The sequence below is a fragment of the Diceros bicornis genome, chromosome X, assembly GCF_020826845.1.
Source record: "Diceros bicornis minor isolate mBicDic1 chromosome X, mDicBic1.mat.cur, whole genome shotgun sequence".
NCBI lineage: Eukaryota > Metazoa > Chordata > Mammalia > Perissodactyla > Rhinocerotidae > Diceros > Diceros bicornis.
In genome coordinates, this window is record NC_080781.1 from 132,529,494 (window position 1) to 132,601,582 (window position 72,089).

The 72,089-nt window shown below is 38.8% G+C and overlaps 1 protein-coding gene across 3 annotated transcripts; it reads left to right on the top strand.

Annotated features, from left to right (window-relative positions):
- Positions 1 to 4,971: 4,971 nt before the first annotated feature.
- FMR1NB (FMR1 neighbor) lies at positions 4,972 to 41,680 on the top strand. 3 transcript variants are annotated; one of them, XM_058534865.1, is made up of 6 exons: positions 4,972 to 5,324; positions 23,685 to 23,804; positions 27,328 to 27,465; positions 28,802 to 28,898; positions 39,869 to 40,018; positions 41,520 to 41,578. In XM_058534865.1, exons 1-5 carry the CDS (start codon positions 5,012 to 5,014, stop codon positions 40,014 to 40,016), a joined length of 816 nt encoding a protein of 271 aa, XP_058390848.1. In that variant the 5' UTR covers positions 4,972 to 5,011; the 3' UTR covers positions 40,017 to 40,018; positions 41,520 to 41,578. The 3 variants fall into 3 exon arrangements, with proteins under 3 accessions (XP_058390848.1, XP_058390846.1, XP_058390847.1); XM_058534863.1 differs by lacking the exon at positions 27,328 to 27,465; XM_058534864.1 differs by lacking the exons at positions 27,328 to 27,465; positions 39,869 to 40,018 and having other exon boundaries at positions 41,520 to 41,680.
- The last annotated feature ends 30,409 nt before the right edge of the window (positions 41,681 to 72,089 follow it).

Genomic DNA, 72,089 nt, shown 5'->3' on the forward strand with positions numbered 1-72,089 from the left:
AAAGGAGAGAATATTTCTCTCTTGGGAGTAAGTGGACTGCTATGGCATTACTGCTCCGTTCACAGGTGATCAATAGGAAGATGGGGAAGGGAAATCTTCCTGGTGGGCGGAACTTTGAGCAGGATATCTGATTATCCCCTTTGCCTGGAAAGAAAGAAGGGCTGCAGCAAGGATCTATACTGATTCATGGCAGAGGCTAATGTTGCTGCTAGATGATCAGGGTCTTGGAAGAAGCAAGTTTGAAGGATTTACGTCAAGGAAATTTGGGAAAGAGGTATGTGAATTGACCTAATATAGACCTAGAGTGTGATAGTATTTGTCTTGCCTGTGAATATTCATGAAAAGGTTCTTTTGGTAGAAGAGGTGCTAAGTAATCAAGTGGACTTAGTTCCCGTGCAGTGGAGGGCAGTCAAACTCTTTACCCATCATCTTTTGCTTGATTGATGGGCTCATACACAAAGTGGCCATGGGGGCAGGGATGAAAGTTATGTATGGCTCAGTAACATGGACTTCTCCTCACCAAGACTGACTGTTACTGCGGCTTGATTGCCCAATTTGCCAGCAGCAGCCATCAACCCTGAGCCCCTGATATGGTATCATTTCTTATGGGTACCATCCAGAACCCTTAAGACAGGTTGATCACATTGGATCTCTTCTATTATGGAGTGGGTGGTGATTTTTTCCTTCACTTGAATAGATTCTCCCTCCAGATTGGATTTGCTTTCCTGCCTACCCCGCTTCTGCTAGTCCTACTATTCACAGATATATTCAATACCTTATATACCACCACTGTATCTCATACAACATTGTCTCCATCAAAGGAACTCATATTACCCTAACAGAAGTAAAGCAATGGACTGAGGCCAGTTGGCTTCACTGTGTTTACCATGTACCACATCACCTAGAATAAGCTGGCCTACATAAAACTACCATCTGATCCAGCAATCCCATTTTTGGGTATATATCCAAAGGAAATGAAAACAGGATCTTGAAGAGATCTCTGCACTCCCATGTTTATTGCAGCATTATTCACATAGCCAAGATATGGAAACAAACTAAATGTCCATCAACAGATGAATGAATAAAGAAGATGTGGTGTATATATATATATATAAATGGAATATCATTCAGCCATGAGAAAGAAGAAAATCTTGCCATTTGCGATAACATGGATGGAACTTGGGGCCGGCCCGGTGGTGCAAGCGGTTAAGTGCCCGCGCTCCGCTGCGGCGGCCCGGGGTTCACTGGTTCGGATCCTGGCTGCGCACTGCCGCACTGCTTGGCAAGCCATGCTGTGGTGGCGTCCCATATAAAGTGGAGGAAGATGGGCACAGATGTTAGCCCAGGGCCAGTCTTCCTCAGCATTAAAAAAAAATAAAAGAGGAGGATTGGCAGATGTTAGCACAGGGCTGACCTCCTCACACACACACACAAAAAACATGGATGGAACTTAAGGGCATTATGCTAAATGAAATAAGCCAACAGAGAAAGACAAATACTACGTGGTATCACTTATATGTGGAATCTTAAAAAAAAAATGTCAGACTCATAAAAACAGAGAGTAGAAAAGTGGTTGCCAGGGGCTGGGATGGGAGAAATAGGGAGAGTCTGGTAACAGGGTACAAACTTTCAGCTATAAGATGAATAGGGTTTGAGGATCTAATATATAGCATGGTGACTATAGTTGATAACACTGTATTATAGAATTGAAATTTGCTAAGAGAGTGGAACTTAAATGTTCTCATCATAAAAAAAAGAGAGAAAGAAAGAGAGAGATAAATATGTGAGGGGATGGATGTTTTAATTAACTAGATGAAGGGAATCCTTTCACTATATATATGTATATTAAATCACCACATTGTATACTTTGAATATCTTACAATTTTATTTTTCAATTATACCTCAATAAAGCTGAAAAAAAAAAAAGAAGTTGGCCCAATGGAACAATGAAATCACCTATTGAAGTCCACCTAGGAGAAAACACCCTGTGAGTTTGGGGTACTGCCTTGTAGGATGCTTTGTGCACTCTGAACCAGGACTGAAATCAACATAAGGTGCTGTTTTTCCCATAACCAGAATACATGGGGCTAAGAACTAAGGGGTGATGGTGAAAATGATACCTAGTGACATACTTGCAAAAATGTTTACGCTTTGCTTCTCACTCCCACAACTGGTTTCTGCTTTTTTAGAAGCTTATTATCCAAGGGAGGAATATTTTTTTCAGGGAATACAACAGTGGTGCCACTGGATTAGAAGCTGAGACTGCCACCTTATGCCACTAGGCAAATCATTAAAAAAAAAAAACAAAAAACAAGAATTACTGTGTTGGCAAGGGTGATTGATCCTGATCATTATTAAGTAATATATATTAGTGCATTATAGGAATAAACTACAGTTTGTTTCCATTTCCCTACCGAGACATCCTTTACAACACTTTCACTACAACAATGAACATCTTTGTACACGTCTCCTTGTACACATGAGTGACCGGGTAGATACCTAAAAGTAGGATTTCTGGGTCTCAGAATATGTGGATATTTAACTTTAGAAGGCGTGGTCAAATTGCTATCTAAAGTGGTTGTACCCATTTGTACCTCCACCAGAAATGACTGAATTCCTATTTCTGCACATTCTTGTGAATATTTATTAATTTATGCCAATCTTATGAGCATAAAATGACACCACATTGTTGATTAATTTGCATTCCCTTGATTACCTGAGGTTGAGCATCTTTTCATGTCTGTCTGTAGTGATATTTAAAAAATAGTGTCAATTCTCAATTTTCCGCAAGAGCAGTAGTTACATTCTGAGCCATGGTATGTACCGTCTCAGGAAGCAGTTCTTGTATTCATGCCCATGCAACAGATTTTCTTCCCTAATTAGGTCTGGGTTGGCTAGCATCAAATTTAGCTCCCATGAGAATATAGGATGAAAGAGGAGAGTCAGTGCAGGATTTTAAATCTACATCTGATAATCTACAAAATGGATACTTCACATGGCTTTTTGCAATCTCAAATTAGTGTTGTGTAAACCAGGTGTGCTCAGGAGTAATCTTAGGGATTTTGTCCCCCTGAGTTTTTGTTAGTAACTTGGGTTTCTAGCAGTATAATGTGGATTGTTCAGGAGCATTGCACTGTGGTAGAACTGCCATGCCTTGCTTGTTTACAGCAATCCTAAATGCTACAATCAAGTACAAGTCATAGCAAGCCAGAGCTGGAAGGAATCTTCATAATCAGGCTGACCACAGCCCATAATTTGCAAAAGGGGAAACTAAGGCTGAGAGAGCACAACCTGTGAGGTGGACAAGAGCTGAGTTCTCAACCCATGTTCTCTAGGTTAATCCCCTGAGCCCTCAGGGTGGCTGCATGGTACCTGGTCATATGATCATTTTCCATGTGTGCTATGACATGAATGAGGTTGCTGTTGGGAGGCAATCGTTCATGAGTCTCTCAAGTTTCTGCATGTCTCAGCAGAGCTTCTGTCCTTTGTCTCTGACCCAGTAGTCTTGGATCTTCTGCCAGCATCTGTGAAACTGTGGCAGGCTACCTTGTTACTCACAAGTGGAGTAAAATCTCAGACACCTCACAGTTCCTCACAATTGCAAGCAGTAGTTTCAGAAGCTGTTAATAAGTGTTTTGTGGGACAGGGGTCTTCTGGTCAAATTAGTTTTGGAAAAGCTGAGGCAAAAAAACTTTTTTGTAAAGATAAAAGGAAAGGAAAGCATGTTCTTTTCTTGTCAGGTGCTTTAATAAACTAAAGAGCTTTATGCATTGCTCCTGGATGTGAGGGTGGGGTGGGGTGGAATGTGCTAAATTTCAAGAATTATTAGCATAGGAAACCTTCCTCTCTCCTTATCACTATGGAATGCCTATTAACATTGGAAAGAACAGTAGAATAAAATTAGTAGAAAACCATTGGAAAGCCAGAGTAAAATGTAGTAAGAATAAGGATGGAAATGCAGTTGACAGGGGTAGTTTTCACATCCCTTGAAAACTAGAATGAGGTAGGCTAACAAGTACGTCAGCATCACCTACATGGTCCTTTTGCAGGCATGTCCAAACCAAGCGAGGATAATGGGATTTTGCTCAAGGCTCAGATTTTAGAGCAAGAAGGGGGCTTAGAGACAATGCTAACTCTCTCATTTTACACATGCAGCACTGAAGCCCATCAGGAGGAAGACACCTAGGGCCACTGAATTCATTGGTGGCAAATGATGGGAATGAAATCTAAGTGTTCTGAATCACCCTTTATTGTTCCTCACACACTCTTTGTTCTCATTTCCTATTGTTTCATTTATTTGTAACTCAATCTTAAGATCTCTGAAGGCAAATACCATTTTGTTCCACCTAAAAGCTCTTACTCAGTGTAACAACGTTTTGAACATCTACCATATTCACTCTAGTCACTGTGCACATCCAGCGCTGCCCATCACACCTTTCTGCCCTAATGGAAATGATCTATATTCGCACTGTCCAATATGGTCACCATGAACTATGTAGGGCTATTGAACACTTGATATGTGGCTACTGTGACTGAAGAACTGATTTCTTAATTCCGTTTAATTTTAATTAATTAAAATTTACATTTAAATAGCCACATTTAGTTAGCGGCTACTGCAGGGAGGGCTGCAGTGACTAACGGTAGTGACCGTAGAGGCTACAGTGTGCATCATAGGACTGGATCTGAGGAGGAATTAGCGGCCAAGCCTGGAGTCTGCATTCCAGTCAGGCCTTTTTGTTGGTCTGTGACGGGCACTCATGCTCCTGGCGCAGGCCTCGGGCCCCACTCATTCATTCAAAAACATTTCACAAGCACTAGCAGGGCCAGGGCTTGAGTGGGGGAGGGAAGACACAAGGCACCCTGCCAGCCGTTAAAAAGGGGCGGGGCCCGGGGGCGAGGGCTGGCACGTGCCGCCGTGGGGGGCCACGTAAGCGTCACTGCCCCGGGGGCTTCTGGGTCACGGATCGGCCGGCACTGAGGGTGCACCTCAGCTAGGCGGGAACCGAGAGCCATGCCTTCTGAGAGACGCACGTCGCGGGGGAGAAGGAGTCGCTCGAAGTCCAGGGCGCTGCGGGGGGAGCGCATAAGGCTGAGAGCCTGTGAGGCGGAGAACCTGTCAATGGCGTCGCCTCCAGGGAGCAGCAGTCCTGGGCGCCAGGCCGTCATGGCTGCCATGCCTCAGGCCAGCTGGCGGACGCCTCTGCGCGGCCTGCGCCGGGCTGGGACGCGCTACTCTGTGGTGAAGACGTGGGCCCAAAAGCACTTAAGGCTCCTCATGCTCGCCGGTTTGGCTCTGCTGCTGCTGGGCTACTACCTGAGTCCCGGTGAGTGCCCACTCCAGGCCGCGGGAGGGGGAGGCCAGGTCAGAGGCGACAGGGAGCTTAACAGCGCGGGCCGCGGCACCCCTCCCCCCCTTCCTCCCCCCCCCGCCCTTCCTCTCTTCTTCCCTCCCCCCATCCTCCCTCCCCCCGTCCCCCCTTCTTCCCTCCCCCCTTCCTCCCTCCCCCCTTCCTCCCACCCCCTCCGCCCTTCCTCCCCCCCCGCCCTTCCTCCCCCCCCTTCCTCCCTTTCTCCCCCCCTTTCCTCCCCCCTTCCTCCCTCCCCCTTCCGCCCGCCCTTCCTCCCTCCTCCCCCCCTTCCTCCCTCCTCCCCCCCACCACAGGCATGCCTTCCTTCCCTCCCCGTCTCCCCTCACGCCTGCCAGCCAGCTTCTTCCCGCCCACCTCCCCTCAGAGAGCCCCTCCCTCCCCAGCCCCCTTCCTAAAGGCCCACTCTTCCGCGTTTCCTCACAAAATTCTAACCTCCCTCACCTTCCTGCCTTTTAAAAAAATTTGAGGTGAAAATCACGTGACATAAAATTTTCTATTTTATAGTGAACAATGCAGTGACATTTAGTCTATTTAAACGTTGCACAGCCACCACCTCTATCCAGTTCCAAAATACTTTCATCACCCCGAAGTAAAACCCACACCCATTAATAATGCAGCCACTTTCCATTCCCCAGCCCCAGGCAGCCAGCGATCGGCTTTCTGCCTCTATGGATTGACTGATTCTGGATGTTTCATATAGTGGTAACATGTAATATATGTCCTTTTGTGTCCAGCTTATTTTACTTAGCATAATGTTTTCCAGATTTATGCATGTTGTAGTATGTATGGGTACTTTATTCCTTTTTATGGCCAAATAATATTCCATTGTGTGAATCTACTGCGTTTTGTTTATCCATTTATCAGTTGACGGGCATTTGGGTTGTTTGCAGTTGTTGAATATTGTGAATAATGCTGCTATGAATATTCAAGTACAAATTTTTGTGTCAACATGTTTTCAATTCTTGGACATATACTTAGGAGTGGAATTGCTGGGTCATATGGGAATTCCATTTTGAACTTTTTGAGGAAGTTCGAAACTGTTTTACAAAGTGGCTGAACAATTTTACTTTCCCACTGACAATGCACGAGGGTCCCGATTTTACCAACATTTGTTACCTCCTCCCCCTTTCAATTATCACCATCCTAGTGTGTGAGAAGTGAGATCTTATTATGGTTTGCAGTAGTATTTCTGTAATGACTAATGATGTTGAGCATCTTTTCATGTGCTTTTGGACGTTTCTATATCTTCTTTGGCGAAATGTCTATCCAAGTTCTTTGACCATTTTTCACTGGATTTTTTACGGTTTTGTTATTGAGTTGTAAGAGTTCTTTATATAATCTGGATATATGATTTGTAACTATTTTCTCCCATTCTGTAGGTTGTCTTTTCACTTTTTTGATAATGTTTTTTTGATGCACAAAAGTTTTTAAATTTGAGGAAGTCCGATTTATCTTTTTTTTTATTTTGTGACTTGTGCTTTTGGCATCATATCTAAGAATCCATTGCCAGATCTAAAGTCATGAAGATTTATTTTTATGTTTTCTTTTAAGAGTATTATGGTTCTAGCCCTTATATTAAGGTTGTTGATCCATTTTGAATTAATTTTTGTATATGGTGTGTATTAGAGGTCCAACTGTATTCTTTTGCATGTGGATATCCAGTTGTCTCAGCACCATTTGTTGAAGAGGCTATTCATTCCCCATTGAATGGTCTTGGCACCCTTGTTGAAAATCAGTTCACCATAGATTTATGGGTTTATTTCTGGACTCTTAAGTTATATTCATTTGGTCGATGTGTCTGTTCCCTAGGCCAGTACCATACTCTTTTGATTACTGTAGTTTTGTAGCAAGTTGAGAAATTGGGATATGTGAATTCGTCCGTTTTGTTCTTTATTCATATTGTTTTAAGTATTCAAGGCCCCTTGCAATTCCATATAAATTTGAGGATCAGCTTTTCCATTTATGCAAAAAGGCCATTGGAGTTTTGATAGGGATTGCACTGAATCTGTAGATCATTTTGGGCAGTATTGCCATCTTAACAATATTAAGTCTTTAAATCCATGAACATGGGATGTCTTTCCATTTAATTATGTCGTCCTTAATTTATTTTAGCAATGTTTTGTAGTTTTCAATGTACAAGTCTTTAACTTCCTTGGTTAAATTTATTCCAAGTTATTTTATTCTTTTGGATGCTATTGTAAATGGAATTATTTTCTTAGTTTATTTTTTGGATTGTTCATTGCTGATGTATAGAAGTGCAACTGATTTCTGCATGTTGATCTTGTACCTTGAAACTTGGCTGAATTTGTTTATTAGCTCTAGTAGTTTCTGTGGACTTTCTTTGAATATTCTATATGTAGAATCATGTTATCTGTGAATAGTTTTACTTCTTCCTTTACAGTTTGGATGCCTTTTATTTTATTTTATGTCATGTCCTAATTGCTCTGGCTAGAAGTTGCAGTACAAAGTTGAATAGCAGTGGCAAAAATGTGCATCCTTGTCTTGTTCCTGATCTTAGGGGAGAAGCTTTCAGTCTTTTACTATTGATTATGATGTAAGCTGTTGGTTTTTCATAAATGCTCTTTATCATATTGAGAAAAATCCCTTCTAGCTGTAGTTTGAGTGATTTTATCATGAAAGGTATTGGATTTTGTCAAGTGCTTTTTCTGCATCGAGATGATCACATGAGGTTTTTTCCCTTCATTCTGTTAACGTGGCGAATTACATTGATTTTCTTATGTTGAACCACCCTTGTATTCCTGTAATGAACCCCACTTGGTCATTGTATATACTCTTTTTAATATGCTGTTGCACTTGGTTTGCTAGTATTTTGTTGAGACATCTATATTTGTTTGCATCTATATTCACGTGTGATGTTGGTCTGCAGTTTTCTTCTGGTGTCTTTGTCTGGCTTTGGTATCAGGTTAATACTGGCATCATAGAATGAGTTAAAAAGTCTTCCCTCCTCTTCCTTTTGTATATGGGACACTGCCACAGTATGGCTTGATGAGTGATGTGTAGGTCTGTGCCCAGGACCTGAACCCGCAAACCTTGGGCCGCTGAGGGGGAGTGTGCGAACTTAACCATTATACCACCAGGCTTGCTCCCCTCCTTTTCTATTTTTTGGAAGAGTTTGAGAAGGATTGGTGTTAATACTCCTTTAAATATTTGGTAGAAATCAACAGTGAAGCCATCTTCTACTAGACTTTTTTTTTTGTTGAGTGGTTTTGATTAGTGTTTCAATCTCTTTACTTGTTACAGGTCTTCTCTTAAAAGTTTTCATTCCCTAACCTCCTTTCACAAATGACTAAATACCCTCACCAACTCTCATAAATACCTTTCTTTGCCTAATGAATGGCTTCCCTCCCTCATTTATCCTAAGGCCTTCTTTTCTTTTCTTTTTTTTTTAGTTGCAGTAACATTGGTTTATAACATTATGTAAATTTCAGGTGTACATCATTATACTTCTATTTCTTCTTAGATTACATGACGTTCACCACCCAAAGACTAATTACAATCCGTCACCACACACACGTGCCTAATCATCCTTTTCACCTTCCTCAGTCCCCTGTTCCCCTCTGGTAAGCACCAATCCAATCTCTGTCTCTATGTGTTTGTTTGTTGTTGTTTTTATCTTGTACATATGAGTGAGATCATAGAGTGTTTGACCTTCTCCCTCTGACTTATTTCGCTTAGCATAATATGCTCAATGTCCATCCATGTTGTCACAAATGGCTGGATTTCGTCATTTCTTATGGTTGAGTAGTATTCCATTGTGTATATATACCACATCATCTTTATCCATTCTTCCCTTAATGGGTACTTGGGTTGCTTCCAAGTCTTGACTATTGTCATGCTGCAGTAAACACAAGGGTGCATGTAGTTTTACGCATGCATGTTTTCATGTGCTTTGGATAAACACACAGCAGTGGAACAGCTGGATAGTAAGGTAGTTCTATCCTTGATTTTTTGAGGAATCTCCATACTGTTTTCCATAGTGGCTGCACCAGTTTGCACTCCCAACAGCAGTGTATGCGAGTTCCCTTCCCTCCACATCCTCTCCAACACTTGTTTCCTGTCTTGTTAATTGTATCTGTTCTGAGGGGAGTGACATGATATCTCATTGTAGTTTTTATTTGCATTTCCCTGAATAGTTAATGATGTTGAACATCTTTTCATGTGCCTGTTGGCCATCTGTACATCTTCTTTGGAGAGATGCATTTTCAGGTCTTTTGCCCATTTTTTATTAGGTTGTTAGTTTTTTTGTTGTTGAGATGTATGAGTTCTTTATGTATTTTGGAGATTAACCCATTATTGGATATATGGTTTGCAAATATCTTCTCCCAGTTCTTAGGTTGTCTTTTCGTTTTGTTCACGGTTTCCTTTGCTGTGCAGAAGGTTGTTAGTTTGATATAGTCCCATTTGTTTATTTTTTCTGTTGTTTCCCTTGCCCGGTCAGACATGGTACTTGAAAATATGTTGCTAAGACCAATGTCAAAGAGCGTACTGCCTATGTTTTCTTCTAGAAGTTTCATGGTTTCAGGACTTACGTTCAAGTCTTTAATCGATTTTGAGTTAATTTTTGTGTATGGTGTTAGGTAATGGTCTGCTTTCATGTTTTTGTATGTGGCTGTCCAGTTTCCCCAACACCATTTATTGAAGAGACTTTCCTTTCTCCATTGTATGTTCTTGGTTCCCTTGTCGAAAATTAGCTGTCCATAGATGTGCGGGTTTATTTCTAGGCTCTCAATTCTATTCCATTGATCTGTGTGTCTGTTTTTGTGCCAGTACCATGCTGTTTTGGTTACTATAGCTTTGTAGTATACTTTGAAATCAGGCAGTGTGATAACTCCAGCTTTGTTCTTTTTTCTCAGGATTCCTTTGGCTATTCGGGTCTTTTGTTGTTCCATATAAATTTTAGGATTCTTTGTTCTATTTATGTGAAAAATGTTGTTGGAAGTTTGATAGGGATTGCATGGAATCTATAGATTGCTTTAGGAAGTATGGACATTTTAATTATGTTAATTCTTCTAATCCAAGAGCATGGTATATCTTTCCATTTCCTTGTGTCTTCTTCAGTTTCTTTCAACAATGTTTTATAGTTTTCAGTGTACAGATGTTTCACCTCTTTGGTTAAGTTTATTCCTAGGTACTTTATTCTTTTTGTTGCAATTTTAAATGGGATTGTGTTCTTAATTTGTGTTTCTGCTACTTCATTGTTAATGTATAGAAACGCAACTGATTTTTGTTTGTTGATTTTGTATCCTGCAACTTTGCCATATTCATTTATTATTTCTAAAAGTTTTTAGTGGATTCTTTAGGGTTTTCTATATATAAAATCATGTCATCTGCAAAGAGTGACTGTTTCACTTCTTCCTTTCCAATTTGGATCCCTTTAATTTCTTTCTTTTTTTTTTTGAGGAGATCAGCCCTATGCTAACATCTGCCAATCCTTCTCATTTTTTGGTGAGGAAGACTGGCCCTGGGCTAACATCCGTGCCCATCTTCCTCCACTTTATATGGGACGCCACCACAGGATGGCTTGCCAAGCAGTGCGTTGGTGTGCACCCAGGATCCGAACCGGTGAACCCCAGGCCGCCGCAGCAGAGCACGCGCACTTAACTGCTTGCACCACCCGGGCGGCCCCAGATCCCTTTAATTTCTTTTTCCTGCATGATTGCTCTGGCTAGGACTTCCAATACTCTGATAAATAGGAGTGATGAAAGTGGGCAACCTTGTCTGTTTCCTGTTCTTAGAGGGATAGCTTTCAGTTTTTCACCATTGAGAATGATATTAGCTGTGGGTTTGTCATATATGGCCTTTATTATGTTGAGGTAACTTTCCCTCTAAACTCATTTTATTCAGAGTTTTTTTTTATCATAAATGGATGCTGTATCTTGTCAAATGCTTACTCTGCATCTATTGAGATGATCATGTGATTTTTATTCTTCATTTTGTTAATGTGGTGTATCACGTTGATTGATTTGTGAATGTTGAACCATCCTTGCATCCCTGGAATAAATCTCACTTGATCATGATGTATGACTTTTTTAATGTATTATTGTATTTGATTTGCTAGTATTTTGTTGAGGATTTTTGCATCGATGCTCATCAGTGATATTGGCATGTAATTTTCTTTTTTGTGTTGTCCTTGTTTGGTTTTGGTATTAGGGTAATGTTGGCTTCATAGAATGAGTTAGAAAGCTTCCCCTCCTTTTCAATTTTTTGGAATGGTTTGAGAAGGGTAGGTATTAAGTCTTCTTTAAATGTTTGGTAGAATTCACCAGGGAAGCTGTCTGGTCCTGGACTTTAATTTTTTGGGAGGTTTTTTGCTTACTGTTTCAATCTCCTTACTGGTGATTGGTCTATTCAGATTCTCTATTTCTTCTTGATTCAGTGTTGGAAAGTTGTATGATTCTAAGAATTTATCCATTTATTCTGAATTATCCAGTTTGTTGGTATATAGCTTTTTGTAGTGTTCTCTTATAATCTTTTGTATTTCTGAGGTGCCCGTTGTAATTTCTCCTCTTTTCATTTCTGATTTTATTTATTTGAGCCTTCTCTCTTTTTTTCTTGGTGAGTCTAGCTAAATGTTTGTCAATTTTGTTTATCTTTTCAAAGAACCGTCTCTTGGTTTCATTGATTTTTTTCTATTGTTTTTTTAACTCTCTATTTCATTTATTTCTGCTCTGATTTTTATTATTTTCCTCCTACTACTGATTTTGGGCTTTTTTTGTTCTTCTGTTTTCAGTTCCTTTAGGTGCACTGTTAGATTGTTTATTTGAGATTGTTCTTATTTGTTGAGGTAGGCCTGTATTGCTATAAACTTCCCTCTTAGAACCACTTTTGCTGTATCCCATAAATTCTGGCATGTCATGTTTTCATTTTCATTTGTCTCCAGGTATTTTTTGATTTCTCCTTTGATTTATTCATTCACTGAATTGTTGTTCAGTAGCATTTTGTTTAGTCTCCACATATTTGTGGCTTTTCTGGTTTTCTTCCTGTAGTTGATTTCTAGTTTCATACCGTTGTGGTCAAAAAAGATGCTTGGTATTATTTCAGTCTTCTTAAATTTATGGAGACTTGTTTTGTGGCCTAATATGTGATCAGTCCTGGAGAATGTTCCATGTGCATATGAAAAGAATGTATTCTTCAGTTTTTGGATGGGATGTTCTGTATATATTTCCTAAGTCCATCTGGTCTAGTGTGTGGTTTAAGGCCAGTGTTTCCTTATTGATCTTCTGTTTGGATGATCTATCCATTGGTGTAAGTGGAGTTTAAAGCACCCTACTATTATTGTGTTAGTGTCTATTTCTCCTCTTACATCTGTTAATCACTTTATGTATTTCAGTACTCCTATGTTGGGTGCATAGATATTTATAAGTGTTGTATCCTCTTGTTGGATTGTTCGGTTGATCATTATATAGTGCCCTTGTCTCTTGTTACAGTTTTGTTTTAACGTCTATCTTGTCTGATATGAGTATTGCTACCCCAACTTTCTTTTCATTGCCATTTACATGGAGTATCTTTTTCCATTCCTTCACTTTCAGTTTGTGTGTGTCTTTAGGTCTGAAGTGTCTCTCTCGTATGCAGCATATATATGGGTCTTGTTTTTTTATCCAATCAGCCACCCTATGCCTTTTGAGTGGAGCATTTACCTGGTGACATTTAAAGTAGCTCTTGATAAGTATGTGCTTACTGCCATTTTTTACTCTTTTTCCGGGTGTTTTAGTAGTTGTTCTCTGTTCCTTTCTTCTTCTCTTGCTCTCTTCCATTGTGGTGTGATGGCTTTCTTTAGTATTATGTTTAGCTTCCTTTCTCTTAGTTTTTTTGTGTATTTATTATAGGTTACTGGTTTGTTATTACCATGAGGTTCATGTATAATAACCTACGTATACAGCAATCTATATTGTTGATGGTCTTTTTAGTTTGACCTCTTTCCAAAAGCTCTACTCCTTTACTCCCCTCCTCCCACATTTTATGTTTTTGATATCATATCTAACCTCCTTTCTGTGAGTTTTTATCCATTACTCTCTTATCATGAAAATAGATAATTTTTTTCCTATTTGTGGTCTTCTTTCTCCCCCTTAAATAAGTCCCTTTAGCATTTCTTGTAGGACTGGTTTCTTGGTGATAAACTTCTTTAATCTTTGCTTGTCTGGGAAACTCTTTATCTCTCCTTCTATTCTGAATGATAACCTTGCCGGGTAGAGTATCCTTGGCTGTAGGTTTTTTCCTTTTAGCACTTATATATATCGTGCCACTCTCTTCTAGCCTGTAATGTTTCTGCTGAGAAGTCAGCTGATAGCCTTATGGGGTTTCCTTTGTATGTAACTTGTTGCCTTTCTCTTGCAGCTTTTAGGATTCTCTTTATCTTTAATTCTGGACATTTTACTTATGATGTGTCTTGTTGTGGGCCTCTTTGGGTTTATATTTTTTGGTGTTTTCTGTGCTTCCTGTACTTGGATGGCTGTTTCTTCCTTAGGTTAGGAAAGTTTTCAGCTATTATTTCTTCAAATAGATTTTCTGCCCCTTTGTCTTTCTCTTCTCCTTCTGGGACACCTATGACATGGATATTAGTGTGCTTGATGTTGTCCCAGAGGTTGCTTAGACTGTCCTCACTCTTTTTAATTCTTTTTTATCTGTTCAGCTTGGGTGATTTCCTCTAGTCTTTCATCCAGCTCACTGATCCGTTCTTCTGTATCATCTACTCTGCCTTTGAGTCCCTCTAGTGAATTTTTCATTTCCAATATTGTGTTTCTCATTTCTGATTAGTTCTTTTTTATATTTTTCATTTCTTTGTTGACATTCTCACTGAGTTCATCCATTCTTCTCCCAAGATCAGTGAGCATCCTTATGATTCTTTTTCAGGTAGATTGCTCATTTCTGTTTCATTTAGTTCTTTTTCTGGGGTTTTGTCCTGTTCCCTTACTTGGAATGTATTCCTTTGCCTCCTCATTTTGCCTCTTTCTCTGTGCTTGTATCTGTGTATTAGGTAGGTCAGCTACGTCTCCTGATCTTGGAGAGGTGGCCTTATGTAAGAGATGCCTTATGAGGCCCAGCAGTCTGCTTCCCTCTCATCACCAGTTCCAAATATTCCGTGATTGACCCCCATGTGGGCTACTTGTGTCCTTCTGTTGTGGCAGGCTTGCTCTTGCTGTAGGTGCCCAGGGAGGCTGAGCTGTCCCCCTGGCTGGCTGGTTGTAATGCTCAGCTGCATGTGGTTGTTGTGGACCCTTCACTCTCTTTATTGGGTGTGAGAAGCCCCAGCACAGTTGGCTGCAAGGTCTAATAGCACATTCCTATTGCAGTTTTTCTAAGTGAGTAGGCCCCCAGTGTGACTGCTTGTTAGGCTCAGGGGCTTATAATTGTTATAGGCCTCCGGCCTATAAGGCTGTTGTCAGCTCTCTGAGGATTGCAGCTGGGTGGGGCTAGCCACAGGTGTGGGAGCACCCAATTGTTTCAGGCTTTGGAAGGTAGGGCCGATCAAGGCTTTCTTTTCATTATCTCTCATCACATAGTGCTAACCTCTGTTACCTCACCACTCCAAGTACTAACCTTCACCACCTCTTCTCTTAAAGCTCTTCCACCTCTAACCTCACCTTACTAATACCCCTTACCTCACCACTCAAATTCCTTCCTCCATCACCTCCCTTCACAAAAACCTTTCCTTGCTCACTTCCCTTCACAAAGGGCTTCCCTTCTTTCATGATTGCCTTCTGTGCCTCCTCTATCCTTACAGTTGACTTCCCTCCTTCACCTCCTCCCTCATAGGCCTCCTTCCCTCAAGTCCTCTCACAAAGTAGGAACTTGCCTTTTCTCATATAGTATAGTCATGTGTCACTTAATGACGGGTATGTTCTGAGAAATGTGTCGTTAGGCGATTTTGTTGTGTGAACATCATAGGATGTACTTACACAAACCTAGATGGTATAGCCTACTACACACCTAGGCTATACGGTACTCATCTCATGGGACCACCATCATATATGTGGTCGTTATTGACCGAACTGTCGTTATGTGGTGCATGACTGTATTAAACTCCCTCACCTCCTTTCTCAGAGAACTTCCCTCCTTTACTCATACTCATAAAGGCCTTCCTTCTGTCACCTCACTTCACAAATGCCTTCTCTCTTTTACCCTCACAAATGCCTTCCCTCCCTCATCACCACTCCAAAAGTTCTTCTTAACCTTCAATCAAGGTACTTTCATTCTTCAATCTTCCCACAGTGTCTTTCTTTTGCTCACCTTACCAGTCTTCTCTCCCTTACTCAATAGCCTTTCTTCTTTATCTTACAAAGCCCTTCCTCCCCTCACTCAAGGTCTTCAATCCCTGACCTCCCTTTTAAAATGCCTTCATTCTCTTACATCACATTGTCCTTCTCTCTCTAACCTACCTTCACAAAAGCCTTCCCTCCTTCAGTCAAAGTACTTCCCTTTCCTCCTTATTTACCTACCCTCCTCCAGGCCTTTATTCATCCTCCTCTCTGATGCCACTTTCAGCCCTCCAAAGGCCCCCCTTCTCCCCACTCACGAATTTCCCCTCCCTCATCACCCAAAGGTACTCTCTCCTTCTTCCCCCAAAGTCTTCTTTTCCTCTTTCTACTCAATGGTCTTGCTGCCTCATGTTCCTGACTCAATGTCTTTCCCATCTCCTCCTTCAAATCTTTCTTGCTCCCTGCTCAAATACTTTCCCTTTCCCCATAGACTTCTCTCCTTAGCTCCAAGATGGTCTCTCAAAAGAGCGTTCTCTACCTTACCTCCCATGGCCTGCCCTCTCTTCTAACCCCCTCACAGTGGTGTTCCATTTCCGCATCTGCATAAAGGCTTTGGCTTTCCCACAGGCTTTCTCTCTCCCTCAAGCTCCAGCCTCAAGCCCAAAGACTTTCCACCATCCTCACCTCTAATCTCAATGACTTCTCTCTCCTTGCCCTCCCCAGAGGCCTTCTATCGCCTCCCTCCAACCAAGGTCCTCCCACAGTCAAAGAAAGAGGCAAAAATTTGGCAGAGGCATTGTAAGTAAAAGGAACAGAGACTTCTATATACTATGTCACAACTGCATGCATGGCTTTATAACTTTTTGTGAGGGATGAAATTCAAAGTTAAATAAAGTATATGCTAGGCGTCCTTTTATAAACTATTTTAAATAAGTTAGAAAAATATGATTTCTGCTGTTTGAAAAATATTTTAGGATACTTTTTAATGATCTTTTATAAATCATATTACTTCAAATTGTTCATACTTATTTTTCCTACTATTCATCTAAAACACCAAAGTGTTTCTGAATTACTTTACTGTCCTTGTAAACATTAGTTATAAATATGACTGAGAGCCTTACAAACTGAGAGCTTTTTCATTCTCTGAAAAAGTAAGTTAAAAAAACAAAACTATAAATTGCACCTTATTTTTTCTTAGTCCATGAGTTCTTCATTTTCTATTTCTATGTTGAGTAGAACTCTTACAAAAAAAGAATACTGTTATTCAGTGTGATTTCTTTATTTCCATGAAGACTTTTTCCAATATAGGTTTAACATGTTTTCTCCTAAAATAATCCATGATTCATTCTTCATATTGTCAGATTTCCCAGATTCCCAGGAGGTAATATGTGACTGGATGGATTAAATATCATTTTGCATTTAAAATGACTTAACCCAATTAATGTGACTAAATGCACTGTTATTGGTTTAATTGTGTCCCCCCCACAAAAAAATGTTGGAATTTTAACTCCTGGTACCTCAGAATGTGACCTTATTTGGGGATAAGATTTTTATAGAGGTAATCAAGTTAAAATGAGGTGAGCCCTAATCCAGTATGACTAGTGTCCTTATAAAAAAGGGGAAATTTGGACACAGAGATAGACATTCATAGAGGAAAGACTAAGCACCACATAACGACGTTTTGGTTAATGACAGATTGCATATACGATGGTGGTCCCATAAGATTAGTACCATATAGCCTAGGTGTGTAGTAGGCTATACCATCTAGGTTTGTGTAAGTAGACTCTATGATGTTCACACGACAAAATCACCTAACAGTGCATTTCTCAGAAAGTAGCTCTGTCATTAGGCAGTGCATGATTGTATATAAATAGACACAGGGAGAAAACAACCATCTACAAGCCAAGGAGAGAGGCCTTCCCTCACAGCACTCAGAAGGAACCAACAGTGTTGACATGTTGATTTTGGGCTTCTAACCTCTAGAACTGTGAGACAATAAATTTCTGTTGTTTTTAAGCCACCCAGTTTATGGTACTTTGTTACAATGACCCTAGCAAACTAATACACACTGAGAGGTAAAATAATTTGGCCATGGCTCTGGAATATTATGGTGAAAGGAGGGCACATAATCCTAGAGCTAAAATTCCCCTTCTTCTTCCTAGACAGACCCTTCTGAGTTCTCTTAGATTTAATGCCACCAAGGGGGATTGAGATTGAAGGAGCTGAGGTAACTCTGGGATATCTCCAGTTTGTATTGTCATTTGGAGTCCCAAGCCACATTGCTTTTCAGGTTATATTTTTACAGAAAGCATATAGACTAGTGGCATACAGGATGAGGAGACTAGCAGAATGGGGACTGGGATTATGATCCTACCTCCTCCACCAATTCTCTGTAACTTATTGGGTCAGTCCCTATTACACATTCTTTTTGGGGAGATTAAAAAAAGGAGAAATAAAGATTGACTAATAGATAATATTTTCAGAATGCTTTAGCTTCATGGACAAAACCACGTGACTAGTTTCTGTGTCATTATATTAGAATACTTCATTTATTTGTTATCCTCGGGGAGTGAATGAGGCAGTGCACATAGATAGAACGTCTGGCTGCCTGCCATGTACCTCATTAAGCACCAAGCTTGCTCTTGCTTTAACCATTTGTGCATGTGGTATAGTTGGAGGAGCCCTGGACTAGGAATTAGGAGACCCGAGTTGTCTTGATTCTGCCACTGATTTGCTGTGTGACCTTTGATGGGTCACTTCACCTCTTTAGGCTTCAATTACCTTGTCTAAAAATTGAGGATATTTCACTAGATGGGTGTTTCTTTTGCCTCAGTAGTTTGTATAATACCTTCACAACTCTTGGTTATCTTAATGCTACCCATTCTTCCTATTTTCCTTTACAGTGCCTCACTTTTTTACATAAATATAGTTATTTTAAAAGGAAACTGTAGCACAGTTATAAGTGGAAAAACTGGACATATTTGCTATTGAGAGAATTATTTATAAAAATAAATATCCCCAAAACAAAGTAATATTATTAAATTTAAAATTATAAACAATAAAAATAAATTATGAAAGACATATGACAAAATATTTACTCATTTTACATTGTACTAAGCACTTTGTGCGTGACTTCATTTAATCCTTACAATCCTTCAAAATGTCCTTCAAAATCCATTTTGCCGATGAGTAAACTGAGGCAAAGAGAAGTTTACTGACTTGCTCAAGTGTACCAACTAGTATGTGGCAAAGCCAGGATGCAAATTCAGGTCTGTTTGAGGCCAAGGCCCAGAAAGACTGCAGCATAGGTAGACCCTCAATTTACTGAAGCCTCAGCAGAATCCTTTCCAAGCTGATACCATTAGCCACTGTTCCCATTCTGTCTCCTTACTCTTTTATCTAGTTCCTCATCTGAGAGACCTCACTGCACAGCAGGGCTGGCAACATAATTTGCAAAATGAAAGTGCAGGGTCCCTGGTTCAAAATTTCTTATGAATTTCAAGACGATAGGAGAACGTTAAACCAATTGCGGGGTCCTTCTAAGAGCCGCACTGTAGATTGCACAGGTTGCATGCCCATGAAGCCCACAGCTTTTTTTTTTTTGCAGCAGAGAGAGAGGGTTTAATAATCACAGGGCAGCCAAGTGAGGAAACGGGAGAATGAATCTCAAATCCGCCTCCCTGAAAATAGGGACTCAGGGATATTTATGGGGTAGGGGGCAAGGTGGTCTGAAATGATTGGAGGTGAGGAGAGATGAGGTAAGTGATGATCTGCGCAAGCGTAGTCAGTCTTCATGCTTCTTCATAGGACGCACGTTCACAGAATGGCGGTGTTAGCGTGCCCTGAGGGTGGAGTTCCAACCTCTTGCTGTCAAAAGGTTGCTTATCAGATGCATGTCTGCGTGGGCCCAGTTAATGAGTTGGTAGTCTCAATAAGGCCTGAAGTGGACAAGGGGTTCAGTTCCACATTACTGGTTTATTATAAGAGGATATACAACTCAGGAACAGCCAGATGGAAGAGATGCATAGAGCAAGGTGATACAGCTTGATACAAGGTTGACATAAGGGAAGCCACATTGTAGGAAGGAAACCATATTGTAACTGAATGACCTCTCTGCCCACAGCTTTGAGTCTAGTTTTTTTCCTTTGAAATGTAGTTAGATTTTCAGTCTTTTTTTTTGTAACAGGGAAATTAAAAAATAAAAATTCTCTGTGACGGGGAGACATAATTGGTTCTTTACCATTTCTTGCTGCCATTTAAGGAAGCTGGCTCCTAGTCTTTTGTTTGCTGAGCATATTAATGAGTGTACAGATGCAAATTAGATGCATAGAGGATGAAATTATTCTGCATAGGAAAAACGATGGGGGAGGGGAAAGAGACTGGAGCCTGATAGGGTGGAGAGGATGATCTGAGAAGACCTGGGCACTGGCTGATGGGAGATTTTAGAGAGAGCAAAGGACAGTTGCTCCCAGGGAGGAAAGAACAGGGATGTTAAAGGGAATTTTATAAAGGTTGCTGTATGGTGAGTGATGTCAGTCTTGTTTGGTGTCATGGTAGTTTTGATGTGCTAGTTATATATATTTTTTCTTCACTTTTAAAGTAAGCACATAAATAGCAAAGATTAGATATATCCGTAAATGTTCAAGTGTGTTTCACCTAAAAATCAACTCATCTAATGATGATGGTACTCACACCACACTTTGGAAAATATTACCCGTTAATTTGTAAATAGTTGTCTTTCAGAGTAGGGAAGAAACCAGTGGTAGAGGAAGGGCAGGTTAAACACTCTGGAGACTTTTGGTTCAGGCTGCCACTGATGATACCTATTTTAGTAAATGTTTAATTCCCTCCTCCATCTCAAATGCTTCTTGAAATGACCAAAAGATCTATAATGGTTGAATACCCAGAGAACCAAGAAGGATGCCATCTGCCATCGATAAGCCAGAAATTTGGAGAGATTTCTGAAAGATAGAATGAAGCCAGGCCAGACACTACTGAGAGAAGTTGCAGTAACCTGTGTTTCACCTCAAGCTAAGGCCAAGCCTGTCTGGGAGGGGTCGGAGGCAAGGGTACTCTGAGTTGGGTATCAGCCTCTATCCTGGAGGGACTCCAGAGAGTGTACCATCTGGGGAAGATAACCTAGAGTGGAGACTCAGGCCGGTGTGCTACTGCCAGCAAACACTTCCTTGAGATGGTGTGTTGAGTCCAGTGGCAACAAAGACAGTCAATTAGGGAAGTTGGGCACCAAGTGAACAAATAGCAGTACATAACACAGGTCCTGTCAAAGCTGCTTCCAACAGTAGCTCCTTTGCTGTATAGTATGCCTGGCAATATTAATCTCATTTTTTGTCCCCTGTGCTGGAAGCACTCTTCCAGGCCCTTTGTGTGGCTGTCTTCTTCTAATCTTTTTTTTTTTTTTTTTAGCTTAAATATCATCTCAGAGAGGCCAGGCCCTATTTAAAGTAGGTCCTCTACCTTACACTGTATTGGTATCGACTTTCTTCATAGCATTCATTATAATTTGTAATTATTTAATTTGTTAGTTTACTTCTTTTTTTTGTCTGTTTGCTCCACTATATTGTAAACTCCATGAGGGGCAGGGATCTTATCTGATTTTTTCACTGATGTATCCCCAAAACCTAGAATATAGTAGGCGTTAAATACATATTTATTGAATGAGTAGGAGTTAGGAGAAAGCAAACAGGACAAAATTGGGTTATTTTTAATGTTGTCAAGATATGTAATATACAGTGAAGATAAAACTATAGTGAGTGAACATTTATCCATAGTGTTGAAATATATGAAACCAATGAACCAAAATCAACAGCTCTCTTACATACCAGCAGTAATCAGCTAGAAAATGAGGTGAAGTAGATCGTATTTCCGTAACAACAAAATTAATATGATATACGAGAATAAACATAATAAGAAAGATACAGGACCTGTATGAATGCAACTGTAAACCTTACACGGGGCATAAAAAAAGACTTGAACGAGTGGAGATACACACCTATTCTTGGGTGATAAAATTTTATAGTTATCCGTTCTCTCCAAATAAGGCTACATTTAACTGAATTCATGCCTAGTACACGAGACACACAATAAATGGTTTTTGAATGAATATTAAATAAGTGAACATAATTACAATAAAAATATTACTAGGATTTTTTTGACTTGACAAAATGATTCTAAGGTTCATTTAAAAAATTCTTCAGAGTTGAGAATAAAATGTTGATAATGAAGACTAATGAAAAGATTGCTAGATTAGTTATTAAAACATATGACAATACAAGATAAATTATAACGGTGGTGTTGGTGCACAAACAGATAGATTAGTGGAACAGAATAGAAAAGTTAAGAAACAGATCTATGACTATCTAAGGACTTAGAGTATGATGGTGATGTCATAAGTAGGAAAGGTTGGGTTTAATAAATGGTATTAGGACAACTGAACAAAAGTATCCCTACTTCATAACATACTCCAAAATATATTCCGAGTGGATTAAAGATTTAAATTTAAAAACAAAACTATGAAAGTGCTAGAAGGAAAGATTAGAGTGTAGAATGTCTTTCTAAACATGACCTGAAAGGCAGAAATAGTAAAGGAAGAGATTAATACATTTGATTACATAAAACATTTTAAACTTTTGAACTTTCGAAAGCACCATTAAAAATATAAAGGTAGCCAACTACCTTCAAAAATATTTGCAACACGTGGCAGATTAAGGGTTAAGTTCTCTACTATGCCACAAATGTATGAAAGATGTAAGCTCACCGATGACTAAAGGAGCAAATTAAAACAAGAGAGACACCATTATTTTGGCCATTAAATTGGCAAACAACAACAAAAAGGCGACAGTGCAAGAAAACTGGCACTTGCCTGCACTGCTGGTAGAAGTGTACCTTGGGGCAGCCTTGCTGGAGGGTAGTGTGGCCAAGGTCAAGGATCATTCCTTAAGAATTTATCCTGAGGAATTTTTTATGAATATCTGCAGATATATAGTTCCAGTGATAATCATTGCAGTGTTCTTTATTTTTGGTCTTTTTTTATTGAGGTATAATTGAAATATAACATTATATTAGTTTCAGGTGTATAGTGTAATGATTCTATATTAGTATATATTGTGAAATGATCACCACAATAAGTGTAGTTAACATCCATCACCATACATAGTTAGAAAAGTTGTTTTTCTTGTGATGAGAACTTTTAAGATCTACTCTCTTAGCAACTTTCAAATATGCAGTACAGTATTATTAACTATAGTCATCATGCTGTACCTTATATCCCCATGACTTACTTATTTTATAACTGGAAGTTTGTACCTTTTGACTACTTTCACTCATTTCACCCATCCCTTACGCCCCGCCTCTGGCAACCACCAGTCTGTTCTCTGTGTCTATGAGTTCTATGCAGTGTTCCTTATAATATCAGTAAATTGTAAACAACCTAAATGTCTTTCTGTGGGAGAATGGTTAACTCAGTTATTATAGAGCCTTATAATGAAATACTGTGAAGTTATTAAAGATAATGTTGGAAAATATTTAATGATATGGACAAAACCATGCTATGGGAATGAAGATGGATATCCTTTCCTCTTAATATAGGAGGGAATCATGCAAATAAAACTAAAAGCAGGTTGTTTGAAGAAGCGAGGAAGAAGGATAAGGAACGTTTTACAGTGTCTAAGGCCTTGATTTTTATCAGTAAATAAAGAAGCCAACATATTTACCAAGAGTTTCTGTGGTGGGATCTGATTTAGGTGGAATACATACTGTTTCCAAGTTGTTAATTGATTCAGCCTCTGAATGTCAATGCTGTTTGTCAGAGGTAAGTTCACTACTGTAAATCAGTTTATAGCACAACAATGGGATGTGTCAGCCTATAGCTTAAGCATTTTTAGATTTAGTACTCAGTTTTTCAGTTTCACAGCAGAATCACATTCTGATTATTAATAGTATCTAAGCTGTTATGAAAGTATAGTATGTTAGCTCTTAGACTTTCCATAATTAATTTAAGCAAAGGTAATTACTATTAACGAGTCATAGAAAGTGATAAATGCTTTACATGTTGGGATTAATAATTTCACTTTTTCTTAAGGATTCTCGGATTCTGTGTCTCCAAGCCAGTATGTTCAGTGGAGCAATGAAAATGCTAGTGGACAATCTCTGGAAAAAACCTCTGCATGGGAAGCTCTGTTAAGTTTTTTCTTTCCAACAAGTAAGTTTTTGTTTGATTTTTTTTTCCTCTTAACGTCCTTATTTTGAAAACAGTAGTTCAATGTTTAGGAGGCAGTGTAGTCAATTGGCATTGGGGTGGGACAGACCTGAGTTTTAATCCTGACTCTGCCTTTTGCCTTAGGAAAGATAACCTCTCTGAACCTCAGTGTCCTCATCTTTAAAATGAAGACATTTACCACAAAGAATTGTGAGGATGAACTGAGACAGTATTTTTAAGGCATTCTATAAATGTTTGTTACTCTTCATAAAATACTTTCCTTCACAAATATCTAAACCTTTCACAATTTACCTTAATGGCATTACCTGAAATTTAATCACTGTTGCAGTATTTGTGAAATCTGTGTCTTCTGTGGCATTAATCAAGGTGCTATGTGGCTCTGATGTTATGGAATATACCAGATGTTTTCCCATCTGTTTTAATGATAAAAAGTACAGGTTTCAAGTCACATCATCTTTTGTGATTCTGTATATAATGTGTTTATCAGGCACATGATGGCCCCTGAGAATTAACCATAAATAAACATGTTTCATTTTGTACAGCACGTGGTGCCCTTTCAAGGGGAAGATTCAAATAAATTGACGTAATGTGAATTACAAAGATGAAGCTTTTATTAAAAACCATGCAGAATTTATTCTAACAAAATTTGATGTACATATATAAGCACAAAATTATATCCATTGTTTAATTCCAGACTCTACCACTAATTCTTCTGTGACCTTGCATAAATGTCTTCGTGTTTCTGTGTACTGGTTTCCTCAAATACAAAACGCATTGTAACACCTACTAACAATGAGAATAGCAAAATAAATGAGATCCTTAAATAAATTAAAGATACTGCCATGGTCAAAGTGAGTGGAGAAAGAAATCTGAGAAAGAAAAGGTGGTATGTTGTGAAGCTAAAAGAATGGTTTAGTAAGTGCCAAAGTTGGTCATAAACAACAAATGATGATTTAAGCTTTAGAGCTTATAAAGATAGCAGATATAAACTGTCCCATAGTTACCTATAATAACTACATTATATGAACACTGAAGCCACTTTTAAAAATAGTCTAAATAAGATATCTGCGTTTCTAAAATATTCCTCCAACCTGGCACAGTAAGATGAGTCAAAATCAACTGTATGAGATAACATTTTTTCCTAACAAAATCAAACTGTTTCATTGTAAGAGAAATATCTGACCTCGGTTTATTCAAATCTTTCAAAACAGTGATTAAATATTTATAAAATATATTTACTTTCTTCTTTGAAAATAATAACTACAAGTTCATAAAATGTGAAATACTTTTAACCAATTTATTTCCTCCCCTGTATATTGAAAATGAACACTCTTCCCACTTAAGCACTAAAAAAAAAAGTATATCATTTTGTCATTAGGCTGTTGTTCGTAAAAGATTCATCTCTTACAGATTAAAATGATAACCTAGAGACAGTCTGGCAGGGAAGCTTGAGAGGTCACATGATCCTTCTCCGTTTGGACGAAATTATATGCTTAAACCTGATAAAAATTGTTCTGGCCCTTTTTATTCGTTAAAATTACAAGTATCTCTTAGTAATTTGAATCTGAAAGTTAATTTTAGCATCTAGCATAAAGACCATCAGATGCAATTTAAGTATAAAATAACAGAAGCTCAGCATTAGAAGGGATTTGAGAGATCATCTAGTGCAGTCTCTTCTGTGATTTAAAATCTCTTCTATGATTTCCATTCCTGGAAAGTCATCTTTGAACAATGCCAATAGTGAGGAACTCAGCACACAGGAAGTCTATCCCATCTCTGACCGGGCCCTGACTATTGTCACCCTTTTCTGGGTGTGTGATGCCCAGGACTGAACATGGTGTTCAGATTCAGTCCAGCCTGGGGAGGAAAGTCACTCTGGGCCTGACAGAATTGAAGAACAGATTGCTTAGAGTATATAACAACAAAGTAAGCTAAACTCATGTGTCTAAAATGTTTGGGAAATGAATATCAAGGCCAACTGGTAATGCGTTAGTTTTGTGACCTTGCACAAGGTACTTTGATCTTTTATTTCTTTATTTTTAAAATGGAGGCCACAAAACTCAAGAATTTGTTGTGAAGATTGGATATAATGTGTGTAAAGCTGGGTACCTGGCCCAAATAGGTGCCTAGAGAATGGTAGCCATTATTATTTTCACCTTAGCTTCAGGAATTGCCAATCTTTAAAGAAGAGGAATTTAATGAAATATATCAGAAGGTAAAAATATGCTTATAATTATTATATTGTTCTTTGCTGATGTTGAAGTACTTTAGAATGATCATAAAACATCAGTTATTACTTTTCTGAGTCTGTAGTTGTTGATGGTATTGGAGATTGAACTGAATCTATGCTGGCCTTAAGCCATACTGTGAAAGTTTTTTTTTTGAATAAAAATCTGATATTTGCTTTTTTAGTTGTTTCTCTTATAAAGCAGGATGTTAAAAAAAATCAGATATTTGAGTTTGTGAGTTTCGTAGATTCAAATATGTGTGAATTTATTGCAGTTGCATGGATCTGGGTGTTCATGTGATAAATCATTGCCTATTCAAAATTATAATGTCATAATTTAAGGCAAAAAGGAAGACTCTTAAAACATACTGTAGTGCCAATATGATGTGCTCGCAGAAAGTAGGTCAATGCCAGTAGTATCACTTACCTTACTCTTAGCAGTAAACTGTGTGAATTTTACTTGCATTCATTATCACTGACGCAGTCACTGAGTTTCTGTAGCTTAGTAAAGTTGAGTGAGAGGATATCTGTGGTATTATTTTAACAGGGTGTTAGTTTTAAGGGCATTTAGCCTGTTCTTATTATTTAGCTCCTTCTGTGTTATGTTTGTATCACTACTACTCAGCTTATGATTTATAGTCCTTTTAAAACTACCTTACTGAGGCCGGCCCTGTGGCTTAGCGGTTAAGTGTGCGCGCTCCGCTACTGGCAGCCCGGGTTCGGATCCTGGGTGCGCACCGACGCACCGCTTCTCCAGCCATGCTGAGGCCGTGTCGCATGTACAGTAACTAGAAGGATGTGCAGCTATAACGTAAACTATCTGCTGGGGCTTTGGGGGACAAAAAAAGAAGGAGGATTGACAATAGATGTTAGTGCAGAGCCTGTCTTCCTCAACAAAAAGAGGAGGATTAGCATGGATGTTAGCTCAGGGCTGATCTTCCTCACACACACACAAAATAAATAAATAAAAATAAAAAATAATCATAAATTAAAAAATAAAAATAAAAACTACCTTACCAATTACATGTTAACAATTTATATTTTTCTGCAGTTCATCTAGAATTGAAAATGTGGTGTTAAGTAACTTTGCGGTAACTTTTAGTAAAAACTCTTATTTTTTCAGCATTCATCACTATTTGTATATGTTATTCAATCTTTTCTTTAACTATACCAGGTTAAATGTTTCTTTTTCTTTTTTTGTCTTGCAGTAATTATTTAATTAGGGAAAGTACTTGTTAATCATGCTGAATTCTCTTTCTTGAATTTTTTTTCCAAAAGCATGCATTCCAAAGGAGAATCAGGTGGTGAAGCCCTGCAATGAGCTGCAAGATCTTAACCAGAGTGCATGTTTGGGATACAAATGCTGTTATTCATTTGGGATCAGTAACTTCAGTTGTTTTGCCCCATTAAAAGATAGTAAGTCCATCCTCTTACATTTATTGTATTTCTATTTTTAAAAAGCAAATAAATAAGTCACAATGGCGTAAGTTTAAATTTGGATCTCCCAACTTAACACTTAAAGGGAGCTCCCAGCCCTAGAGCAATATTGTCCCCAAAAGTCCTGAGATGGTCAGGTCTGTATTCATGAGCAGTTTCTGCTTAGCCCTTAGATGTGATATCTTTTGCTTTAGTCACTCTCTGTCTTGTCCCCAAAATTCTAGGCTATATGAGATGTAACTCTGAATACCTGGGAGAAGATACCAGTGGGGCATGCCTTAGCTTTCTTTTCTCTTTCCACTTTTCTCTTCCTGAATAGAATTCTTCCCGTTTATCTTGTCTTCAAATCTCAGTATGTAACAGTAGGCTTGAATGTTTCTTGCTAAGGTGTGTTTATTAGTTTCTCTTTGTTCTGTTGTTTTCTTAAGATTTTTTTTCTTACAAAGTTTTGAGAACTAGACCATCTGTTTTTGTTCCTTCATTTGGATAGTGAGGACATATTACCAGTTGGTCCCATGATAGATGTATTTGGTATGATTAAACACCAACAAATACTACAAAAAGGATGCATGCAAAACAATGTCTTAGGTTAATATAGTCTCTATTCAATTTACAGCTCTTTGTTGAATATCTAGTGTTAATATTGGAAACTGAAACATGATCATGAATATAGAATTGCAATTTTAACACTGTCATATGATGTTTATAATTCAGTCATCAGTTTAGTCTTTATATTATGTGTGAAGAGACATTTGGTTCTTATAGAGGGAAAAATTGAACCGTGACTTACAATTCCCCAATCACATTAGAATGTGTTTCTGAATGAGTATAAGAATAAAATATGCTTATTTACCTGCAAATTCTTGATTTCTTATTTAATTTAATGTTTTATAATTTGAAAGTAAACATTTAAGAAGCCAGTCCTTTATCAAGTTAACTATTCATAGATTAATTCACTCCTCGAGTGCTCTAGGATGTGTAACATATGGCCAAGGAAAAAACATACTTAGGCCATAGGAAGAAATATACAGTATGAGTTGTAATAATCTGTTCACAAAAACAGTAGGATCATTTTGTTAAGGCTAGCATGGAGGGGGCCATGTATTTAAAGTGTAGCCTTTAGTTATATTTCAAGAACGTTTCATAAACTCCTACTACTTAACAGAGCAGCAAGGATATTTACCTGCCATATAAGAATACCTCCGTATTTTACTTTATTAACTGATAGTTTTTCTTATAGTGACTTTATGAAAGAACTCAGATTTGCTTCTCTTGCTTAAGTCGTAAAAGTAACAGGATATAATTAAACCAACAGAGCCTACGCAGATGTTCCGGATGTTTGGGCTTAGTGTGATCAGCATGATCATCCTGGGATGTCTGCCCATTTATTGCTGCTCTCTTTGCCGGAGGAGGTAGGCAAACATAAACTTTTATTTGCTGGTTGCTGAGCATACTTGGGTATTTCTGTGTAGACACATTTATTCAAATGCTCCAGAAACACAGGGATTATGTTTGGGTCATTTTTGTTTAAAAGAAGGTAGCTTGGGAAAAACCTAAAAGTAGAGTTACCATAATATTTTTTAAATGCATGTTATTTTATTTTTCTGTAAATTTAAGACATCCTCTTGTATAGTATGTACATTCTCTCATCAAACAAAATCCAAGTTGGAAGGAAAAATAAATCAGTGAGCTGGGGGTGCATGAAGTTGAGGTGCTTATTAACTGTAACTCAGAGGGATTCCCAGAAGTGTTAGTCTCCATCTAGTATATGGTCATCCACCATTGGGTCTTAAAGCCTTGGTCTGTATTTAAGTCAATTCGTATCAGATTTCTTCTTAGCATCTTACACAAAATCTCAGTGGGCTATTGGCATGATGTTTCTAAGTTTTGTTTTTTAATAGCTCCCCACCTACTGGGACAGAGTGGGTGTGGAGGTAGAGAGCAGGGCCAGGACTAGGGTGAGGTGAGTGAGGAGCAGAAAATTTAAGGAGGCACTCACTCTCAGGTTTGTGCAAGTGTAGTCGGCACTAGCATGACCCTGAGAGTGAGTGCCTCCTTAAATTCTCTGGTAAAGAGAAGGTGCCTGTTGATAAAGCATCTTTGATATTTTTATTCGAGTTAATGAGAAAGTGGTATTTGAGTTACCAAAAAATTGTTTAGATTTCACCAGAAGATTTATTAGACTATACACATTACCTTATTTTCCATAAAGATCATTGTATTTTTTTTTTTTTTGGCTTTTCTGTACCTTTTCCTTGAGTCTGATGAATGTGTCATATTCATCATTGCATTTTCAGTTCATAGCAAGGTGTGCCTCATATATAGTGGATGCTTATCTAAGGTTGAAGGAATAAAGAAATACAGTTGATGGGATTGGCTAGCCTGGAAGGCAGTCCTATAGTAATTTAAACTTTCTTGTTGCTTACGTCACTTTCTCAGACCATTTTGAAGACACTATTGGGTCACAGCTTTCCAACTCTTCCAGTTTGCATATGACCTTCTCAGTTTCTCTTGGTTTCCTATACTGAGTAGATGAGAAATCTCTACTCCTAGGCCTCTCTCATTTTTTTTCTTTTCCCAGATGATTGGGAGTTCTTCCCTCCAAAGCTTGATTTCATATCACAGATAACCTATGAATAAAAATGAAATAATATTTGCTAGAAATTGGTGGCTATGATTATTCCATGCAATTTAGAGTGTCTGGTAGAATAGGCCTGGTATAATAATTTCGTACGGTCTCTCTATTGTGCCTCTGCCAAGAAGTTTTATGGGGATGTTCAGGTACACTGGATTTTTCTCTAAAATGAATTTCAAAGGATTGTCCCCTGTTGTTGTTGCCATTGAGTCAATTCCAACTCCTAGCAACCCTGTGTACAGCAGAGCTGAACCCTGCCTAGTCTTTTTGTGCCGTCTTCTCACCTTCTGGTGCTATATCAGATCATACTCTGCTGCTATTCATAGGGTTTTCATGACCAATTTTTTTTGGAAATGGGTGACCAGGTCTTTCTTCCTAGTCTGGAAGCTCCATGGGTGACCCTGCCAGTATTTGAAAAACCACTGGAATAGCTTTCAGCATGACAGCAACACACTGCCACCACACTATGACAACAGGCAGATGGGTGGTGTGGTTCCCTGACCAGGAAATGAACCTGGGCTGCAGCAGAGCACTAAATCTTAACCACTAGACCACCAAGGCTGGCTGGTCGTAACTCCAGAGCATTGTCAGTTTCAACTTGCTGCTTAGCTGAATTTCCAGGAAGAGTGGAGGGTGGATGGGGCACTGTCAGCTTTTCCTGGTAAGCTCATTTTAGAGAGAAGGGAAATAATTGTGTTAGAATGAAGATCCTATCCTTGATACCAAACAAGGAGCATATATGGAGTCCAAAGCATGCTAAACCCACCTTTTGGGGGCGAGATATCTCTTTAGAACTATCCCTTTATGCTAAACCCACCTTTTGGGGGCAAGATATCTCTTTAGAACTATCCCTTTAACTCATTTCCTGTTCTTCATTTCAAAGAATAAAGAGATAGATAAAATATTACAGTAGGTAAAATAAATGACCTTATAAGAGGGAAATAGATTCAGCAGTAAGATCAGTACGTAATGGTTTAAAAAAGAAAAGAAAGAAGGCAAATGCTGTTGTTTGTCTAAATCGGAGGAGCTAAAAGCCAAATGCAGATCTGTAGTAACAGGATCTGGGCCTCTCCGTTGGAAGAACTCCTAAGGCACTGGAAGATACTCTTAAGCTCCTCCTCCTGCTGGGTCCTGTCCTATATATTAAGTATACATTCCTTCCGGAAAACACTGTTATATCTCTCCTCCCTGCCTTCAGTTGTAAGCCAAAATGAATGATGTTTTGATGTTTCCCAGCTCTTGCAATTTGGACAATGCCTTTTATTTCCAGATCACTTAAGGAGGTAACAACTGGCAAGAGCTGGAGGGATGAAAAATGAGAAGTAATATGAGCAGGTGGGAGAAATGAAAGCAGTTGAGGTGAAGAGGATAATCACTTTCCAGAGTCAAATGTATTTCATTCTTTTGGTGCCTAATTCATACTTTCCACAATTGACCATATTCAGTCACTGTTTCCTTGTGCTAGGTATCGTGGAGGATATAGAAACGTCTAAGACCATAGGCCCTACTTTTAAGAAGCTTAAATCTACCTTAAAATAAATCCAGAGCATGACATATTAAATAACAATATAAGATGGAATATAATTAAGGACTAAAATGAGCAGTGGCAATAACTTATAAAAATTCTGAGGCAATGGGGATCAAGATGAATGAGAGAGGGCAGGGTAGGCTGCACTGTGGAGGTGCTATTTGAGCTGAGTTTTGAAGGGACAACAAGATTTGGGTTAGGTGGAAAGGGGGCTCCTCTGCAGAATTCATTACATCTACATGGGGTCTCCTCACTGTAGACTCCTTAACTGCTTGTCATTTCTAAGCAGAGATGGTTGAACTTTGCCCCTGGAATAATCTACAACTGAATCTCTAGTTTACTTCTGCTTGACCTGAGTTCAGGTGTGATATGAACCAGGTACACAGAGAACTCAAGCCAGCTTGAACTGGTTGCACATATACAAAAGGGAGCAGAGAGCATTAGTAAAAAGCTTTCTAAAGATTTGCTACTAATAGCCTTATTAAACTCGCATATAAGATGTGTTTTGAAATTCATTATCTCCTCAAGGTTATGTAAGATCTGTTTTTATTCTCATTAATAGGGATCAGAAGACTCATTAGGTTTGTGTCACTGGTAGGCTTAAGACTTACATAGAGATGAAGGAAGGAAAAGATCAGGTGGATAGGAACAAAAGGAAGCAGGGGAGGGGCTCTAGGGGAATAGAGGGGAAGGGGGGTGGCTGAATTATTCCCATTACAGTAATAGAATGCCAGTAATAGTAGTCTCAAGTGCCAAATTCAGTTTCTAATCTTTATTGGTTTTTAGATAAAGTTTAATCTGTATGCATATGCCAGTTTAAACATCTGTGTATTATATAGTGATATGATACTTGAGTGTGTACATAGCTTTGGTAAGGTGGAAAATTCAAACATTATAATACCATGCCTATTAAACTCAGATGAAGTGCATTTTCACGTTCTTTTTCTTCCTATCAGATTGAATTTGTAACTCTGAATTAAGAAAAAATTTAGAACTCAGCCTGAAAATGACAAAACTATGTTTTCTTTCAACTAATGAAAAGCCATGTTTTTTTAAGGTTGTAGATCATCTGATACACAGATGATGTAAATAGCACATCCCCCATACACTTTCAATGTTGCTACTTGCCAGATGGCTGTTACTGAAAATTTCTACATTTAGACAAATCCTGCTGGGTGATTCTCTGTATTATAATGTGGTTTTCATTATGCAGATAGTCTTAATACCACTTACTTTCTTAGAATGGGAGGTAAAGAATTGGAATAAATGTGTCAAAAATTGCCTAAAAATCATCACCCATTGAATTTCAAAAATAGACGTTTACATTTTCAAATCCCTATGTTTTGTGTGTTTCATTATACTGTACAATATAATTAGTAATGTTATTTTGAAAAGCTTTATGCAGCAATTAGCCAACTGCTGAAAGGTTTGAAGTTCCTAGGATTATATATACATGAATTCAGAGAAAGGAAATATAACCTATAAATTTTGAAAGTAGGCCTAGGCTCTAAGAACTTTGAGAAAATCTGACCAGATGAGAATGTGAGCAAACTGGAACCCTGCTCTAACATGAGTCATTATAGATTTGAAATTCGCATAAAGCTGGTTCTTCTTGGACCCTGTTCAAGGTAATATAGTTACTGAACTAATAAGAGAACCTCATTATATGCGGATTATATGTCTGAGGTTCTCATTGCAAGGATTCCAAGAGCAGCATTTTAGAGAATTCTGGAATAGTAGGTACTACTAAAAAGAACAGTTTGTTGCCAAACTAATAACCTCATTGCAAAATGCAGTGACCTTTTCTCAATTCCCATCCAGCTTGACCTTTTTGTTACGTAGTACACTATTGACTGCTCCCATCTCGAATCTTTTCTTCCTTGGATTTTATTGTTCCTCTTACCGTTCTGATCCATCTCAGTTTGCTTTTCTTTCTTCTCTCTACTATGGTTATTTCCCAAAGCCTTATTCTCATCTACCAGAGAATATTACAAGTATGTAGCAGAGAGAACATTTAAAAAGATCTGTGTTCTAGTTCTGCATTTGCCACCAGTTTTATAGTGAGCTTAACTTCTTTTAGTATTGGTTTTCTCATAAAATTAGAGTAAAGAATGAATTAGATAATTTCTAAGGTTCTTTCTGACCATAATATTCTGGGCTATTCTAGGTGAATGATTCTTAAATCTGAATCCTGAAATCCTCACCTCTACATGTTCCATATTTCCAACTGCTCTCGTGAATTAGATGTTCTGTTAGCACCTTAAATGCAACATGTGAAAAAATGAACTTATCTTCTTTTTCTCCCAAATCATCTCCCCTTGACACTTGTCCATTTCTGTCAGTGATTTCATTGGTCTCCCAGGCTAGAAACCTTGGAGTTATTTGTAAACGACTATTTGATTTCCTTGACTATTTGATTTCCTTTATCTTCAATATATAATCTCTTATCTTAGTCTCCCTGTCATTTTTTGCTTTCCTTTGGAATGAGTCTGGGATTTGCCTCTTCTCCCATTTAATTGTCACAGCTTAGTCCAGGCCTTGTATGCTGTCAGCTCTTGTCCTGGGTAAGTGGTTTTAGGAGAAAAGCAAAAGGGAACCAAGATGTATTAATCTTCTAGGGCTGCCATAGCAAAATACCACAGACTGGATGGCTTAAACAATAGACATTGATTTTCTCACAGTTCTGCAGGTTAGAAGTCCATGATCAAGATGCCAGCTAATTTGGTTTCTAGTGAGGTGTCTTTTCCTGGCTTGCAGATGGCTACCTTCTTGGTATGTGCTCACGCGGCCTTGATGCATGTGAAAGTGGGGAGAGAGAGAAAGAACAAGCTCTCTGGTGTCTCTTTTTATAATGACACTAATTTTACCAACTGGGGCCCCACCCTTATGAACTCATTTAACCTTAAATATTTCCTTAGAAGCTCTATCTCCAAATACAGCCATACTGGGAGGTAGGGCTTCAATGTATGAATTTTAGGGACACAAACATTCAGTCCATAACACAAGGCTAGCTAGCATCTAAGGGCAAAGGCAGGATTGGGAAGTGAGGAAGGCATCATAATATGTCCAATCCAAAAAGTTCATACAAGAGAGATAATAACTGGGATGAGACTGCAAGTGGGGTTTGGAAGATGGCTAGGAGTTGAGTCCTGGAGAAGTTTCTTGGCACTTCAATAGGAATGTATGGCTGTGCCCTTAGGAAGGAGGGAATGAGTAAGGATGCTTGCCAGGCCGATTTGGACATATACCTGGACTCCTAATCTCTTCTTCTAATCCATCTTGTAATGTGTCCTGCTAGGCTTATCTTCTTAAAATAGTATTATTTCATTTCATTATATCATTCAAGGACTTCTAATGCATTCATTCAAGAATATCTGGATTCTAGGCCTTGTGCTAGGTGCTGTGAAGGACAAGAAAAGTGAATCAGATCGTGCTCTCTGCTCTCAAGGGACATATAGCCTAATAAGGGGTATGTATAAGTATCTAAGATAAAAAGTCACACTCTATAAGAAAGGTACAGATAAAAACAATAAGCATGTTCGGCTTATTCCAGTTTATATAGTGTTTTCACATACATTGTCTTATTTGACCTTCAAAACAGAGAGGTACAGGGAGGCTTGGCTTCTTGCTTAAGATTACTTAGTGATAGGGCAAGAATTCCAATCTGTCTTCTGAGTTCCTTGCTTTTTCTACTATAGGAAATAGGAAGAAAAGAAATGTAGATAAAAACACAATGGCATCTTATTGCTTCAAGTCCACTCAAAGGGCTGTGACTTTCAAAATCATCTGTACTGGACTCATTCTATAACTCCAATAATATTTCTTATAACACTCCATGTATCTTTTGCTCCAGCAAAGGAGCTATCTTAACTTTTCTTGGCATACCCCAGGCTTAATTCCTTCCTCTGTTCTTTTGCCCATGTTGCTCCCAGGTCTTAGGATTGTTCTTCTTCATCCTCTTCACTTATTTGAATTCTTTCTGATCTTCAAATGGCAACTGCCTCAACTCTTCCATGAAGTATTCTGCAACTGCTCCAGATCCCAATATTTTATCTTTTCTCAGAACCTCTTTCTGCCCTTATGTTCTCTTCTACATAATCTAACACATAATTATCCTTTGTTTCCTGTTATTAATTTTCTTTCTATGGCTAAATTGTAACTTTCATGAGGACAAGGGACCAAGCTTTATACTTCTTTGAGTTTGGGGCTGTGGTTCCCAAAATAGAGTGAGTCCCTTATCGGTATCACCATCATCCCCAGGGAGCATGTAAGAAATGCATGTTCTCAAGCCCCACCCCAGACCTACTAAATCAGAAACTCTGGGGTTAGAGCCCAGCAATTTGTGTTTTAACAAGCACAACTAGTGATTCTCATGTACACTCAGGTTTGAGAACCGTTGGTGTCTAGGCCATGTAGTAGGCAACTTGATAAATAATGATCGAAATAATCTAGTTAGTCTTTTCTGTGGATCTTCTGACTGTCTTTGTGACTGCAAATGATAAATTAAACTTATAAAGTTTCCTATGTATAAAATTAATGTTACGTTCTTTAAACTATCCTAAAGAATTTATATTAATGAATTAGAGTTTGTTAAGAAACATGGAAAAATCAGCCCACTAGACCTGTGTTTCTCAAACTCTGGTCTGTAGATGGCTTCTATGGAAGTAACCTTGGGAATATTTGATAATGCAGATTCTAGGACTGTACCCAAGAGATTCTAATTCAGTAAGTCTGGGGTTTGGTCCTGAAATTTGTATTTTTTAAAGCATCCCAAATGAATCTTGTATGAAGCCCATTTGGAAATGCACTAGACTTTACAATTCAACTCTTTATTCATTCATTCTTTCTGCAGATATTTATTGAGCTCCTGCTTTGGTCTGGGCACTTTCTAGGTGTTATGTTCTTCTCCATCTTATCATCTTCTGGGTGGCCTTACTGTCCATGTTTGAGCCATCTAAGCCCATAGCCTCAGAGTTCCCTAATGTACTCAATTCTGAGGAATCTCGCCTGCACTCTGCATTGGCCACTCGCTTTCATGCCCATATCCTGAACCTTGTCATTCATCAAAAATTGAACCTCTGAGTCTCTGAAATCTTAAACTTCAAAATCCTACCCTTTGACCATAGATGCCTTGTCTTCTAGGTTTTTCCTTTCTTTACTCTTGCTACACCTGTTCTCGTTGAGACCTTCAGGCTCTTTAACTCTCTGTTTTTTCTTGGTCTTCTGTTTTTTTAACATCATCTGACTTCTTTATCCAGCCTGGATCCTATTGCCTGGTACATAAATCCATTCTTTGTAGCCCCTTTGTTTCATTGAAACACCACTTCTCTGCTCCTAGATCTACGCTCCTGGGAATTTCTAGAGGAAAAAAAGTTCCACAACTGTGTAGATTCGTATTACTAGAAATTCTCGGCCCACTTAGTGTTTCCAGCCACACCATTCTACTTGATGTTTACAAACAGCACACTGCCTCGCCACTCTGAGCTTTTCACACAGTGTACCAACCCACTGATTGAAATGCTCTTATACATCTCCCCATCGCTACTCTTCTTTATCTGGCTCACTCCCCTCAGGATGCAGGCCTCAGCTTAAATGTCACCTCCTCTAGAAAGCTTACCCTAAACCTGCTGCCCAGACTGGGTCAGGCTTCTTCCTCTTTGTCTCCTGCCAATCTCTGCTTGCTTCTACTTGGACTTATCTCAAAGTGGTATAATTATAAGCCTATATATCTGTCTTTTCTTCTAAATTTTAAGCTTCTTGAGGGCGGGTTCCATGTCTTATTCATCTTTATGCCTCTAATATTTGGAATAGTATTTATTTCATAAATGAGCAAATGTGTCAGTCAGTGAATGAGTATGGGATAAGTTGGTCTGTACGTTTCAATGTGAGTATGCTGGCCACAATATATGACATTTTATATGAAAAGAAGAAAATCACTTCTAGCACACTGGACAGATCATTTCAACTCTACTTTCCCATTAGGCATTCTCGATAGATATTGGGTAGACTATCTAACTTCGGATCTCAGTAATAAATGTTAGAAGGCTGAGCCTAAAACCAAGTCCTCTAACCTAGAGCAGTGCAGTGGGTTTTGGAGTAATTGCATTTTTCTTTGTTAATTAATGTGAAATGTACATCATTACATTTAAAATAAAGTCTATGGATAAAGAAAACATAGTCATTTCAATTATGTAAAGTAAGATATATTGAAGTCGCAGCATTAGAAAAAAATATGTCCTTAATGTCTTATCTAAAATTCTGAAACTCAAGAAGTTCTGCAAGCCTAAAGCTTTTTGCCTAACTCATTTGGCAGCAAAACTAGATCTGACCTGACCTGAGAATCTTTCTAGTCATTATTTAATGCTTGTAGTGAATATTCATGTATTTTCTTGCAGAAATATTACTGTATTTGATTATGAGATGCTCCCCTAGACCCCATGGGAGTATCATGTAATATTCAGTATGTCATGCCATATTACCTTTCTAAAATCCAAAATATTCTGCATTCCAAAACACATCTGGCCCCAAGGGACTGAGAAATATGTAGTTGTTTCAGTTATTATATTTTTGAGACTGCAGTTAAAAAAAACTGCAACATAAAGAGGCCATAGGTAAATCATATAAATATATGTTTGGTCTTCACCCAGTATTTCATTTATGCCTGGAGACTTTTTTATGATTAATTGAGAAAAAGGTGTTTATTTGTTCCACATCTGTCTTACCTAGTGGAGCTCAGTGACAACTCAGTAATGCAGTTTAGAGGAGAAAAGTGATTATTACCTTCAAAGTCATCATTTCAAAGGCAGGCTTGTCTATCTCTGGGCCCCACATGCTCAGAACCTGGTTGTCTTTATAGCTAAGTAGCACTGTCAGGGGTCAGGTGTCCACTTCTGTATGCTACCTAGCATTGAGGAGAGGATGGGAATATGTATCTTGTCATTACCTCTTCATAATATTGAATGCAAATCTTTCTTTCTTTCTCTTTGGTTTCCATCCTTACCTCTGCCTTAAGCATTTCTATTTTTTCTCCTTGGCTTGTGTTTAGGTGTTTAGAAAGTGAAAGCTCTATAAACATAAAAATCACCTAACATTTCCTGAGCTCCCATTGGGTACCAGGCTCTGTGGGGTATAAAAAGTTAGGAGGTAAAGTTCTAGCCTGAAGTTATTTCCAAGCTCAGAGGGAAAAAAGAGACAAGTTAGCGTAGTGGATAGGGTTTGGACTTTAGATTTAGGCAGGTCTGGATTTGAATCCTGGCTTCACTACTGAGTAGTCTGGTGACTTTGGGCAAGTTGCTTTCCTCCTTGATGCCTCAGTTTCCCCATCTGAAAAATGGAAATAATAGAAATAGTAACTGCCTCATCAAGTCATCATGCAGATTAAATTAGACCATGCGCATGGCATGCTTATATACAGGCCTTGGCATGTAGAAAGTCTATCCTACTTGTCATTATTAGTCATTATTAGCTAATGCTGCAGTGTGGTCTAATGGAAAGAGTCTGTACTTTAGAGTCAGACAGACCTAGGTCCAAATGCTAACATCTCCATTTACTAGCTATGTATGACCTTGAGTGAATTATCTTACTTTTCTAAGCCCCAGTTTAATCATTTGCAAAATAGGAAACACAATATCCACCTTTTAGGATTGTTGTAAGAGTTAAATGAGATAAAGTATGTAAAGCACCTGGCTAAGTTCTTGGCCTATGATAGGCTCTCAGGTGCCCCCCTTCACTCACTGTCCACACAAACACAAGGAAGTACAGGATGAAATAGCAAATGATGGTAATAGTGAGTGAAAGTGCAAAACTTTAAAATTGTAGATGCTAATATAATGTAAACTATTACTATTTAGTTTTGAAGTTCATAGGAGGGAGGAATCTCTATAGGCTAGGAGTGAAAGGGAAGACTTCCTAGACAAAATAATATAAGCTGAGTCTTAAAGGATGGGTAACATTGTTGTCAGCAGAGGGAAGTAGGACAGCACTCCTGTCATGGCGGATCAAATGATCAAAATGACTCTATATAGAGTTATAATAATGGTTATAATGATAAATATGAGTGAGCCAAGTTTAATACTTTCTATCAGATTTATTAAATCTGGTGAGTTAATCAATCAGGTGTAAATGTGTAAAAAGTTATGTAGGCAAATAGCCTTTTCCTTCTAACTTGCCATTGTTATTGTTCTGAAATAAGGTTTCACTTTGAACTTTTAATGTTACAGCAAATGGGGCAATCATTTACGAAGGAAAGTCAACAGAATTTTAAAGGGTTTGAAGAAACAAAGAAACAAACTAAAAGAGGATACAGAAGTATTAGGGGCAATAATGGAAGACGAGGAAGGATTAGGTGATGAAAAGGAGCAAAACTAAAGGTAATTGACAATAGGATATAAAGTCGAAATATTTAATATTTTCTTCTTGTTTCCATCATCTTGGTTTGATTGATGCTTATGTTTTACCCCAGAAATGTTTGGACCACAGGAGTATCAGCTTCTGAAATGATATTATCACTAGGGATATTTGGATGGTAGGAAGGTGGACAGGAAATGTGCCAAGTTGTTTGGGTACCACATTATTTGGTATACATAGTTCAACCCTTCAGGGGAAACAAAGAAATGGAATCTGCCCACTCTGACTCTGAGGCTCCATGATAGATACCCTTGCTAAATAGTAATGGCCATAGTGCCCCATGTGTGTTGACCACACCACATATCCAGGAGAAGGAGCATAGCCTCAGGAGTCTGACAGATCTGTGACCGAATCCTGGATCTTAGCTGTTAGTTTCAGCTACCCGCTCTCCAGACTTACACAATGCAGCATTAGGAGAGATGGAGAGAGGGGATCCCAGAATCATACCCAAGAACTACCTGGCCTCACTTGCACAGGTTTACAGATACCCTAGCCTTTGCTTGAGTCTCCGCTTTCCAAAATAATTGTGAAGGACCAAGTAAGGATAAAATGGTTGGTGAGAAAAGAGGTATACTTCAGGGAATAGAGTCCTGGACTGGGAGTCAGGAGACTCGGGCCATTAATTAGTGATGTTTCCATGGGCAGGTAACTTAACCTTTCAGCTCCCTAAAACCATCAGCTGAGATGTTTTTGTGTAGCTTAAACAATATAATGTCTGTGAAAATGCTTTGAAAATTGCAATGCGTCACTCAAATTTAAGGTGTTAATTTCTAGCCTCAGATACAGAGAAGCAGAGGAGTGGAATAACAGACCATTGAACTTGGGGTCAGGAGACGCTGGCTTTAGTCCCAGTTCTGCCATTATTTACTGTGGGAACTTGGGCAAGTCCCTTAACTTTCCTGGGCCTCAGTTCACCAAGCTGTGAAATGAGAGGTTTGGACTAGATGAATAAGAAAAGTGACCTATCTCAGAAGAAACCAAAGAAAATCCTTATACAGTATTATATGTGTATGTATATAACATATTACTTATATAAGGTGATACATAAGTATATATAATAATAATCATACAAGTATATTATACATACCTATATATTACTTTGTGTAAGTTTAATGCAATACATACATGTGCATATGTATGCATACACACACATGCACACATATGTGACACTATAACTAGACTAACAAAACTTGATTTCTGTGGGCCATTCATTGGGGCGTAAAAGTTAACTTGGTTATTCAGAAATTGTCATTGTAATGGTATTTACTATAGTGTATTTTGTCTGTATACCTCACAGTAATATAGGATGATATACTGGCAAACTGAAAATACATAAGTTAGTCATAACATTCAGTATACAGAGTTTGAGAACTTTATTGCAGTCATTTCTGTTTATAACAAAGTGTGATGTATGTATACTAATCCTTTTAAGTTATTTAACTCTATTTTACTTTTCTCCTGTAGCACTATTTTCCCATTGAGAAGAACACAAACCATTCAGAGCAGAGGAGACTGTCCCAGTCATCTAAACCTGATGGAGCGTTTTAAAAGGACAAAAATTAGTTCCTATTTTTGTCATGTTTACTTATAAAATAAAGTTGATAGTTCTGTTTTTGTGCATCAAACCAGAATCCGAATTCTTATTAAAAATAGTTTTTATAGAATGTTAAAAACTGTATGAAAAGCACTGGTGGTGGTTCAGGTCTTACATAGTGATGAGATTTTGGCAACTTGGGTAATGTTATCAACATATACTTTTGTTGGTGTTAAATAAGGCAGAGATTTTATGTTGTTATTCATCGTCTAGCAAAGTTTTCTTTACTTTCTAAAGAAAATAATTGTGTCTGTGACATACATAAATTGATTTTTTTTAAAGTTATATCATTTTTTTATGATTCACTTTCCTCTTTTGAAATGTGTGGGGCTCAAGTTTATTTGGGCTTGTTGCTCATTCATTCAACAAATGTTGATTGAGCCCCTGCTGTGGGCCATGCACTTTCTATGTACTGGGGATATAGTCATAAGCAAGATAGACTTGGCCTTTCCTTCGTGGAGCTCACAGTCCAGCTGGGGAGGAAGCGGGTAAAGAAGTAATGACAGGGCTATGTTAGGAGGAGTACCACATTCTATGGGAACACATAGCAGGGACACGTAGCCCAGACTTCAAGAAGAGACATAAAATGAAAGGTAAGAAGGATCAACAGACATTTGCCATACAATCACTGTGTGGTGGGAGAAGGTACAAATCACTGTGTCTGTTTCGGGTACGAAGGCCCAAGGGCATGGAGTATTTAGAGCACTGCAAGTAGTTCAGGGTGGCAGCAACTTCAACTTAGATGTTAGATCAGAAGAACTTTATAACCCACATTGAAGAGTCGGGTTTTATCCTGTGGACAGAAAGGAACCAATGAAGGATTTTAAGCAAAGGAAGGATATTGTTATATCTACATCCTTTGAGGTCACTCTGACTGTTGTGTGAGAATTGGAAGTGAGCAACACTAGGGTCAAGAGAGCCAGTTCTGAAGCTATTATATTAATAAGGGTGAGAAAACATGGTATCCTGGACTAGGGTAGTGGCACTCCGGATAGAAGTAAATAGATTTGAGAGCTGTTTAGCATGTAGCATCAATAGGACTTGGTGATTAATGTATGTGTGTGGGAAGAAATGAGAAGGTTGAAAGGGGAGTATGAATTTCAGGTTCCTAAATGATGGGCCAACCAGAAAGATAGTGAGTACTATTCACTGAGATGGGACAATGAGAAGAAAGGCAGGTTTGGCAGGGGAAGATGAGTCATTTTTGAATGGGCTGTGTGAAGTGCCTATAGGCCATCCAGGTAGAGATGACTAGTGAGCAGTTAGATATATGGGTCTGGAGCTCAGGAGAAAGATCTGGCTGGATATAAAAGTTTAGGAGTCATGAATATATAAATGATAATTGAAGTCACAGTGAATGAATTCAACCAAGAAGAATAAGAAAAAAAGAAGGTACTGGAATAGAATTCAGAGAAACACAAACATTTAAAGGATGGTCAGAAGTAGTGTAGCTGTCAGTGGAGACTGAGAAGTCTGAGGATAAGCAGGAGAGAGCAGTATAATGAAATCCAAGAAGATGATGTGTTTCAAGGAGGAGGGAGTCATCAACATTATCAAGATTCTGATTCATTTCCACTATATTTGGTGACATGGAAGTCATTGGTGACTTTGGCAATAGCAGTTTCACTGAAGAGGCAGGAGAAGAAACCAGATAACTTTGAGTTGCAGAGTGACTGGGAAGTGAGAAAGTGAAAGTAGAGAGTGTAGACAACATGTTGAAGAAGTTTGCCACTGAAGGGAATCAGAGAACTAATGGTACAGTAATTGGTAGTATAGAATGGCGAGAAATTTTTTGAGATAGGAGACTAGAAGGAACATTGAGTGTAAAGGTTGAGGATGTAGGGAAGTTTCAACCTGCCCTCCTGATCTCCACCTTACCCTGCTCTGGTTTTTCCATAGCATTTATCACCTGTGAACATACTATACAATTTAGTTATTTAGTATGCTTATTGTTTATTATTTGCCTTCACCTGCCAGAATATAAACTCTCCTAGGGCAGGAATTTTTATGTGTTTTGTTCAATGATGCATCCCAAGCGCCCAGGACAGTGTCTGGCACAGAGTAGGTGCTCAACAAATAAAATACCAATTGGATGATTGGATTAGAAACAAGTTTTTGTGGTGTTCTTCACTTCTGTTATGATGAAGAGGCACTTCCAAGGTGAACTGAAATCTTAAAAAAAAAAAAGTCAAACCATACAACAAATGACCGCCAGAGTTCAGTAAACAAGTGATTGCTTTTAAAACTATTCCCCAAGAATCTGATATTGCTGCTCTAAATTTTTAGAGCTGCATTCAAGGAAAACTAAATGAAAACAACCAAAAAAGTTATCTGGGTAGAAATAAATAATAAAACAACTACATAAGAAAATAATTACTTTAGAATATAAAATTGAAATTTTAGCAAAAACAGCTGCAGTCTATGAAGAAGATAAGCATAGTCTGAAGCAGTACCTTGAAAACAATAGAGAGGAACATCTACAACTGTTCTCTAACAGATTAGAAGCTAGGTTGCAGGGTGTGCTGACAGAGATTACCACTAAGTGGTAATGTGAGGGGAAATAATTTGATCTTAGAGTGGCAGTCAAACAATTAGAGATGCAGAATAAATGCTAGAGCAGAGATGAAAAGTTGAAGCAGTTGAGGGTTGTTATTATTAAAGATTAAAAGCCAAAGGAACTTCACAAGAGTGGGAAGGAAATAAGGTTTTTCAGAGTGCTGTCTTCAACACAAGTGCCTAATGCACTGCTAAATCGTGTCTGACACGGATGATCAAGCCCTGCAAGAGATAGATGGGTAGACGGTAAGTGTGTCACTAACATGCAAATCTTAACAGTCACGGGGTCTTTTCTCTCAAGCCATTACTGTATCTGTTCCAAATGAAAAGACACTAGCTTGCGAGAAGTACCTCTGATGCAGAACCTGAACTTACACTGATTAGAGTGACGGCTTTAAAACCAGAGGTGACAGTCTCCCCAACTCACAGACATTGAGACTCTAAACCAAGAATCACCAAATGGTCAAAAACAAAGATCTTCCACCTTAGCCCCTGGCCAACCAGACATTAGTAGAGAATCTGCATAGATGTAAAGTTCAGTCACTTGGAAAATGAGAACAAGATTTCTCTTGGATATCAGCGTCACAGACAATGGAAGCTCTCCATAAAATAAAGGCTTCTCTTTAGTGTAATAAAAGCACGTTTTATTCGTTATGGTATTTTGTGAGCTTTCTTGTCTATTTATGTCTAAATGATATACAACTTTCCCTTGTGGGGAGTAGGAAAACTGATAATAACTACCATGGGATTGCCAGGTTGACTTGAGAGCCTCAGATCAGGCTGTAATATGTGGCCTGTCCAGGTTAGCTGCTGCCTGCCCGAGATCACAGGCAGAGGGCTTGCCAAGAAAACGTAGCTCTACGTGGGTTATAAGTTCAGGATAGAAGATGGAGCAGAGGGAGGCAAAACTCAAATGGAAGAGTATTCAGGAATAGCAGGACTGGCTATAACATTTGGGGCCTAGAACAAAATGAAAATGGGGGGTTTCCATGTTCCAAATTATTAAGAATTTCAAGATGATGACAGCAGAACATTAAACCAAGCATAGGGCCCTTCTAAGAACTGGACCCTGTGTGACTGTACAGGTTGCACAACTGTGAAACCAACCTTGGGGAATAGTTGTCATAAATGGCAAACCAAGTCATTATATATGGATCTCTCCCCCAACTTCACCCCTTGCCAATGCCAAAAAAAGGATAGGAAAGTTAATGGAACTTGGTTTCAAACTTAACATCTAAAAATCTATCAAAGGCCTTTGGGCAGGGTCAGTATATGAAGGGAAATGTAGGAGATGGCTGGGACATACAGATGGCAGAGTGATTAGGTTAAAGGCTTCTAGTTGCACTCTTTACTTTCTCCTCATTGTCCCCAGGGTCAGACCCCAGTTTTTTTAGGTGAATATTACTGAAATTTCAAGAACGGATAACCCCAATCTTATACAAGTTGTTCCAGAAAGTAGAGTAACAGAAAAAGCTGCCCATCACTTTTATGAAGCTAATATGCTGTGGATACCACAACCAGAAGAAGACAGTGCAAAAAAAGAATATTAGAGGACATTTTAACTTAAGGACGTAGATACAAAAATCCTAGAAGTATATGTGTGTGGTGTGTGTGTGTGTGTGTGTGTACTGAATTCAACAATGTATTAAGTGAGCCTCGTTCCAGGAGTGCAAAGATGTTTCAATGCCAGAACGCATAGGAATATAATTACATTAATGGGCTGAAGGAGAAAAATTATATAATTTTCTGAAAAGCTACAGAAGAAAGCAATTGGTAAATATCAATACCCATTTATGATTTAAAGAAAGCTTAGCAAGCTAGAAATAGAAGAGAACTCCCCTAAGCTTATAAGAGTAAACTAAAATAAACATACTTAATGCAGAAAATTTAGAAGCATTCTCTTTAAGGTCAAGAACAAAGTGAAGGGGAGGAAAACTTTTCCCTTCCTCCCTTCTAGGTCCTTTGGCTGGTCTAATAATTAAGTTGACATAAGACAGATTGACAGGAGAGAAACAAATTTAATTTCGTATGTATGAGAGGCCCAAAGGTATGAGGCTCCTCGAAGTGACCAAAGCAGACAGCTTTTATTCCTTTTGGATAAGGAAACAATAAATTTGTGAAGAATTGACAAAACGAAGGGATTTGGGCCTGGATTAGCAAATTAGAGAAGAAGTAACAAGGTTTGTTTATATAGCCTTCTCGGCCCTGAATTCCCTATCTCTGGTGATAAGGATGTCTCTCTTTCTCCTGGTACACGGAGGGTACTTTTACATGGGAGATTTATTTCCTGCTTTCAGGGGGGGAAAGGAAGTTCAGAGTGTCCTTCTTGCACCTGCTGTTTCTTAAGTAACTTTAGTTCAAAATAATCAATATACCAAAGTGGCATATTTTGGGGTGGTATATTTTGCTTCCCTTCAAAGGCAATGATGCCTGATATCACAGCTGCTATTTAACATAATACTAGAGGATCTAGCCAAAGAAATTATATAAGAAAAAAAAAATGACTTGTAAAGACTAAAAGAGGCAATCTCTGTCATTTGCATACAATATCATCATTTACACTGAAAATCAACAAACAATTGGGACTAATAAGCGAGTTGAGTGTTAGATCCAGCAACTAGAGTCTGCATCTGGCCTGAAATGCCTATAAGTGCTTTGTATGTCAGCTTCCCCCTACTGCTCTGGGCAAGGCTGGCCACTGTCCTGGTTGCTCAGGACTGAGGGGTTTCCTTGGATGCAGGATTTCCATGCTAAACCTGAGACAGTCACCCTAGCTCTGCTTCTGAATTCTTTCTTAACCTTTATGACCCCTCTGAATTTATTTTCCTTTGAAGCTAGGCTCTGTATTAAGATTTGTTTGGGTATTATATTTTATCCAGCATTCCTAGATATTTTTAGCTTAAGGTATGGATCCACATCAGCTCAATCTGCTCTTTTGCCAGAATTCTCCTTATTAAGCCTTTAAGAATAATGAAATGTTTAATAACATGGGAAAATGTTCACGTGTAGAGTGAAAAAAGCAGATTACACAACTCTATGTATAGTTGGGTACCGTTTTTATTGTAGAAATATATAATGTATTCATGTCTTTGAAAATTTTGAGATAGCAAGCAGAACTTCTGCAGAGAGGATTGACTTCAATGTCTTTTGAGGGGGATTATTGTGGATGGGGGGAAGAAATTTTGTAGGATGTGCAGCTGGAAAAAGAGAAGGATGGTAGGGTAGGAGAAGAAAAATAGTGAAGGTAACACAGAGGGAATGTTTCCCTTCTAGTGAGAGGGTTTGTATTTTAAACACTTATGAGCCATAGCTCTTTTTCTTCTTTTCACATTGCAGTGAGAGAGAAAGTGATCAAATGTTATTCCTCAGAGCCCTGGACCCAGATTGCATTATCTTATTGAGCATGTAACTAGGTCATTGGAGCAGGCATTTTAAACAATCGCTTAGTAGGGATTTTTGAAAATCCATGCTTCAACCAGGACAAGAATAGAATAAGTTAACTAAAATATATTTGAATGTTAAATATCCCTAGAAAGGCTCTGATATATTACAGGTTTTTTATGGTAATAAAACAAACTGATAGCTGTGAGCCCAGGCTCAAAACAGAGCTTTGATGAGTCGTCAGGGATTTCTTCGCCATGAAGATGATGGAAGTCTGTTCTTGGAATTTTTAGGTATATGTACATCACAATAGGGAAATCTTGTCTGAGGCAGTATATTCCCTAAATAGTTAAAAATAGGTTATGTAGAGAGGAGGGAGGTAGATGTAACTATAAAGGCATAGTACTAGAGAGTTCTTTGGGTTGATGGAATAGTTTTGTATCTATCTGGATTGCAGTGGTGGTAACAATGAACATGTATATGTGATAAAATGACATAGAATGATACACACATATTGTACCAATGTCAGTTTCCTGGTTTTGATATTGTACTGTAGTTATATGAGATGTAACCATGGGGGGAAACTGGGTGAAGGATACATGGGACCCCTCTTGTTCTGTCTTTGCAACTTCCCATGAATCCATAATTATTTTAAAATAAAAAGTTTTAAAAATTAGAGAAACAACACTGAAAAATAGGTCATACTGACTAGCATCTCCCAGGAAAAGCCAACATGACCCCCAAATATTCTGTCTACTTTGTCTTAGTTGAGCACCAAGACTGGAAGAAGAGGTTTGGGCTGACTGACGTTTGCTTTGCCAAATAATACGTTATTTGCCAAATAATACGTTAGACAACAGAAAGATAAATATAGCCTTAGAAGCCTTGTTAATTTTCACTTTTATATAGGCCACAGTATCTTGCTGCAGTTAGAGAAATGGCCTTCCAAAACATTCTTCTATAACTGGTTTGTTAAGGCGGTTCAGTCAAATGACCAGTTGATTCACTGGAGGGTGAAACAAATCACCTAATGAATTGAATGATTGATCAGTCAGAATGTCAAGTTCTTCACCCAGTCCAGACAGACATGGAATGCATGTTTATGATAAAATAGCTTACAGAACAGCTTTTAGGTAATTTGACCTACAGTTTTTTAAAGTAGAGCATCATACTTGGAATAATCAGTAAAATAATTAGTATATTGGAAAATGGACCTTAACTGTTTAAGCTAAGTTGAAATGTTCACAAGAACATTTAGAACTAGAAAAGACCAGAAATTGTCTAAATCAGTCACCTCATTTTATATGTAACAAAAGTTTATATCTGGGCAAAAACTAAGATCAGACATATCTGGGCATCTGTTTTCATAGGTTCATTACATCAGGCATGTGGCCTGGTTTGGTTTGTGTCTGGCCCCTGGGGGACTTTAGTTTATGTCTGGCCCCTGGGGGAAGAATCTTAGTGATGGACGGGTGAGCCGAGTGCCTGTTCCTCTGACTGGCCCCATAGACTAGGCCAGAGTCCCACGGAGAGAAGAGGATTCTTTCCATTTCTCCTTGGAACATCGTGTATGTTAAGTGCAGTGAGGACTAAATAGAAGCTGCAAGTTGGGAGCACTGGAAGACAGCATCCTGAGCAGGGAATTTGCTCAAGGAGAGCAGTAGCAGTGGCAGTGAATTTTCTGGAAGAACAAGAGCAGAATTGTTCATTCATTCAATGAATATTTATTGGGCACCTACTATGTTCCAGGCACTGTTCTGGATGCTTGGGATTCATAATGGACAAAACTAAGAGCCCTGCTCTCAAAGAGTTTACATTCTAGTGAGGAGGGGATAAGACAGAGAAGAAACAACAGGCATAATAAATAAGTAAATTATATGGTATGTTAGAATGTCATAAATACTATGGAAAAAAGTAAAAGCAAAGCCGAAGAAGAGAGGTTCAGATTGGCCTTGAGGGGAGGCAGAGGCTGCACTATTGAATGGGATAGATTTCTGATAAGCAACTCCATCCTTCCAGTTCCTCCTGGATTTGAGGAAAGATTTGAAGGATATAAAGGAGTTAGCTGAACTGATATCTAAGGGAAGTGCATTCCAGCAGAGGGGACAGCTAGAGCAAGGCCCCAAGGCAGGAATGTGCCTGGTATGTTTGTGGAACAGCAGAGGCCTGTGCAGCTGAGTCAGAGAGCAAGGGCAGGGGTGTGAGGTGAGGAGGGGAGAGTGGTGGTCAGGGCCAGAAGGCGGACAGGGCCTTTTAGGCCATGGGGAGGATGTGGGCTCTCACTCTGCGTGAGATGGGAGCTGGTACGGGGGTTTTGCACAGAGGAGGGACGGGACCTGGCCTGTGTTTTCACAGAATCACTTAGGTGGTTGTGTTGAGAATAGACTATAGAATGGCAAGAGCAGAAGCAGGGACACTAGTGATGAGCCTGCTGCAGCAGTGTAGGTAACTCAAACCAGAGCAGAGGCAGGTGACAAGTGATGTTAAGAAGATCTGATTCTGGGGTATTTTGAAGGAAGTGTTGATAAGATTTTTTGACAGATTGGATATGAAGTGTAAGAGAAAAAAAGTAATCCAGGAGGAACTGGAAGGATGGAGTTGCTTATCAGTACTGATATGGTGAAGGCTGCATGAGGAGTGGGTTTGGGGGGACAATCAGGAATTGGCCTGAGATGTTGAATTTGGGATGATTATTAGATGTTCAAGTGTAGATGTTGAGTAAATAGTTGGATATATGAATCAGGAGTTCAGGTTTGGAGATAAAAATTGGGGAATTGTCAGCATATAGATGGTATTTAAAGCCATGGGGTAGAATTAATAGGATAGTTACAGAAGAGGACCAAGGACTAATCTTTGGGGCATGCCAATATTGATGTAGGGAAAAAGAGGAGAACCAGCAAAGGAGACAGAGTGTCAAGTGAGGTAGGAGGGGAACCCAAAACGTATAGCGTTCTGGAAGTCAAGAGAGGAAAGGAAAAAGATGTGATCCACCGTCAAATGCTGCTGATAGGTCAACAAGATGAGAGCTTAGACTTGAAGGGATATCAATATGGAGGTGTGTAGACCTTGGTTAGTGTGGTGTGATGGAGTGGAAGGAGTGAAAGCCTGCTTTGAATGAGTTTGAGCAAGACTAAGTAGAGGAATTTAGACAGGGGATTTAGGCAACTCTTTTGAACGATTTTGCTTCTAAAAAGAACAACAATCAAGGAGTAGTTGGTGGTGGGGGGGAGAGTGAGATCAAGAGGAGTGTTTTTTTTTTTTTAGGTAACGTATTTCATACTTGGAGAAAAAGAGATAATTTCCCCATTTGAAGTTTATTGACAAATGCACAATTAATGCAGATTGTGTTGAATTAAGATGTGTCAAATGGAGAAAGAGGATGTAGAGCAATGGTTTTCAAAGTGAGGTCCCTGGGAGAGCAAGAGTAGTATCACTTGGGGGTATATTAGAAATGCAAATCCTAAGGCCCCACCCCAGACCTACTGAATGAGAAACTGTGTTTTAACAAACCCCAAAATGTGTTCTGCTGGACACTAAAATTTGAGAGCCACTGGTGTAGAGCACCGTTATCAGGTGAGTTTACTTCAAAATCATCAATAGAGAATGTCTCCATTTCTTTGTTAAGAGCAGAAGGTATTTTTTTTCCCTCTCCATTCGTATCCCTATGTTGTTCAAGTGTCTCCACCCTAAAGGAAGCTTCTGTCTCTGTCTCTCTCATGGGAGAAACAACAGTATATTTGTATGCTGATGGGAATGATCCAGTAGAGAGGAAAACATTGATGATATAGGAGAGAGGGTGTAAAATTGTTGGAGTCACGTGCTTCAGTAGGTGAGAACGGAGGGATCTAATGCATAAGTGGCATTAGGTAGGAGCAAGGAAGACTCATCTAAGGTAATAGGCTAGAAGGCAGAGAACATGGGCACAAAGGCTGTGGCAATGAGAGTCTGTGGAAGTTCTTATTGCTTCAATTTTCTCAGTTAAGTAGGAAGCAAAATCATTAGCTGAGAATGAGGATGGAGGAGTTTTGGCAAGCTTGGCAACACATTCTGTGGGCAATACTCTGAAGACCGTCACTCTAAAACATTGCTAGTGGGAGTGTGAAATTATAATGACTCCTACGGAGAAAGATTTAGCAATATTTTTATCCTTTGACACAGCAATCTCACTTCTAGTAAAGCCTGAAGATACCCCTCCACAAATATGAAACAACATATGTGCAAAGTTATTTATTGCAGCATTATTTGTAATAGAAAAATATTGGAAATAAGCTAAGTGACCATTCATAGGGGACTGGTTGATTGAGTACCATGCAGCTCTAGAAAGAATGAGGAAGATCTCTACAAGCTGATATAAATTGATTTCCTGGCTATATTATTAAGTGAAAAATACAAGGCACAAGAGAGTTAATATAGTATGCTACATTTTGTGTAAAAAAGAAAAGAGAATGATAATATATGCTTACCTTTACAAGAAGACACAGAAGGATAAACCAGAAACTAGGAAAAATTATTACATAGTGGAGGGGAGTAGAAACAGTGTAAAGGAAACAGGGAAGGGATAAGACTTCACTGACTATCTCTTAGTATAGTATTTTTAAATAGCTTTATGGAGATATTATTCAATGCATAAATCTCATCCTTTTAAAGTGTACAATTCAATGGTTTTTAGTATATTCATAAAGTTTTGCATCAATGACCGCCATCTAATTCCAGAATATTTCCATCAATCCCGAAAGAAACCCCATACCCATTAGCGGTCGCCACCTTCGTCTGCCCTACCTCCCCCAGCCCCTGGCAACCACTAATATACTTTCTGTCTCTGTGAATTTGCCTATTCTGTATACTTCATATAAATGGAGTCATATGATATGTAGTCTTTTATGTCTGGATTTTTTCACTTAGCATAATGTATTCAAGGTTCATCCAAGTTGTAGCATGTACAAGTACTTCATGTGTTTTAATAGCTCAATAATATTCCATTGTATAGATATACCACTTTTGTTTTTCCATTCATCAGTTTCGTAGGCATTTGGGTTGCTTCCAATTTTTGGTTATTATGAATAATGCTGCGATGAACATTCATGTACAAGTTTTATGTGAACATATGTTTTCATATTTCTTGAGTATATACCTAGTATATACCTGGAATTGCTGGGTCATATGGTACTACTATGTTTAACATGTTGAAGAACTGCCAAACTAGCAATGTATGAGGGTTTCAATTTCTCTAAATCCTCACCAACATATATTTCATGTCTTTTGGACTGTAGCCATTCTAGTGAGTGTGAAGTGGTATTACATAGTGGTTTTGATTTGCATTTCCCTAATGGTTGTTGAGGTTGAGCATCTTCTTATGTGTTTATTGGTCAATTCAATATCTTCTTTGGAGAAAAGTCTATTCATATCCTTTGCCCAGTTTTTAATTGGGTTGTCATTTCATTATTGATTTTTCAGAGTTCTTTATGTATTATCAATCTATGCAAAAACGGCAGCTAGGATTTTGGTAGGGATTTCACTGAATCTGTAGATCATTTTGGAGAGTACTGCCATATTAAAGTATTGTCTTCCAATCCGCAATCATAGGGTGTTTTCTCATTTATCTAGGTCATTTTTTTTTCTTTCTTTTTTCTTTTTTTTTGAGGAAGACTAGCCCTGAGCTAACATCCGATGCCAATCCTCCTCTTTTTGCTGAGGAAGATTGGCCCTGGGCTAACATCCGTGCCCATCTTCCTCCACTTTATATGGGACACTGCCGCAGCATGGCTTGACAAGCAGTGCATCGGTGCATGCCCGAGATCCAAACCTGTGAAACCCGGGCTGCTGCAGTGGAGAGCGTGCACTTAAACCGCTATGCCACTGGGCCGGCCCCTATTTATGTCTTTATTATCTTTCAACTCTGTTTTCTTTCTAGCTCTCAGTATACAAGTCTTGTGCCTCCTGGGTTAGAGTTATTCCTAAGGATTTTATTTTTTGATGCTATTATAAATGGAATTGTTTTCTTAATTTCATTTTCTGATTTTTCATTGCTGGTGTATAGAAATACAGTTGATATTTATATTTTGATCTTGTATCCTAAAACCTTACTGAACTCATTTATTCTAATAGGTTTTTAGTGGATTACTTAAGATTTTAAATATAAAAGATATTGTCTTCTTTTATCTATAGATGGAGATAGAAAATAGAGATAGTTTTACTTCTTCCTTTCTAATCTGGATGCCTTTTGTTTCTTTTCTTGCCTAATTGCCCTTTCTAGAACCTCCAGTACAATGTTGAATAGAAGTAGCAAGAGTGGATAACTTGTCTTGTTCCTGATCTTTAGGAGAAGCATCCAGTCTTTCATCATTAAGTATGACATTTGCTGTGCAGTTTTCATAGATGTGCTTTATCAGGTTGAGGAAAATTCCTTTTATTCCTAGTTTGTTGTTGTTGACATGGTGTTAGATTTTGTCAAATTCTTTTTCTGTGTTTATTGAGATGATCATGTGGTTTTTCCCTTTATTTTATTGATGTGGTGTATTACATAGATTTTCATATGCTAAACCAACTTTGCATTCTTGAGGTAAGTCCCATTTGGTGATGGTATATGATTATTTTATATGTTGCTAAATTTGGTATTTTGTTGAGGATTTTTTTTTTTTTTTGCTGAGGAAGATTCAGCCTGAGCTAACATCTGTTGCCAATCTTCCTCTTTTTGCTTGAGGAAGATTTGCCCTGAGCTAACATCTGTGCCAGTCTTCCTCTATTTTGTATGTGGGTTGCCACCATAGCATGGCTGCTGACAAGTGGTGTAGTTCCGTGCCCAGGAACCTAACCCAGGCCGCCGAAGTGAAGGGCACCCGACTTAACCACTAGGCCATGGGGCCGGCCCCTTGTAGAGGATTTTTGTGTCTATATTCATAATGCATATTGATCTGTAGTTTTCTTTATTGTGATATCTATGTCTGGTTTTGGTATCAAAGTAATAATGGCCTCATAGAATGAGTTGGGAAGTGTTCCCTCTTATTCCATTGTTTGAAAGAGATTGTGAAACCCAGTGAAGCAATCTGGACCTGGGCTTTTCTTTATGAATAGTTTCTAAATTACTAATTGAATCTCTACTTTTTAAAGGTCCATTTATATTTTTTTATTTCTTCTTGAGTTTTGGTAATTTGTACCTTTCTAGGAATTTATCCCTTTCATCTAAGTTGTCTAAGTTATTGGTATGTAATTGTCCATAGTATTCTTTTTATTTCTGTATCCTTTTTTTATTTCTGTAAGATTGGTAGTAATGTTCCCTCTTTCATTTCTGATTTTAATGATTTGAATCTTCTCTCTTTTTTGTTTGGTCAATGTAGTTAAAAATTTGTCAATTTTGTTGATCTGTTCAGAGAACCGCTTTTTGGTGTCATTGATCTCTATTTTTCTACTTTCTATTTTATTCATTTCTGCTCTACTCTGTATTATTTCCTTCCTTCTGCCTGCTTTGGGTTTAGTTTACTCTTCCTTTTCTTGTTTCTTAAGGTGGAACATTACATTATCGATTGGGGATATCTTTCTTCTTTTACTATAGACATTCACAGCTATAAATTTCCATCTAAACACTGTTTTAGCTGTATCCCGTAAGTTTTGTTATGTTGTGTTTACATTTTCATTCATCTCAAAGTATTTTATAATTTCCTTTGTGATTTCTTCTTTGACCCTATGGTTATTAAGGAGTGTCTTGTTTAAGTTCCACTCTTTTAATATAGTTTTGACTTTTGAACCGTGTTAATATTTTACATATCCAAAATGTAAAGTCAAAGGGGATTTAAGAAAATCAAACCTCAAGTTGAATGCATACAAAAACAAATGATCCTATGTATCAGATTAATAATGTAATCACAGAGGAAAGAATTAATTCAAGTAACTTTTGACTCTGAGCAATCTCAGTCAGATATATCCTAAAGATATAAAAATCAGGTGATCATATAATTGTGGTTTGTTCCTATACTTTTTATTCTGCTCCACTGATCTATTTATCCATCCTTTCCCCAATGCCACACCATCTTATTGTAACTGTATAGTGGGTCTTGATATCTGGCTGTATAATTCCTCCAGCTTTGTTCTTTAAGGTTACTTTGGCTATTTTTAGCCTTTTGTATTTCCATATAAATTTCAATATCAGCTTGTCAGTTTTCACAACACACCTGCTGCAGTTTTTATTGGGATTTAATTAACTCCATAAATCAAGGAGAAAATGGGAGGATTTGACATATTAATAATATTAACAATATTGAGACTTTAACCTATGAACATAGTATATTCCTAAATTTACTGAAGTTTTCCTTAATTTCTCTCAAAAATGTTCTCTACACTTTTCAGTGTAAAGAACTTACACATTTTTTGTTAGATTTATTCCTAAGTATTTGATTGCTTTTAGATGGTATTGTAAATTAAAGGAAGAAAACCTATTTTCTACTTACTTGTCCTGATCTATAAAAATTAATTTGATTTTTATATTTTGACCTTATATCAACATTGTTGAATACACTTATTAATTCACATTGTTTGTAGATTCTTTTGGATTTCTTCTGTACACAATTGTCTCATCTGCAAATGATAATTTTTATTTCTTCATTTCTAATCCTTATGCCTTATATATCTTTTTCTTGCTTAATTACACTGACTTGGACCTCCAGTACTGTTAAATAGAAGTGTTGCTAACAGACATCCTTGTCTTATTACTGATCTCAGGGGAAATTTTTAAAATAATTTAACAATAATTATGATGTTTTTTGTAGCTACTATTTATTCAAATTAAGGATGTTCCCTTTTCTTCCAAGTTTACTAAGTGTTTTTTATTTAAATCACAAATGGGAGTTCAAGTTTATCAAATACCTTTTAGTATCTATTGAAGTGATTCTATAATTTTCTACCTTTTTTTCCTGTTAATATGGTAAATTACACTAATTGAATTTCCCATAAACCCCACTTGGTTGAGATGTAGTATCATTATTAAATATTACTAGATTAGATTTACACACACACATACTATTAGTTTGCAATTTTCATTTCTTTTTTTAAACTACTTTATTGAGTTATGATTGACATGTAAACAGCCGTATTTATTTAGTGTATACAACTCAGAGTTTGGGGATAAGTATGTACCCGTGAAACCATCACCACCATCAAGACCATACACACATCCACCACCTCCCTAGGTTTCTTCCTGCCAACTTCATTATTATTATATAATTTTCATTTCTTAAGTATTCTTTTCAAGTTTTGGTTACGTTGACTTCATAAAATAAGATGGTGAGTATTCTCTTTTTCTGATCTCTAGAAGTATTTTTGTAACATCAATGTTATTTCTTCTTTAAGTGTTGGAAAGAATTTAGCAGTGAAGCCATTTAGGCCTGGAGTTTTACTTTGTTGGAAGGTTTTTAATAACAGGCTTCATTTCTTTCATAGATATAGAATTCTTTCTTCTTGTGTCAGTTTTATTGAGTTGTGTTTCTCAAGGAATTTGTCCACTTCCTCTAGGGCTGCTTCTGACTCATTCTCTTGCTTTTTTTTTCTGGGTCTCCCAGCTACACTTATGTTAGACTTTCCTCATATGTTTCTGACATTCTTTTCAGGAATTTCTATCCTTTTTGCTCTCCATTCTTTTTTCTAGATATTATCTACTGGCCTATCTTTCAGTGCACTAATCAACGTTTTCAACTTTGCCCAATCTGCTGTTAAATCCTTCTGTTGAGTTCTTAATTTTAACTATTTTATTTTGTGTTCCAGACTTTCCACTTAGTTTTTTATTATAGATTCCAGTTCTCTGGTAAAAATCTCTCTCTTTCCATCTATTTCCTTGAACATTTCATCACAATTATTTCAAAGTCTGTATCTGATAACTCCAATATCACCTATTGTTTCTGCTTCTATCCTTTCTCTTTTTCTCCTGGTCTTATTTATTTGTATACCAGTAAATTTTGATTGAATGCCCAATACTGTGTATAAAAAGTTGTAGTGGCTCCAGATCATGTTATCTTCCTCCAGATTACCCCTTTCCTCTGGCAGGCAGCAGAGGATCAGATCACCTCAACTCAAACAGGGACTTTGCTAACTCAAGGCTAGTTTGCAGTCTTTGTGTGTCCAGTTTAGCTCTGGTTCACCCCTACTTCTGTGGTATAGCCCTCCAGGAATTCCCACTAAGAATCAGGGCTGTTTGCTAGGGCTCCTCCTACTTAGAAGGTCATAAAATCCAATTTTTCTTTCCCCAGCACTATGAGCCTGACACAAACTTGCTCTGCTTTGCTGACGCTTTCTGCCTGACTTCTAGGCTCATTCTCTGCACAACTTAAAGTGTAAATGGCTCTAGTTCCGAGTGTTGGATTCAAGTCCGTGTCCTTCCTATCTCTCTAGGATCTTGGTTCCTCAACATTCAGCTGCCTTGGCAGCTTTAAACTTCATTTTTAGTCTCCCCAGCTCTATGAGGTAACCTAAAGATGCTCTGCTGGCTTCTCTGTCTCACACTTCATGCCAAAAGTATCCTGAGGGACAAGTAGTGTGCCGAAAGTAAAGCTCACCTTAATGAACTTCCCTTCTTTCTGGATCTGGTCTCTCAAGTACCGGCCACCTTAGTAGCCCTCTGACTCCTTCACAAAAGATACTTTTTAAAACCTGAATTTTCTAGTTTTTCTTTTTTTTGAGGGAGGGTGAGGAAGATTGTCCCTGAGCTAACATCTGTGCCAATCTTACTCTATTTTGTATATGGGACACCACCACAGCATGACTTGGTGAACGATGTGTAGGTCTGCACCTGGGATCCGAACCTGCGAACCCTGGGCCACCGAAGCAGAGTGCATGGACTTAACCACTACACCACTGGGCTGGCCCCTCTAGTTTTTCTTGTTAGAATACTGGTCTGCTACAAAGTTACTCCATCATAGTTAGAAGAAGTCTTCTGGACTCATGATTAAAATGTGTGTACATGTATGCTTGTGTATGTGTGTGTATTTCCCCTTATCTCTATCCATTGATTGAAAGGATATAGGAGCGATAACTCTCTAGTGGCAGTGAACACACCTAGCCCATAGACCTTTTTTCTATACATCATTTCCCACTAAGATGAATCAGATTTCCTTAGAGAAATGGCTGATTTCAGGGAAAGTACAAGATGAGCCTGGGTATCTTGCTGTACCAGAATGTAAGAAAAGGATCAGAAAATGATGGGAACATGTCATAAGGACACAAGCGCCAACTTGAAGGGACACCCATGGGCTAAGTCTGGAATAATTTGAACATCAAAAATAATGATGATAGGGGCCAGCCCGGTGGCGTAGTGTTTAAGTTTGCATGCTCTGCTTTGGCTGCCTGGGGTTCACAGGTTTGGATCCCAGGTGCAGACATATGCACTGCTCATCAAGCCATGCTGTGGCAGGCATCCCACATATAAAGTAGAGGAAGATGGGAATAGATATTAGCCCAGGGCCAATCTTCCTCAGCAAAAAGAGGAGGATTGGCAACAGATGTTAGCTCAGGGCTAATCTTCCTCACCAAAACAAAACAAAACAAAACATTATGGTAATAGTTTATAATACATTGAGTTAGCACGGGGATGTAATATACAGCATAGTGAATATAGTCAATAATATTATAATAACTTTGTATGGTGACAGATGGTTCCTAGACTTGTGGTGATCATTTTGTAATGTATATAAATGTTGAATCACTATGTTATGCACCTGAAACTAACATAATATTTTATGTCAACTATATTTCAACAACAAAAAATATATATATAATTAATTAATTAATTAAAAATAATACATTCAGTTAAGAAAAATCCATAAATCCATGGTGATATTTAAAATTATAAAAAGGAGGATAAAAAAGAGGAAAGCTCTTGTTTTTGTTTTTGTTTTTACAGAAGAATGCCAGCTACTAAATGTAGAAGGAATGATGTAATTGGAAAATTGCTGTTTTATAATCCCCCAAGTAATAATTGGTTCAGGTAAGGATCATCAGTTGATGCAAATATGACTGGGTAAAATGTTGTTGGGAACAAGTTTCAAAGTATCACTCCACAGGTTACTTTTAATAAGGGGAAAAATGTGCTCTTACAATAGAAAAGTATGGTGGTAACCACCTTAACCAAGTGATCAAGCTTGGCAATGCCAGTAGTGGTTTGACCTGACATTGTGTGCCTCCTGTATGATCCAGTGGAAGGTACACAACGCTATTTATGTGATGTTCTTGCTGGAAATGTTTGACCTGAATCTCATCACGAGGAAACAGACAATTCTACGATGTGGGGTATGATGCAGGACAACTGACCTGGACCCCTCAAAGGATTTAATGTCATGAAGCACAGAGGGAGTCAGGGGGATTGTTCTGGATCGCAGGAGATTAAAGAGACACAACAGCCAAATGCTCTGAGTGAATCTTGAGTGGATCCTGGATTGGAAAAACAGAAGCCATAAAGGACGTTTTGGGGAGAATAGAAGAAATTTTAGTATGGATTGGATGGTGGATATTGAATTTATGGTGATCCTTTTAGGTGTGCTGATATTATAGTTAAATAGGGGGATCTTATTCTTGGGGAATGCATATTGAAATATTTTGTGGTGAAGTGTCATGATGAAAGTAACCTACTTTTCTATGATTTGAAAAAGGGGAAGTGTGAGTGTGGATGTGAGGCGAGATGGAGTGGGTGTAGCAAAATGTTAACAGTTGGCGCACCTACATGAGGAGTGGGTGTTGAAAATTAGAAGAAAAAAACCCTTGGAGCCTTTACTATTTTTTCAACAAAAAATCCACAAGATGGCACTAGAGGAACACTCTTAAAATGTGTTTCTTTGCAACCTTTTATAAGGTGACCTTATTTTCTGATTTGAAAAGCAGAATGTGAGAGCCAACAAAGGATTGTTTTTGCTTTGTGAATATATTTATGTGAAAAGTTATACAAAAGTATGAACATAAAATGCCATGTGGCTGTATCATTCTATGGATTGCTTTTATTGAAATAAATACCACTTTGGTCCACAAAACTCCTGAAATGTATCTAAAATGTGTATATGAGCATTTTTCTGGTGAGAATATCCACAACTTTCACCATGTCTCAAAGTAGTCGGTTATCACTCCCAAAACTGTGGAGCTTGAGGGGTTCAAGAAAGTGGCACTTAGGTACCTTAACCATATCAAAGTCTGTAGTAGTTGAAGCCATTTCCCTTTAATACATTCTCTGAAAGTGTTTGAGTTTAGTTAAGTGCCCTGGCAATGAGTATTTGTTGAACGGATTGATGTAGGAATGAATGGATGTGGATGGATGGGAGTCAGAAAAGCTGGGTGTGAATGTGACAGTTATGCATCCCTCCTCCCTACCCCACACCCAAAACCCACACACCAGGACAAAATGTATTTAGCAAAATATTTGTGATCGCGTAAAGCAATTCCCTACCAAACAGAATCAGTTGTTTGCTTTTGTTTATTTTTTTACTCCCCAAAGAAAAATAGTTTATAGCCATATAAAACTTTCTCTTTATAAACATTTATCAAAAGAGTTCATTTTTTAGGGTTACATGAACCAAGCTTCTTGTGATTACAGAAAGCTTCTAGTCTCCTGTGAGTGTCACCTGTGCCTCTTATTTTCCTCCAAGAGTTCCTGGTTTGGATCAGACTAGGTTTCTACAAATTGCAATTTGAGCAGCTTGCAATGTGAGAGCCAAGCCACGCAACACTCTTCTCCTTTTGATTCACTAACCAGACAGTGAGCTTTGTTTTCTGCGGAATTGAAAACAACTTGGCAGATAGCTGTCTTAAAAACTTGTATATTGACTTGATTGTAAAAGAAAATCCCTGCTAAGTGCCTTGATCTGGCTATCTGGGTGGTACAGATTTAAAACAAAGGATCATGTATTAGAATCAACCAAGGGAAAATAAAATGTCCGTTTAAGATGCATTGGCAGTGTGTAGTTGGTTTCAAGTATCATTTGCTGAGTTCTTACCATTTTTTGCTCACTCAACTTCATTAGCATTAAAGAATTCCTTATTGAGGGACTATGAGCTAATAGTAGTTAGCAATGTGACTGGAAGTGAGAGACTAAATAGTAAAATGGTGATGTCTTTAGAAAGGAACTTTTAACTTCTCTCCCCCTGCATTCCCAATGGAAACACTATGTCGTGCCATGTTGTTGGCTAAAAGAGCTTATGTTCAGTAAAGAACCGGTGAAATAAATTATGACATCCATTAAATGGCTTGTATGTAGCTGTTGAAAATTATGGCATAAATTCATAAATATTGACACAGAAAGATATACAAACTGAATTGTAAGAGAAACAGAGCAAGTCGTGGGACAATATGTAAAGTATGATCCTACTTTGAAATATATTTCTGCTATTATATGTTGAGAAAATAAGACCTGGGAGACCATGTGCTGATTTGCTCAAAGTGGCTTGTTTGTGTTATGAGGGAAGGAGTAGTATTGCGGTACTAGGGAACTTACATTTTCTGCTTTATATATTTTTCTGTTGTCTGGATTTTTTTATGAGAATATAATCTGAATAAATAATGATATAAAGGGAGTGTATGTTGGCACAATCTTCTGAGACCTTCATATGCTGAATATAATTGTTGCTCAGTATAATCAATTATGTCATTCATCTTGAATAGACCAAAGCCAAAGAAAGCCAATTAATTAACTTATAAATTATATCCTTTCTACATTCAAAGCTATTTACAATATTAAAAGACCTGAAATGGAATAATAAAAGTAAATGTATAAACTGAAAAAGGCAAATTGTTTAGAAGAAATGAGATAACCATTTAGAAGGAATGAGATAACTGTACCAGGAATATGGAATGACTTCTTCACTGAATAGAGCATAGTGTGTAGCTCTGAGCTTGCTGGTTCCCAAGCAAAAAGGCAAACAGGTTGGCTCTATTGTTTATATTTATGTTTGCATTTATACAAAAGGAAGAATATTAGAAGAAATATATTGTATGGCATCTTATATAAGCAACATTGAATGATGTATTGGACAATGGTTTTTATTATATGTTTACAAAAGACGCAGAAACCTTTGACTGAATATTTTCTCCATTTACCCTCTATAAAAACGCAGCCAAAATATAAAATCAAAACTCAATCACTGAAAAAATCTCTTTGGGGAAACTAAGGGAATATAGTCCAGGTACATATTTTCTTGATAATCCAAACAAATTGTTTTCAAATCTGGCTGCACATCAGAATCAACTGGGGGGCTTTTAGAAATTCAGACTCCATGGTCTGCCATGCATCTTTAGAGATTCTCATTGCCAAGGTCTGGCGTAGAGCTCGAGAACCTGTAGTCGTTGATGCTCTATGCATATTCTGATGCAAATCCTGCTTTGGGAACCACTGATCTACAATACACAACAAGCATAGCACGTTTTCTTTTAGCATATATTCTATTTGAAGGTAAATAAATTAAAAGTGTTTTTCGTATTAAATCAAACAGATGAATTATGAAGCAGAATTCAAATTCTGCATTAATTTCTGAAATAAAACATGAGCCTTAAACATTAAATGCATGTAAGGGCTCATTTGGGGTTATAGTCCCACACCCCAAGGAGGTAGAGCTCATGCCTCACTACTATTTAAATATTTTGATAGAAAGGTTTTTAAAGCACCAAGGGAATTGTGTCAGTCAGGGTTCAGTGCTTATAAAATCCTTGGAAGAACTAGAAGATTGGGGATGAGGAGGCACCACAGTAACTGGGACCCAGAGACTAGGAAGCTGCTGCTCCAGCCCCTGCTGCCACTGCTGCTGCCTCCACTACCACTCAACCCCACAGAGCTCAGGGCTGCCCAGCGACCCTCGACCAGCAGTGACAAAAGCAGCAGGACAATGGCCTTTGCCTCACTCCCACCTTCCAAATCTCATGCAAGTGCCTCTCATTGGATGAATGGAATTCACAGCCAGAATCCTAGCTGCAAGAGAGCCTGATAAATAGTGTTTTTAGTTTTTCCATCCCTGTGGTATATAGGCAGGTACATGGAAGAGGGTAGAAATGGATTTGAAACTGCGTTTCAAAAGATGCTGCAAAGCATAATCATGAATCAAAAGTGCTAAGCAACGGGATCTAACTGGCTAGAGAAGGCCCGGAGAGTCAGAAAACATGGAGACATTGCCATCCACCTGTAAAGCTGAGTGAGACACTCTTTCCAGACACAGGCTAAAATGGAAATTAATTTTTATCCTTTATAGAAGACATTCTATAGATGGCTCTGTCCCTAAAATGGCATTTGTTGTTGGCACTGGCTGCTGAGCCAAATATCTTCAACCGAGAATTTGTGAATCACATTTTTTCTCAAATAAGTGGTTGGTTATGAAAAATCTTTTAAGTGTGTAGGTGACCGAATCTGAGTTACGGGTAAACTGTTATCCCATCATTTTGCTTGGGGTGTGTGTGTGTGTGCACGCGCGTGTGTGCGTGCACGCGCGTGCTTCCAGGAAGGCTTTACTGACCTAGGAGATAGCCTGGCCATTCCCCTGATTTTCCAGACACAGGTTATTCAAGGCTAACTTCAGCCTGCCCGTGGTTGTGTTGGCTTGGAGTCAGAGAAGATGTTTCTCTGAGAGGATCACAGTAGTAATAGATATTTATTGAGCACTTGTTCTCTGCCTAACATTATGCTAATTCCTTTATTTGTCTAATACTTATGATAACTCATTGAGATATGTGTTACTACACCCATTTTACAGATGTGGAAAAGGCATGAAGAGGTTAAATAACTTTCCAAGGTGACAGAGCTAGAAAGTGGTAGAGCCAAAATTTGAACCCAGATGTCTGATGCCAGAGCTTTCACTACCTTACATGACATTGAAGAGAACCTCAGAAAAGTACTTCTTGAACTGCTGAGACCTCTTTTCTATTTTACTCTTATCCCCTTAGTCCCTTTAGTTTTGCCAAATGTGTGAGCATACTCAGGAGCTGCAATATTGAGAGTAATGGTGCATTTAAGAGAGGAAGGGAGCATTTTTAGTATGAGCAAAGATACCCACCCAGGGATGCAGGCAGACCACAAGTCTGTCTGGTTATTGAATAATCAACTGTTCCAGAGAAGACATAAGACAAGAACTCTGTCATCTTCCCTCTTTGCATGCTGTTTTCAGTATTAGATTGTGGAGTGAGGCTATAGTACCTTCCGTATATTCCTATAATTCTCGGGGTTTAGACAGTGAAATATATTGGAAAAAATAATAAGGGAGAGAAATAATGTGCATTTGTCCACTGTCTTGTCTGAGCAAATTCTGAGTTAAAGAGGAAGTTTCTCAGAAACCCATGAGGATTGAATGATGGAAATTTGTTACCTGTCATTGGAGTGATGGCAACAGATTTGGAGTGATTTCTGCTCATTCTTTAACTTGTTATCCCATAATTTCACCCTTCCAGTTTCATGTGTGGCACAGGACCATACATGGTCAAAGTGAGGGGGAAAAGAACAATTTCCATCCAGTATAAAATGCCCAACTTTATAATAAAATGAGCACAGTTTTCCCTTATCCCACAAGCATCTGGTATAGTGTTTCTCACATAAGGCATCACTAGTAATTTGGGGTGGACTGTTCTTCATTGGGAAGGGCTGTCCTAAGTGGGTTGTTTAGGGTCTCTGACTTCAGGGCACTAAGCATCAAGTAGCCCTGACCCCATCACCTGGAGAGGCAGGATAACCTGGGTTCTGCCTCATCCATGGTGTGACTCTGAATAGGAAATGCTGCTTCCCTGTGGGCCATTTCTCCAGGGAAAACTGCCTGAAACACAGACAAGTAGTTTGCACAAAGTAGGATGACCAGATAAAAGTACAGGATGCCCAGTTAAATGTTAATTTCAGATAAATGATGAATAATTTTTTGTAGAAGTATATCTCCCAAATGTAGTTGAGTGTCCTGAACATTTTTTTGTGTGTGAGGAAGATCAGCCCTGAGCTAACATTTGCCAATCCTCCTCTTTTTGCTGAGGAAGACTGGCCCTGAGCTAACATCCATGCCCATCTTTCTCCACTTTATGTGGGACACCGCCACAGCATGGCCTGACAAGCGGTGCGTCGGTGCGCGCCTGGGATCCGAACCCGGGCCACCGCAGTGGAGCACGCGCACTTAACCGCTACGCCAGGGGGCTGGCCCGTCCTGGACTTTTATGTGCTGATTCTGGCAAATAATCAGGCAACCTGAAACCAAGGTCAGTTGGCAGATCCATGCCTCCATAGCGGTAGATCTGCGACTCGAGGGCAGGCCTCTTTAGTGTGACTTCAGACTGCATGCTTTCCGCTGCTCTAGATTGCCTTCCACATTTGTTGAGCAGCTTTCATGTGCAAAAATCATGCCCTGCAGGATGCAAAGATACATCTTGGCTTCAAATTATTTGGCTTCTCCGTGATGAGAGAAGAGAGTTGGGAAGAACTGTGTATTAGGGCTGTCTTCTTGAGGGCCTACTATGTGATGAAAGCTGAATCAGTTCATATTCTAGAAAAATTTTGAAAGCTTAAGCAAGGAACCTATGTTATGCTTTCCTCTGAGGAGTCTTGTAGAAATGTTCAGGTTATTTTATAGAGTGAGATATCTGTGGAGGGAGCACCATGAGAGGCCCTTCTTGGGAGTGACTTCCTTACTCTTCTTCTTTGGTTCAAGGGGTAGCTGATTAGGAGGCTTGACCAAGCTCAGAGGCTTATATTAATTAATGGGTTTCACATATTGGGCAGGATAGTCCTACAGATAAGAATACAAACCATCCAAGTATCTTTGTCTAGCTAACCAAGTCTTTACTAAAAATTTTCAGGACCCCAAAAACTGAAGAAGCACTTTTTAACATTGACACCTTTATCTTCCCATTTGCCTTTATTAATGAGACTGTGTATATGAAAGTGCTTTGCAAACTGGAAAATATATTTAAATGAAATAACTGTGAAATACTATTTTGTGATCTGTGTTTTAAATGTGAAGAAACAGACATCAGAAAAATTAGAGTTACAGATGAGTTAAATAGACAAGTACATGGTATCATTCCGCACGTATGTTTTTGCAACTTGCTTTATTCACTCAACCTTGTTTCTGAGATTTATTTGTGTCAATACATGTAGATCTAGTCCATTTATTTTAACTGCAGCATAGTATTCCACTGATGAATAAAGCGCAGTTTTATTTATCCATTCCCCTACTGATGACTGAGTAGGTTGTATTCACTTTCCTTTTTTGCTTTTGCAAACAGTACTACAATGAATGTACTATAATGTACATGTCTCCTTGTGTACATGCAAGAAAGTTTCCCTAGGATAGAAACTCAGAAACAGTCAGTTTGATGCTAGCTATGCAAATTAAAAATCGCCCGGAACAATATTATATATTGCTTATGGATACATACGTATAGAGACCCGAATAAGAACATTCATGTGAAATATACACACCAACTTCAGGAGAGTGGTTACTCTGGGGAGGGAAAAGGAGGGAAGATATGGGAGGTGTTTGGAGCTTGAACTATAACATTTTATTTCTTAAAAAATGGAGAAAACACGTACAGCAAAATGTTAACTTCTGTTAAAGCTGTGTGGTGAGTACGTGGGTGATGTTACTTTCTGTATGGTATAAATATTTCATAAATGATAATAAAAAATATGGGTATATATCTAAAAAGATAAGTCGAAAGAATTCAGGACACTAGCCCTTGTGTCTAACCACTAGTTCACACTCAGATAAAAATTGAAGAGTCTAGAATGCTCCTTCCCTTTAGCCTAGCTTAGAGTCACTTCCTGAAGCGCCAGACTCCCAGAAACAGGGGAAATGCTTGTTCAAACCAAAGCAAAATATACCAAAAGAAAAAAGAGGTGCAGAGACTTCCTAAACAAATCCCTGTTCAATCCGATTTCATGCTCTCTGATGGAGATGAAGACCCAGTCAAAGATCTTATGAGGTGAGTGGTTTAAAATGGAGGCATGGCATTTCTAAAGCCAAAATGACCTGGATTTTTCCATTAGCAGTTTCTTGACAGTTGTAGTGATGAATCACATGAGGGGGTTATTGGCAAAGGGAACTAGAAGAGGGTGCTTGGGAAGGATAGTTTGCCCTGGAAAGACACAAGCACTGTCCAAAAGCCCTGTCTCACTCCCTTTCTTAGGCCACTTGCTGTGTGAGCAATGATGAATGCTTTCTCACAATTGCACAGCTGATCTGAAAAGAGATGGGCAGTAGGAATCTCCTGCCAACTGCTCAATCCCAAATCCAAACCAATTCAAAACAATAGGTAACTAGGGCCTAAATGCTGAATTTTGAGAAAAGGCATTTCCTCCCTAATTAAATACAAGGCTATATCGCTGTTTGATGTTACTGTCTAAGAGTTGTACAATTAATTACTGAATTCTGACACAGTACTATTTGATTAACAAACATAATAATGTTAAAAGACAAGAATAGAAACCTAAAGGCTCTATAAGCAGGCAATAATAATCACATTTGTGCCTAATCAGAAAGTTATTTAATATTAATCCGCACTTCATAGATTGCAAGTATTACCCAATCATTAATTAATTAATGTAATCTAGCAAACTGGCAAGTAGTTTATTATGGTTTGCTGACCAGAGCCTAATCAATGCAGAAGTCATTTTACTTTAGATAAAAACCACACTCACGTGGAAATTTTCTGCTTTGTATTTTACTGCCACATAAATTCACCCCCCATTTCACAGATCAGATTAATCTACCAATATTAATAACAGAAGTGAAATTAAAAAAGAGATCCCAGCCAGTCATCCAAACTAATTAACCAGCAAAGAATTAAAAAGGAGCTCTGCATTTCCCTGTCCCCAGAACCCACACGCAGCAGAGGGCTTTGTCCTGGTTGCAAATCTGACCACGTAGGAGAAATTTGCTAAAGCGGCTTTTGCGCATGCAGTGGCATCATCGGGTCTGGCCACTGCTGTGCTTCTTTGCCAACAACTGCTATGGAACATTTGCCACCTTCCCTGCTGCTGCTGAGGCTCAGGATGAGATGCAGGGAGGCCAGCAGCCCTCACAATTTCATCTGCTGGCGCGGCAGGCAGGCGGGAGCCAAGCAGCATGGCAGAGGGAGAAACCTTTGAAATCATCAATCTGAAGACCCTGTCTCAAATTGGCAAGTCTGAACGGGAGGGGAGTAACAGGACTTGAAGTCAAAGGGGCAGTGAGGGCTCCTCAGAGAAAGAGAGAGAGCCCTTTGGGAGCAGGTTGAGCAGAGAGGGACAATCTTCTGATAGGGAGTGTGGGAGGCAGACGAGGTTTTGTTACTGTAGCACAAGGGGTCTCAACTTGGGCACTATGGGCTGGATACTTCTTTGTTTTGTGGGTGCTGTCCTGTACACTGTAGGATGATTAGCAGCATCCCTGGCCCTTACCCACTAGATGCCAGTAGCACTTTCCCCCTCACCCACCAGATGGGACAACAAAAATGTTTCCAGGCATTGCCAAGTGTCCCCTGGGGGGCAAAATCACCCCTGATTGAGAAGCACTGGTGTAGCACATGATGGCCCTTTCAGCAGGCTGCATTTCGGATTTGAGTGCATTAAATGTGACCTAATTCACCTCTGTTATGAGTTGAATTGTGTCTCCCCAAAAATTATATGTTGAAGTCCTCGCCCTCAGTCCCTCAGTATGTGACCTCATTTGGAAATAGGGTCACTGCAGATGTAATTGGTTAAGATGACGTCACACTGGTGCGGGATGGGCCCTAATCCATGACTGATGTCCTTATAAGAAGACGGCTATGTGAAGACAGAGACACACACAGGGAGAATGCCATGAGAAGATGGAGGCAGAGATTGGAGTGAACATGAGGACTGCCAGCAGCACCAGAAGTTAAGAGAAAGGCATACTAAGAGAAAGCGCCCTGCTGGCACCTTAATCTTGGACTTTTACCCTCCAGAACTGTGAGACAATACATTTCTGTTGTCACCCGCTTTGTGGTATCTTTTTTATGGCAGCTCTAGAAAACAAATACAACCTCCCTGCTAAAGGTGGTCCGTTGACAAAGTTGCATTGCAGGGAGGACGTTTTTCTGGCAGGGCTTTGGAGCAGTCTATGGGAGGCTTGTGGCAGTCTGCTCATCATGCCCTGTATTAGTCACTTGTACCTGAAGTGGGATTGAGGACTGCTTTAAAGAGTGTCACATAAAGACAAATGGCAAACACAACCAGGCCCCGTGGTGTGTCCATTCCTATCCTCATCCCTCTCCTGCATCTTCCTCTCTGATGATTTCACTCAAAAACAAAACTCCCAGGCAGTAGAGTAAGCATCTTACTTTCCTGACAACCCACGTTAGTCTAAGCGAAACTCAGATTGATCCAGTCTTCTGTACTTACAGTCAAAGAGTGGGCAAGTTAGTTAGGATCTCAAGGTCCTGGCACCTCTTCTTTCTTTCAGCTCGCCTTCCTGAAAAATGCGGCTCAGAGCAAAAACAGGCTTCAAGTGAGCCTGCGCATGCTTGAGAGACCCAAGGAGATGACTTGAAGGGAATTGATGGGTGCCGTTGACAGTTTAGATTTTCTTTCTTTTAAAATTTTAAGTCTGGGGCTATTGGCATGTTCAGAACTACCCTAGTCCTTAGCTTCAGGGTCTCCCCAGGGGTTGGAGGCCTCTGCAGCTCCGAGTCCCAAGTCCAGGGAATATGGGCAGAGAACAGGGGAAGCTGGGGTGGGAGACGGTGGACCTTTGGAGTGGTCCCTGCCCCTACCTGACCTGTAGACTCTTAATTTAACTCTTACTCTGCCTTGGCAGGGCCAGCTGGTCACACAGACAAATTCACTGTTCCAAAGTGGAATAGAAGTGGTGGGAGTAACCATGTTGAATAAAAGCTTTACTTTATTTTCTCTAAAAGTGGGGCATGGGGACACATGATAACAGCTGCCATTTCATATGTGCTTCTGCTGTGTCAGGTGCTTCACTGACCTGCCTCATGGAATTCTGATAACTACCCTTGGGAGATGGAGATTATTAGACCTGTTTTCAGTTGATGTGACTGAGCCTCAGAGAGGTAAAAGAGTTTGCTTGAAGTTTGCACAACTACAAGGAACAGAGACCAATTTGAATCCAGATCTTGCTGAAGGCAATGGTCAAGCTCCTTCCATGTTACCACACTGGTCCTCACCAGCTAGCCCTTGCCTCTTCTGCAAGGCCCGAGATCTCCATGGTGTGAGTGAGTGAAGCTGTCTGCAGAACCTGAATGCAGTAGGCAGAACAAGTCCCCTCCCTCCAAAAGATGTCCTTGTCCTAACCCCCAGAACCTGTGAATATGTTGCCTTACACCTCCATGGAGCATCCTCTGAGAGAGTTGCATTCTACCGCACCTCCCACTGTATGATCCATGCCACTTTATCCAGCATTGTCCCCTCTTTACAACCATATGACTCTTTGTGGCCCACCAGCTCATACTTTCTCTCAGGAGTAAGGGGAAATCTTCCTGTTCTCCCTCCCTCCCTCTCTCTCTTCCTCTTCAACACCATTTGGGTCAGTCTCAGGGTCTCATTTTGCCCCTGGTACCTCCAGCAGTTATCTGTACTGCTCCCATGCTGTGGTGGTGCAAGGAACTCCTGCCAGGCTGTCACCTTACAGTCATCATTTCTGCCATGGGCTTCAAAAGCTGAATTTCAAGAGGAGAACATTCACACAATTCTCTTCTCTCTCAGCAGTGACAGTCCTAACATGAAGGCAATGTATGTGGAATGCTCTAGCTTTTTGGGCTGGAGTGGTGCGAGGTGGGAAAACATTAATGAATATTTCAGAATATTCTACCGCTGAGTCATCTTAACTCAGTTATCTATTACGTGGAAATGCATTAGAGTGTGAGAAGTTTTGCTATGACTGCATGTGAAAAAATACTGACCTCAGAATAATTAAGTAGGTCATGCTGTATATACATAATTTAATGGCCGTTAAATCTTGGAGAAGTTACTTAATTTCACTTAGCCTCAGTTGCTGTCTGTAAAATAGAAGTTATAAGATCCAGGTTTTTTGGGGCTCAAAGTTTATACTAGTTGGGGGCCTTTCTTGAATAAAAGTAATCAAAATTACAAAAACAAAATTAGGTGTAACGGGATATTTGATTCATTAATCTCCAGCTAATCCTCCTCTGAAGTAATAACAACCTCTGGGAATCTACCTCAGGATTGGCGAGGAGCTCAGAGGTAATGGATGTGAGAATGCCTTGTAAACTCTGAAGTGTGGTATGGCTACAAGATTGAAACGAACTTTAGAATGGTTAATTTGATGTGTTGCATGGAAATTCTTAGTCTAAGTAATTGCATATAGGAAATTTTAACTGCTCTTTTTTCTGAGGTACAATCCATGTTATCTTGGAAATGATAATTTGAATGTAAAAAGGAAATCAGTTAAAAGGGAGCCTTTGAACTCAGGGATTAAAAGAGATTGAGCTGACACTAAGAGAAATCAGACTATTCTAAAATATTTATAGAGAAAAGAAAAAGAAAAATGTGCAGGTTTGGGGAGGTGGCAGTACCTTTTCTGTGTGTAAGGAACCTGAGCATTGT

What these genes read in the sequence shown, in the direction of transcription:
- FMR1NB (XM_058534865.1), top strand. Translation starts at nt 5,012, where the DNA reads ATGCCTTCTGAGAGACGCACGTCGCGGGGGAGAAGGAGTCGCTCGAAG. An exon ending in GGGCTACTACCTGAGTCCCG is followed by an intron (nt 5,325 to 23,684) that starts GTGAGTGCCCAC and finishes CTTTTTCTTAAG; the next exon opens with GATTCTCGGATTCTGTGTCT. An exon ending in TGCTCTCTTTGCCGGAGGAG is followed by an intron (nt 28,899 to 39,868) that starts GTAGGCAAACAT and finishes TTAATGTTACAG; the next exon opens with CAAATGGGGCAATCATTTAC.